Below are 72,089 nucleotides of genomic sequence, written 5' to 3' on the forward strand. Positions count from 1 at the left end.
CAAAATGGGGGTGTTCTGAAGACGTTGTCGAACACTCGCTGTGTCCTGAAATGTTCGCAAATATGAATGGGCAGTTGTGGCTGGCAAGTTGAATGTGTTCTAAGAACACTTGTGGTGTCCTGAAATGTTCGCAAATAAACAAAATGGGGGTGTCCTGAGGACGGTGTCCGTATTGTTCTCTGTCAAGTTGAATGTGTCCTAAGAACACTCGCGGTGTCCTGAAATATTCGCAAATACACAAAATGGGGGTGTTCTGAAGACGTTGTCGAACACTCGCTGTGTCCTGAAATGTTCGCAAATATGAATGGGGGTTGTGCTTGGCAAGTTGAATGTGTTCTAAGAACACTTGCGGTGTCCTGAAATGTTTGCAAATAAACAAAATGGGGATGTTCTGAAGACCATTTCTAAGAACACTCGCGGTGTCCGGGGAATGTTCGTAGGGGGTGTCTTGAGGACACTGTCCGTATTGTTCTCTGTCAAGTTGAATGTGTTCTAAGAACACTCGCGGTGTTCTGAAATGTTTGCAAATACACAAAATGGGGGTGTTCTGAAGACGTTGTCGAACACTCACTGTGTCCTGAAATGTTCGCAAATATGAATGGGGGTTGTAGCTGGCAAGTTGAATGTGTTCTAAGAACACTCGTGGTGTCCTGAAATGTTCACAAATAAACGAAATGGGGGTGTCCTGAGGATGCTGTCCGTATTGTTCTCTGTCAAGTTGAATGTGTTCTAAGAACATTCGCGGTGTCCTGAAATGTTCGCAAATAAACAAGATGGTGGTGTTCTGAAGACGTTGTCAAACACTCGCTGTGTCCTGAAATGTTCGCAAATATGAATGGGGGTTGTGCCTGGCAAGTTGAATGTGTTCTAAGAACACTCGCGGTGTCCTGAAAAGTTCGCAAATAAACAAAATGGGAGTGTTCTGAAGACATTTCTAAGAACACTTGGGGTGTCGGGGAATGTTCGTAGGGGGTGTCCTGAGGACGCTGTCCGTATTGTTCTCAGTCAAGGTGAATGTGTTCTAAGAACACTCGCGGTGTCCTGAAATGTTCGCAAATACACAAAATAGGGGTGTTCTGAAGACGTTGTCGAACACTCCCTGTCTCCTGAAATGTTTGCAAATATGAATGGGGGTTGTGGCTGGCAAGTTGAATGTGTTCTAAGAACACTCGCGGTGTCCTGAAATGTTCGCAAATAAACAAAATGGGGGTGTCCTGAGGACGCTGTCCGTATTGTTCTCTGTCAAGTTGAATGTGTTCTAAGAACACTCGCGGTGTCCTGAAATGTTCGCAAATAAACAAGATGGTGGTGTTCTGAAGACGCTTCTAAGAACACTTGCTGTGTCTGGGGAATGTTCGTAGGGGGTGTCCTGAGGACGCTGTCCGCATTGTTCTCTGTCAAGTTGAATGTGTTCTAAGAACACTCGCTGTGTCCTGAAATGTTCGCAAATACACAAAATGGGGGAGTTCTGAAGACGTTGTCGAACACTCGCTGTGTCCTGAAATGTTCGCAAATATGAATGGGGGTTGTGCTTGGCAAGTTGAATGTGTTCTACGAACACTCGCGGTGTCCTGAAATGTTTGCAAATAAACAAAATGGGGGTGTTCTGAAGACGTTTCTAAGAACACTCGTGGTGCCCAGGGAATGTTCCTAGGGGGTGTCCTGAGGACGCTGTCTGTATTGTTCTCTGTCAAGTTGAATGTGTTCTAAGAACACTTGCGGTGTCCTGAAATGTTCACAAATACACAAAATGGGGGTGTTCTGAAGACGTTATCGAACACTCGCTGTGTCCTGAAATGTTCGCAAATATGAATGGGGGTTGTGGCTGGCAAGTTTAATGTGTTCTAAGAACTCTCGCGGTGCCCTAAAATGTTCGCAAATAAACAAAATGGGGGTGTCCTGAGGACGCTGTCCGTATTGTTCTCTGTCAAGTTGAATGTGTTCTAAGAACACTCGCGGTGTCCTGAAATGTTCGCAAATAAACAAGATGGTGGTGTTCTGAAGACGCTTCTAAGAACACTCGCGGTGTCATGAAATGTTCGCAAATAAACAAAATGGGGTGTCCTGAGGACGCTGTCCATATTGTTCTCTGTCAAGTTGAATGTGTTCTAAGAACACTCGCGGTGTCCTGAAATGTTTGCAAATAAACAAAATGGTGGTGTTCTGTAGACGTTTTTAAGAACACTCGCGGTGTCCTGGAATGTTCGTAGGGGGTGTCCTGAAGGCGTAGTCCATATTGTTTGCTGGCAAGTTGAATGTGTTCTAAGAACACCCACAGTGTCCTGAAATGTTCGCAAATAAACAAAATGGGGGTGTCCTGAGAACGCTGTCCGTATTGCTCTTTGTCAAGTTGAATGTGTTCTAAGAACTTTTGCGTTGTTCTGAAATGTTCGTAGGGTGTGTCCTGAATATGCTGTTCGTATTGTTCGATGGCAAGTTTAATGTGTTCTTAGAACATTCATGGTGTACTGAAATGTTCGCAAATAAACAAAATGGGGGTGTTCTGAGGACACTGTCCATATTGTTCGTTGTCAAGTTGAAAGTGTTCTAAGAACTATCGCGTTTTTCTGAAATGTTCGTAGGGGGTGTCCTGAAAACGCTCTCCATATTGTTCGCTGGCAAGTTGAAAGTGTTCTAAGAACACTCATAATGTCCGCGGACATTAAAAGTTTCCTTAGACCATAGTTGAAATGTTTGACTCTATGGATGTGATATTCTGCATGCACCCAAGACTCTATGTCCTGGCAACAACCACCGCAGCATATCACATTCATATTTGCTTATAACTTTGGGTGAAAATCAAATGTATAAGGAACAAAGGTATTAAATACTATGGATGTGATATGCTGCTATGGTTCTCCTTATTATTGTATACTTACTGTTTGGTCTAGTAACCGGAGTACATGTATTTCTTGTTAATTTCTGTGATAAAAGAAAATAGCATGTTAGTATTAGTATTTTGTAATGACTTATTACATTGTATAATCAACATACTTTTTTGTTTGGACCCTCATATTTAGTAGATTACAAATCAGAGTACTGTGCAATTTGCTCAGTTTCTGTATTTGTTGCTAAAATCATTGGGTCTGAGAAAAAAAAAATCCATGTTGGATAAAAAAAAAACCTTTTTCTGTTATGCTACAGTTTATTTGTTTGTTTGTTTTCAGTGTTCACTTGTTGTTTCTGTCTGATGCTTTATACTTTGGCTTGTTGCATTTTATTTGAGCAGTAACATATTATTTATTTGTTTGGATATTATAAAATTTTGGAACAGTTAGATACAAATTGGCGTATTCTGTCTATTTTTTTTATATATTTTAGTGGTATTGATTCATCTATTTGGATATTGTTAAATTTTGGGACAGTTAGATACCAATTGGCGTATTCTAACTGTGTATTGTTTGGTCTAATTTATGGGTATTCATTTATCTGATTAGTTGTTTTAGAATCTTTGAGCAGTTAAATAGCTTTTGGAGTATTCTAACAGTTTATATTATTTTAACACAAGTTTACTTAGGGTTTAAATACAGTTTAGTTATCAAATTTTGGTTTTAAGAACATCAAATAAGCGTTTGTAAGATTTCCTGGTAATCTCTGCTTTAGAGTAATTGCACTATCATTACATTCAAACCATCCACATTTCTTTTTTATATATGCAGTGTAGTGCCCTGAATTGGTTGTAGCTCCTGCGTGGTAGATTATACCTATTGTTGTCAAGGTTTTCTTACCAAGTGATATTTGACCATGTGTGAATCCAGTCAGCTTGCAGTTGTTTTTGGTACCATCTGCAGTGTAAAGTAGAAGCATTAGTATTATGTATTTACTATGTGTTTGTATTACTAACGTGGAGTGATTATCTGAATTGCAGGTAGAGCATAATCTACCATGGTTTGCATTTTGTGCAAGTCGCTGAAATGGAATGGATTCACAATTTGGTATTGATATATATATATGAAGCGTTCATTGGGGATTTCTTCTTGTGTCACATTGTTGCAGAGAGTGCATGTATGTTTCCACATGTATGAAATCTGAAAGATTTCATTTATAGGTATGTTTTTGTTTTCCAGTACTTGTAGTAAGTACATTAGAAATTCTTGTGGATCTTCCTGTGAGTTTATAGTGAATTTCACCATTCCAGCACAGTAGTCCAATTGTTGTCTTATTCCATAAACACTATACGTGTTGTCAGGATTGTTTGCTGCATTTCTGTGAAGTACTAACATTTGCAAACACAGTGGGTCTGTACTGTGTAAGTAAATGTTGTCAACAATTGGTGGTAATTGAAATAGAATATTCATTGCTACATTTGCGTAGCAACTTACACCAACTGTATTTGAGAATTTAAATGGTCCAGGTAGTTCTGTATCTAACTGCTTTTTTTGGAGTTTGTCTTCCTTCTTTAAAGAAGTACCTGGTTTACTTTCCCTAATTGATTTTTTTTTGCTTGTGGTACTTGATGAAGTATTAGTTTCTTTTACACCCTTTGGAGGATTTGCAGTGACATCCTGTTGCATTTCTGTTTGATTTATTTTTCTTTTATAACGTTTTACTTTTTGTGGAACAGAATATGTGTTTAGGTGGGGGGTGTATAGTGAGCGAAGTCTATTGTATTCTAAAATGCAAGGAATATCAGCGTTTATTTTACTTGCATCAAAGTTGATTAGAAATAGACCGTCAAGTGTACGTAAGCGTGATAGTGCTACGTAGCTCATGCCTTCTTTAATGACTGTGTTACCAATATCTATCATTGCTTTGTCTAGGGTAAGACCTTGTGATTTATGAATCGTGACTGCGTATGCAAGAGTTAGAGAAAATTGTTCTCTGCGTACATACATATCTTTGAAGAGAAGGAATCTAGCTGTTGAGGGTCCTATTCTTTTTACTTCTGAAAGTTTGTCAAAGAGTATATTGACAAACTGAATTTTGTTGTCGCGTGGGTATGTTTGAAAGCCAACAACTGTACCCAGTGCTCCATTAACTAGTCCTTGGTCCACGTCAAGGTTACATTTAAGCATTACTCTGCAATTTAAGGATAATTTTAATATCTTTTCTAAGCCTGCTGTGTTTGAGATTGATTTTTCTAAACTATTTAGTCTTTTTGTGGCTTGGTCACACATGGGTAGTGTCATACCATGTACATCTAGTTTGTCTGTGGCACTAAGTTCCATGATTGGTTGCATTTCTTTACTTAGCATGATTTCATTGAATTTGAAACAGCTTGCAAGAGTTGGCATTAAGGCCATACAATTGACATTTTTGTGGGCTAATTGTTCCATAACATCTGTAGCACATGCATTATCACCAAAAAGTTCATTAATGTGCCGGATTTTCAATATTGCTTCTGCTTCTTTAGAAAGTATACCAACTCTGATACTTTTTAAAATGTTGGAATAAGTGAGATCTGCAGATTGCCGCATGTTTTCTGTTAATTCTCTGTATTAGAAATGTTGCCAAAGGTTGACATTTCCAATGCTGCCAACAGTTTTACAGCAGAGTTTGTGTCCTAATGTTTTAAAAATAGGCTCACCTTTTACTGGTGTTAATTGAAGCAGATCTCGAAAAACAATAATGTGTTTTCCTGCAAAGAGCTCTACATAGTCTGTTTTGAGTACTTCTTGTAAACTGAGGTGAATCAAAGCTAACATCAGGTTGGAGACCATGCTCACTTCATCTATTAGTAGCATTTTCATTTGTTTCAATACTCTGCGTAATTCCATTGCAGCTTCTGTAGAAAGTTTGTAATAGTCTAATTTGTTCTGGTGTTCTACTGGTAATAGTAGTAATCAGAGTAATATAACACCACCTATGTTGTAGGCAGCTAAACCTGTGGGGGCAGTGACAACAGCTGCCAGTTTGTTGTTTGTCAATTGTTGAAGGAACTTACTAATGATTTTGATTAGGAATGTTTTGCCAGAACCAGCTTCACCACTGACGTACAGTAGTATAGGTTTATAATTATGGCAGGAACATTCTTTATTTTCATGTTTTGCACCATGTGCAATTTGTTTTGTTACTTCTTGAAAAATGATACTTTGCTCATTGTTTAGTTTTGATTGTAGTATAGTTAAGTCTTCTTTATCTTCATACTGACACATGGTGTTTTCTACTTCTATCATAGCTAATTCTGCCTCATTTATTATTCGTGGTTCTCCCAGTGGTTCTTGGCTTCCTGTTACAGAAGGTTGACTACTGTCAGGAGTGTCCTTATCTAGTTGGGCTTGGAGTTCGTCTTCGTGTTGCTGTTCATTGTGCAACATTGTTTTGTACTGTGTAAAGTTTACATCAGTTATAGTGCTTTCATTTGCTTTGAAAGCATCCTCATATGAGTCATAGTTATCTAGTAATTGTTCTTCTTTTCTCCATGGTTTGAAGAGTTGTAGCAGGGACATGTAATATACTTCTTTATGTTGAGGAGTCTTTAATGACAATTTGATATGATTAATTAAATTTGGTTTAGTGAATTTAACTAAGCTGCCTTCACAGTTTGTCACTCTACATTTACCTTTTTTCTCATCAGGTTTCATATTATTTTTGTATGTGTAGTTGTGGGCTATGTGGTATAGACACATGTTTTCCAAAGTATTACTTCTGTTTGGGTAGTATGTGTCCAATAAATTGTTTTTTAAAATGTCTTGGCTGTTGGGATCATGTTTGGCTATTGTTTCTATATCTTCATATGATTTTAGAGCTCTTTTTCTACATTTAGCTGGATCAAGACTTAGCCATACTATATTTTCAGATTTACCATACAATGCAGTACCAGTTAAACAATCAGGTGCTTCATATGATCCACATTCTCTATGGGTGAGCATTTTTATGCCCAAGCTGTATAATTTCTGAGACACTGTTTTATCTGATGACAGGTCATTCCAGAGGTCTTGGAGCTCTGTCTTTTCTGCTTTAGTTAAGTATGCTGTGACATATCGTGCAGCTGCAGTAGAATTATCTGCAATGTTCTGCACATCTATGTTTGCATTCCATAAGTGGGCAAGGATTGCATTATAATCATTGATATATTTGTCTTCTTCTTTTCTTTTTATGTAATATGTATTTTTAGGTGACTTACCTTTAACTCTATGTCTAACTGAAGACATGAGGTTGTTCACTTACCTGTATTTGTAACTGGTCTAGGGACACCAAATCAGCATTTGGTGTAGTATTTCCCTTTGTTTTTGTATTTGCGCCAACAATATTTTCCACATTTGTGTCTTTGGAATTGTAAAATGTTTGCATAAAGATCACTATTTGTGGATTCTGATGGAATTTCACAAGTGACATATTTTTCAATAAACTGTAAAACAGTGGCATCACTGTCTTGACCAAATTTAGGAGCATCTTTAATCCATAAAAGCATGTGGATATGTGGTGCTCCTCTAGCTTGGTATTCTTTTCTCCAAAAGAAGTGTTGCACTTCTCCAAGGGAAGGAACAGTTTTATTACAAATAAAATGTAGCATAGCAATGAAACGATGGTGAAAATATCTTGAAACATTAACAGGATCCAAAGAACAAAGTTCTCCAGGTGTTAGTATATCTATGTTTGTTTTGTTTTTATTTGATATGCGTAGGAAATCATGTAAATCTTCCCATACATATTCTGCACAACTTAATGTAACAAACCAAGTGGGTGGGACAAGGTTTCTGATCATACAACGTACATCTCCATGACGTTGAAACCAGTACTCTTTAGTAACACGCATATTTGCTAATAGATTTGTAATATTTGATTGTAAAACCTCATCCTTTTATTGCACTTTTTCTAATAATTGTGTAGCTGTCATATTTTGAAAGTGTGATCCTGATTTTAATATGTGTGCAACTCCGTAGCATAAAGTTGCTAGTTCACTTTCAAAGAGTAGGTGGAATATGTATTCCACATTTTGTCTAAATCTGGGATCTTCAGAATACATCTGTAATGAGAGGTATTCTGAAGCTGATATTTGAATAGGTCTATCATCATACCCTCCTCCTTTGCCAGTAGGAAAGAGTAGAGGAAAAGCACATGCTTCTATACTTTTTTCCCATATGCTGATTGGCAATCCTTTTGTTTGACGCATTTGGTATGTTTCCAGTACATATTCTACGGTGTCATTACAGTGCAAAGGATGAATTGTATAATGGTCTAAAGTATTTGATATTGTAGCAGGATCTAGTAGCTCAAATTGACCAGCTTCTTGTGTTTCTTGAATTATTTCAGTTGTATCTTTCAAGTTTTCTTCAATATTAATTTCTTTGTAATATTCATTATTCTCTTTAAGATATTGGAAGGCTTGTCTAACTTTATATAAATCTACCAGCTGTTGCCATATTATTTTGTCTTTTGTAGGTACTCCATTTACTAAGATAATTAAAGATTGCTGCATTGGACGTTGCACTCCTAGGGTATGCACATTTTCTTTTAGATCTAATGTTAAATAAACTACTTTTCCACGAATGCCTTTTACCAATTCAGAGGGAGGTAATTTTGCTGTTTTTGGTTGAAGGCGTATTATTGCTTGAAATGGGTGTACTGTTTGAATTATGATGCTCTCATGTAAATGAAGTTGTTGTAGGGGTTTTGGTACTGGGTATAATTCCAAATTATTTGTGATAGCACGTGAAGGAGTTTGGTTGTTGTCAAGTTTTGTAGTGCAGAAACTGCAAAGTATTAAGGGCTCAGTTATTTCGTATTTGTTTTCTGCTACAAGGTAGAGAGCTATTCAAACCATTTAGAATCTTCATTGTCTTCTATTTTGTATGATAGGTCTACAGTTTTTGTGTTACTTTTATAAAAGGTTCTACAGCAACATACACATACATGGTTTGGTACTTCAGCTGATGTACTTTTAAATTTTAGTATTTCTTTTTTGTATGTGTTTAGCAAAAGGTTGCCATGTGTAGAATTGTTGCTTAATTGGTTTAAAACTATTTCATTCTGTAAATGGCTTTCACTTCCAAAATATTTTTTCTGAATATAGTGAATTTCTTTAAGTAGGTCTTTTGCTGTACCATGTAGAAGGGTGTTATTTAACTTTGCTAGTGCTAAAGCAGGACTTTTAGCATAGTACAGTTTATAGACTAGATTTCTTATAGTTGAATGATGTCTTGATATCCTTTTGATATCGTGGAAAGTGGTTTTACAAGTAGGTCCTGTAATGCAGGCCAATGAATGTCCTTGTAGTCCTGTGTACTTGCGCACTGGACAGGTATCCATATTTTGCAGTAATTTAATTTTGATTTTGTCTTTGCTTTTTACATATTTATTGAGGAATTGGCGTAAAGATTTGAAACATTGTCTGGGAATGTTACACATTGACGTGCATGGCCATTTGTACACTAGACATTCTGATTCAGTTGAATGGAGGGGTAATTCTAAGTTTTCAGGGCATATTTCTGTAAGGAGTACTTCTTGTTCCATTATGGTATTATTCACTTTTTCATAACCCCGACCACTGCTATGTATGGCAATTGTATTTGTTTGCTTTTGCTTGTACGCTTCTTCATTAAAATATGGTTCTGTGCTCGTAGTGTGATTCCATTCACCTCCGCAGATACTTAAGAAGTTCTTTCTGTTGACATTTTGCTTATTGAGAAGTCTTTTTTGTAATTTAGTTATTAGTTTTGTTAGTGGTTTCATTTTGTTTAACAGTAAAATAAACAACTTTCTTTTGAGAAGAATTGCACTGTCCATCAACGCTTCTAAGATTAATTTCCTACGATAGGTTTTAAGCATTGAACCTGATTTCTCTCCTGTTTATATAAGATTTTGAAGGACTTATGACGGTACATTTTGGCTAAAATACTTTTCTTGGTATGCTTACTTTGCACTATATTAAAATTTGAAGACGTAGTTTTATCTGTAGTGATAGCTGATTTTCTGTTAATTGTTTTTTGGTTTGTTTTACATTTTGATAGAGGAGGCAAAGTTTTTGTACTTGAAACCTCTTGTGTTTCACTAAATGACTGTCTTAGCTGTTTTGTTTCAACTTTTTTTTACAAATTCTGCTAGAGATGGATGCTTATGTTGGACACTTTTATTTTCATTTGCTCTACTTTTGCGTTGCTTTCTACGGACTTGACTTTTGGTAGGCATTCTTTAGGGTCTGTTGAAAAAAATAAAGAAGGTATGGGTTGGGGTGTTCTGGAATGTATGTGTGCTGTGTGAATGAGTGTTTGAGTAAGATGATAAAGATGTATGTAATGGTGTTTGATTGTGCATTGGGAACTACAACTAGTAGGGATAGGTATTCTTGAATTTATGTGTTACTAAACTGGGGTTCAGATGACAAAAAAAAGTAAGCTAGTGGTGTGGAAAAGTACAAATAGTAAATCTAATGTATACAAATAAAACAGTTGTTTGTTCTATAATTTGAAAATTGTAGCGGTTCAGTTGGGTAATTTGTGTGTCCAAAAATAGGAATTTGTGGGCCATTCTGGCTGTAAATCGCTGTTTAAGACATGGAGATTTTTGGACAAAATGGTACACAATCTCTATTTGTAGGCACGGAAATAGCTTGTATTAATGTTATTGTATGTTTGAGTAATAATACAATAAAATATTATGGTGATCTTCTACTTACTTTTTTTCTTAAATTAACAGGTAACTTCTTAGTTCTTCTTTGTTCTTCAAATTCGGCTGCTTCTTTTCAGGAGACTGGTCTTCACTGCAATTGTAAAAGCTTCAAATTAGTAACTTTGTTTGTATATAGCACTGTTTTTAATTTAGATATTGATTTTTTTAATTGAAATCCTCAGTGCCTTCTTTAAAACCATTAAACTAATGTATTTACATAAGATACATTGCATCAGTTCAGTACATATGATATGTTCTTAATGAACAAATTGTATTGAATGACTAACTGTAGCAAAAAAAAATATCTTTACTATGTCTTGTGAAATTTATAATATACCAGTGAATACCACTATTTCTGTAACTAAGCTGTTCTAGGTAATAGCGCCTCAATGTCATGTCTAAATTAAAGTAATTAAGTAAATAAATAAATAAAACAAAAAATATGAAATTGTATAAGTATTTTTTTAAAGATTTAAACATAGATTGTGCTTGCATGCAATTTTGTTTGAATATATGTAGTCTATATATTTCATTTAAAAAAATGTTAGTTTAACATGATTTGAGTGTGTGTGTATAAAGAAAGTAAATAGTATAAAGGTTTATAAGTGATAGTTGATTTTAGGACATTGAAAAAAATACAGTAAATTCATTTTACAGATTACACAAGCTAAAAGTCTGTTTGAAAATGTGTTCATCTACTGTACAGAAAATATGCATACCTGAAGTTTGTGTTCATGCATATGGATATGCATGGAGCTGCAAGTAGAAATCTTGGAGACTTGTACAGTATTTCTGGTAGATGGTGCTTGCCAATGATATGACACTTGTACTCAGAGAGATTCACAGTACATTTGCAGTAATGATCTATGATGATGCAGTTAGATATAGAGGTCTTGAATGTGATTGGTGCATGGTCATGTGATTTCTTAGCTACATCCAATGAGGGAATGGCAAATAGAGTGAAGTGGAAATGGTAGAAGGGCTGTTCATGTTACGATATGTCCGCGGACATGGCGGTAGTTCGCGGACATCGGGAGTTACATCTGGGGATTTTTGGGTTCAGAAGTCATGCAAATGAGAATGAGTACTAAAAGGGATTGGTCAGGAAAGTTTAGTGGGTGTGTTGTGCCAGAAGAGACTTTCTCATATACTGTTTTTGCTGAGAGAACAACAGATAGCTATGTCTGTGTATTTTAGGAAAAAGATTGTATGGATTTTGGGAGATTCATGGATATATTGGTTGAAGGTGCATGCAGAAAGCTGTGGAGTAGCTTTAGATCTTGGATTCCCACATGTGGAAGTACACTGGCATGGAGTACGTGGAATGAAGTGGTTGGACTTGCTATCTCTCTGTGCTACTTTGGAGACAGAGCAACATCCAGACATAATTGTAATTCATTGTGGAGGGAACAGTTTAGGACATGTGACTGGATTTTATTTTGCAAATTGCTATGAAAGAAGGACTTGGGAAGGTTATGGACATGTTTCCTAATTCTCAAGTGATATTTTCACGGATTGCGCAGAGACAAATGTGGCTTCGTTCTTCTTCATTTGGTCCACAAATGGAAAAAGCAAGGCGCAATGTTAATAAAGCTGTTTGCGCCTTTCTAAAATATTTTGGCATGTCTTCTTTTCACAATGAAAATATTCTGTTTCATAGTACAAACATTTTTCGCAAAGATGGAGTCCATCTTACTTATGGTGGCAATCAGATTTTTCTGAGAAAAGTACAAAATGCATTTCGAACTTTTTTGGAATTACAACATCCATTTTGAAGTAGGTGTTGAGCATTTATAATTTTTGATTTACAAACACCTCCCAAAGGCTCTTCAGAGCCACCACTTCCTCCCAGAGAAAATTGCAATGTTTGTGATAGGGTAGCAACCCAATTTTTTTAATGTTCGCGAATTTTCCGCAGACTTCTAAAAAATACAAAGGGCCCTGCTTCATTTAATTTCACTTCTATTTTTTAACTGTGAAAGGCGGCTCTGAAAAGAGCCTTATTTTTTTTGATTTTTGATATTTTGTATTTTTTTTGTTTTTTATACACGACACACTAGAAGAGGAGGGGAAAGGAAGGTAAAGGGGGGGACACCAACCACAGGGATAAGAAAGGGCGAGCTGAGAGAGGAAGATGTAGAGTGGGTTTTATTTGGGTAGTGAGCAGATCTTCTCGTGCTCTGAGACAATAGTCTCAAAAGCACTACAAAGTCGCTCCCCCCTGCATAGTACTGTGTCACAGTACATACATACAACTGTGACCCTTGAAAGGTAAGGGTCATCAGCATTCTGTATGGCCTGTGAGGCAGCTTGAGGAAGACGCTGTCTCACAGAGGTGGTCCTTGTGGTGACAGGATCAGAAACAGAGGATGAAGTAGAGGAAATCAACCTGCTACATTCTTTGCAAGGTACAACCCTGCGAATAGCCCCAGAGTGAAATGACCTCAGGTGTCGCTTCATAGTAGTGGTCCCAAAGCTGTACTTACTGTGCTTCCCATGACTGAGTATCATTTTGCACTCATTGCAGGTAACACGGTTCGCACGAACCTTAGGAACATTCCCATGAATGGTAAATAACCGCCACACCCAAGACTCACGGCTAGTGCGGGTAGTAGGGTTTTCCTCTACCTCATTCTCATCATCCTCTTCTTCCTCCTCTGCATCCTCACTCCTGTGCCCCTCTTCAGGCCCTTGGGGAGGTGGTAGTGGTGGAGGGGGTGGGGGTGGTGCTGAAGCAGGTGCAGCACCAGGTGGCAGTTCAGCAGCCAGGGATGCCATCTCGATGATGGTGTAATCTGCAGGTGGCAGCAAAAATCGCTGTGTTCTGAAGAATAGCCAGAAACACAATGAGAATAAGCTCTAGGGCGTGGTCTTTTATAGGGGTGCTTGTGCGCGGTCTGCAGACATGCGCGCTGTCCGCGGACAGATAGAACACAAAAGAAAGTTCAAAAAGTTTCAAAAGGTATGTAGAAACTCAGGATTACTATGTGGGAATTGTGCCATGGTGAGATTTTATTGAAAAATATTATGGATTAATTGAAAATGTACAGTGTCCGCATTCAGAACACGCGATCAGCGTGAGCGCGGTCATATGATCCGTTCGCGAACAAGTCCGCAAAGGAAGCGCATGTCCGCAGGACACCAAATGCACGGAGATTGGCTAGCGCATGCACGTTGATGTTCTACGGACACTGTTCGGGTCCTGAACTAATTAAAATTATGTCACACGTGAAACGAACATTTCAGGACACGGCGTGTGTGCTTAGAACAGTTTAAACTTGCTGGCGAACAGTAAGGACAGATATAGTGTTCTTCAGGGCATGTCCAATTTCGTTTATGTACGAACATTTCAGGACACCAATTGTGTTCTTAGAACATTTTCAACTTGCTAGCGAACAGTACGGACAGGTATAGTGTTCTTTAAGACACCTCCATTTTCGTTTAATTACGAACAATTCAGGACACAGTGTGTGTTCTTAGAACAGTTGGAACTTGCTAGCGAACACTACGAACAGGTATAGTGTTCTTCAGGACACCTCCATTTTTGTTTACGTACAAACATTTCAGGACACCAATTGTGTTCTTAGAACAGTTTAAACTTGATAGCGAACACTACTGACAGACATAGTGTCCTTTAGGACACTTTAATTATTTTTTTTTACGAACATTTCAGGACACCGCGTGTGTTCTTAGAATAGTTTCTTCTTGCTAGCGAACAGTACGAACAGGTATAGTGTTCTTCAGGACACCTCCATTTTCGTTTATTTACGAACATTTCAGAACACCTGCATTGTCCGTGGACACCTACATTGTTTTTTTTAAAAAAAACAAAACATTTGTGATGTCATCTTTGATGTCCTGGGTGTTAGTCTTAGCAGTGCACGGTGGTGGCGTGAGTTATGGTTGCTTAGCTTACCATAACTGGCGAATTTCAAGGGTTTTTCGGTTTTACTTGGAACCATAACGCCCCTTTGACAAAGTTTTTTCACTGAATTTCATAGGTTTTTATCAGCGCAACTTAACCATAACGTCCCATTAACAAAGTTTTTTCACTGAATATATATATATTTACATATGTTTTATGTGTTGAGGCCATTAAGTGTGGTAATTAGGGCCTTCTATATTTGAGAATTGTGTTTAGGTATGATTAATTGGTATCTTGTATAAATCTGTAGGGTCTATATGTAATGCATTTTATTTTTCGAGAGGGGATCATTGTTTTTTTTGCGCCAACTACGGACATTAAAGAGGTTTTGCCAGTTGATTGATGGTGAAATATTTTGCCAATGGCAATCCATTTTATGTCAGCAAGACCTGGTGAGGTGAGCACAGTGTTTCCTTCCAATCTTAACCCTAAACCCTCAACATGAACAATAGAAAAGAGAACTTACATACATGGAAAATTAGTCCATTAGGTTCATCAATGTCCCATTAACACTTGCCACCCTAAGCTCTGCCTACACCGGGCACTCTGTCAATCTTGCCCACAGGGCCCTTTGCCTTAAATCTGCCACTGATCTTTCCCTGGCAATACAACCCTCTTATTTTTTGGATGGGCTGTTTTAGCAGTATGTAACATGGTAGCATTACCATTTAGCTCAAGACCCTGCTATTTGTGTATTCAATGATGCTGTTTGTGCATAGGACGTCGTCGGCAAATGTGCCAAGTCAGGAAGTTGGGGAGACGGCCCTAGGAAAGGCAGGGAGAGATCCCTTTCTACTTCCACACTGTTCACAGCCTGATTTGGTCTCTCAAGAGTAGACTGCCCAGGCTAGTAAGGAGCAAAAACGGACTCGGTTCTGGTGTGACGAAGTGGGCCTGTGAATGGCAGCAGCAGAAGAGAGAAGCAGCCACGTCATTTTATTTATTTATTCATTGGATATTTGTAAGGCGCCGATACAACAATTGGTGTTTCAAGGCACCACAAAACAAAAAAGGGGTAACAAGGGTGAAACATACAATAACGGTCCTACTAGGTGTTGTGACATTTGCATTGAGCAAGTGCAGAACAAGAAGTGCGAAGGAGGAGTGTGGGGAGTGCCGGTCTTCGCAATAAGCGAAGTGCTAGGGTGGCAATGGAAGCAGGGTAAGGAGGTGCAGGTGCGAGTACTTCTCAGGGGAGGCCAGGTCTGATGGCGCGTTTGTGTCTGTGAGGTTAGGAGAGGTGGATGTAAGACAATAAAGAATTGCAAGATGGCGGCCTAGCCACTGTGCACAGATTATTTCAAGCAGTGTGAATCCTGGAATAATGTGCCTTTTCTTGATATAAAACAACAGTTTTAACTTGTAATATCTGCGATGTTTGGCAATGTGCCACCTATGATTGTAAAGCGCTCTGTTGCTTCTCCAAGCTAAGTCTGCACTCAATAAATATCTCAATAATAGTAAAAATAATAATACTCATAAAAGGTGAGGGCAGATCTTCACTGAATAAGTGCCCGTCTGAGGATGTGTGCCTAGAAGTCATGACATCTGATTTATCACTGGAGCCTTAGCTAAATTGTCCCAAACTTCCACAATCTCCTCTGCTCTGATTATAAACTGATTCTTGAGCGCTGGCTGGAGGTTTGCGCACAGTGATGTCCTCGCGTTTAGTGTCAGCCAGTGTTGCTTTCAGGTGTGGCGTTAGCCAAATGTACCGGAAATGTTCCAGGGATGGGAAGCATGCCAAAACATGGAGATGTGCTTTCATCAAATATGATTAAAAGGTTATTATAATTAAAGTAAATGCTTAGCTTTGCCCCACCTGCTTTATCTCCTACAGGACAATAACAAGCATCCCGGAGGCATTCTGCAATTTCATGAGAAATGTATTTGCCAAATAAGACTTGATTATTCATTAATTGCACCACTCGTCATAAGCTGGAGGTCTTAATCCTGCAATAACTGTAGACTTAAGTGTTTGAATCAAAGAATGAAACACCCACTAAGGTTTGTATATAAAGGCGTTGAAATCCTGCTCTCTCGCCAGCACCACAAATCCTCCTTGGCGGCACTTCCTGGGAAACAACTCTTCGCGATCATCATGTCTTTCCAAAGGAGCACTGGCTCCACCAGGGTTTCAGTGGCTGGTGGAGGAGCCAGCTTTGGTGGTTTCCAAGGTGGTGGAGGAGGAGGGGGAGGCTTTGGTGATAGCCATGGTGGAGGCTATGGTGGTGGCCAGGCTGATGGCTACGGTGGTGGCAGAGTTGTTGGCCGTGCTGGTGCGCATGGTGGGGGCTATGGTGGTGGCAGAGGTGGTGGCCATGGAGGTGCCCATGATGGTGGGCAAGGTGGTGGCTATGGTGGTGGTTTCGGTGGTGGTTTCGGTGGTGGTGGATTTGGTGGTGGAGGCCACTTTGGTGGTGGGGGCTTTGGTGGCGGTGTTGGCGGAGGCTTTGGTGGTGGAATGGGTGGTGACGGCCTTCTCGGGGCTGGAGAGAAGCAGACTATGCAGAATCTCAATAACCGTCTGGCCTCCTACATGGACAAAGTCAAGTCCCTGGAAGATGCCAACCATGAGTTGGAGCAACAAATTAAGGAATGGTATGAGAAGCATCGCCCCGGGGGCACTGCGGGAGCAGGAGCAAATGACTACAGCAAATATTACCCAATCATTGCAGATCTACAAAAAAAGGTAGGATGCAATTTCTCTCCAGTTTTACTGCAAACACTAGTTTTGGGTAATACAGTCAGATAGAAATGAGTGAATGTGAATTCCCTAACTCAATACATCTTATTTATGCACTGTGGTCTCCAGGTGTGTAATAAAGGGCACAGTCAGGAAATTATCTGTCACTAAAAATGTTCTCTTCAGTCTGTACTTGTGAGCCCTCTTTAGCGGAGTGCAGATTATGCCTTCAATGGATTTATACTTAATGTTCACATCTACCCTTTTCCTCGCCTATAATGTTGCGAACTAAGAAAGACACGTAGCGTGCTTTTCCTCCACCAATATGCAATAGAAGCTGTACAGTGAATAGCGGTTCCTTCTCTTTCCGAGAGATCCTTGCCACCTCTGCAGTCTTTCTTCTCTCTTTATGGATCGTCTTATTTTCACACCTTCTCGCCTTCTGCTGAAAAAAAACACATAGACATAGAAGAGTGATTTTAAATGTAGAAGAAGAGCACTCGCGTAGAATGAGTGAATCGTCCACATTTGGGGGGGGTGAGAGTTAATTTCGAAGGCACAGATAGATAAACTGAAATACTTTTTGCACAGTTTACGGAGCTGCCAGCTGAGTGGATTTTGCTGGTCAGGCGCAATAGCACAAAGTGTCCCATACACTACCATACTGCTTTGAAGGAAAATGAGGGGCATGTCTCAATACTTTTTAGGGCAAGTATGCCAGTGAAGGGTATTAAATTAGATAGCAACAAAAACAGGATTGGATACAAAATAGTGTAAATGTTTGCCCAAAAACAGCATCTACAGTTTGAAAATCATACCAGTTGGCAACTGTGAGCCATTCTGTAAAACATTTACAGACAGAGACCTCCAGTTAGCATTCTGGATACAAATAATTTTGTTCAGAAGCCAACATATTTCCAAGCTTAGAGCAAAAAGAACAAATTAAACGTTGGGCATTAGCAAGGTCTGTCTTGGGTGGAACCCATATCGTTTAATTCAAATAGAAGGCAGGGCCGTGAATCTCTCTTGGGAAAGTCGTTGCCTGGTCACCAGGAGGGAGTGGAGAGAATACTTAGATCAACCTCCAGGGGGCACATGAGACCCAGGGGGGACACTCAAGTGGAAAAAAGTGTGGAGCTATTCCTGAGGCTACACAGCTGGGAAAGATCATTTAGACACACACTGTGCTAGGGGTTGTCTTACTGGCTCCAACCTTCAGGTTACGGGGCTACGTTCTCCAAGAATTCATCTAGAGTGCCACTTAGCACCCACTTTCTTCCAATGATAAATATAACATAATGGGGTTCGGCACAAACTTTACCTCGGCTCAGAGCGACTTTTTGTGTGACCCGCTGTCCCCCGGTGGATGTCACTTGGTTAATTCTATGAGCTTTGCATTTTATTAATTTAATTAGAATTACTTTGCAAAGTGTTGTTTTAAAAACCTGGTGGCCTCCTTTGGGAATGCCCGAAAGCAACAAGCTACTGGAGAAGTGTGCTGAACCATATCCACTCGATCACCGGACTCTCCATCCCGTGGGACCCCGGGATTGTTTTGCTGGGAGACACAGGGGACGGGGACCTGCCTTCATCGGGCAACATGGCCCGCCGATGTACTCATCTGCTAACAGCGGCCAAAATAGCCCTCACAAAACTCTGGGAGCACCCCGAGGGCCCCTCTGTACCACTGTGGTGGTCTAAGTGCTGGGACATTGATGCAGCAGAAAAGATGACAGCACTTCGCCTGCTTAACTAAAACCTTTTCCAAAACGTCTGGGCCCCCTTTATGGACCATGCCGCGCGGTTTCCGGTCTTACACATACATAAGCCCCTGCTCACCGGCTGGCTGAACTGACCCGTACGGCTATGAACTACTGCCACGTAGGGTCACATATCCCTTGGGAGGGTGAGCCCCCAGACCCCAGTCTCCGAATAGTACGGGAACCCCATGCAAATGATGAGTTGTGTCGTATTGTGATTTGCAAATGCTGATGTCTGTTGTTCAACCATGTTTAAAAACCCAATAAAACATCTATGTTGAAAAAAAAGCCTGGTGGCCCCAGTGACAAGGGGCGATGCAGATATGCGAAGTGTCCCCACGGTGGTACCCGACGAGTTGTTCACATCAGGGAGTGAGTTATCTGCCCAATCACCTTCAAGCTCATGAAATGCCAAAAGTGCCTATGTTTACTTGGTTCCATGTAATAATGTCCCCAAAAAAATATTGCCATGCAAAAATACCACTGAAAAATGGCCGTTTTTTGTGGGGACATTATTGCATGGAACATGCGGGGGACACCCCTGCAACGCCCAAACCCTTTTTTTTTTTTTTGTTGGCTGCCCCTATCCCCATATATATGGTCACCCATATAATATCGCCACAACCTTTTCCCGGTGATATTATGTACAGCGACCATATGTATGGGGATAATATTACCTGATACCGTTTACTTAAGCTTTGCTGTTGCTGATAATTGCATATTTCAAGAACTGTTTGGTGTGCATGCGTTTCAGGCGCAACTGGATAGTGCAATTGGTATGGCCCTCTGGATTCGGAGGTTATTTTGTCCATGATTGTTGACTGTATGTGACAAGGGATAAATAGATGTTTTTAAAAAGTGGCTCTCCAGTGAGTGATGTCATAATAGGCCTCAAAGCGCAGCCTGACGTCATTGAGCAAAGGGAATCCTGGAACCCTTACTGAGGGTGAAAGTTGATTGTGCAGGTGTAGGTGGTGAGGAGAGGGCTTGGTTTCACTGGATCGCCCTTGTAAGGTGGCAGTGTGGCAGGGCACTCCATCAACTGGCCCTTAAAGCTCTCTTTCTGGCTCTGCTTGCCTTCCAGATCATTGGCGCCGCTATTGAGAATGCCAGGAGCGTGCTTCAGATCGACAACGCCAGGATGGCAGCCGACGACTTTAAAATGAAGTGAGTCTGCGCCGTTTGTGGTTAACCCTTGAGGGCAGAAGTGGAAGTGCAGTGGGATAAGTCGGTGCACTATCAGTACTTCCCCTGCTGATGACAAGTCATGGAACCCCTGCTTCTTCTCACAGCGTCCCCCCCCTGCCCACCCGCCCTGGGTTTCCTGTGAAGTGCAGGCAGGTTCGCTCCCGCTGGAGTGCATCCATGCCCTGCTTAGCAGCCTCAGGGTGAATGCCAGACGCTGGCTGGTGTTCATGAGGTCTGTGCTGCACACGCATCTGAACCAAGGCATTTGTAGGTCACTGCAACTGATCAACACAAATGAGACGTAACATGATCATGTCATGGACGCCGCTAGCGGCACCAGAATGGGATGTTCTTTTTAAGAATGTCACCTGAGCGAGCATTGCATCACCGGATAGTGCATTCTAAATCATGAAGTGCTACTTACCAATGGCCAGTGTATATAACATGAACCATGGTGTTGCAAATTCTTCTACTGAGCGTGCACGGTCTAGAAGTGCTGCTGATTGGTGCAAACTAAACACTCATGGAAACAAGATGGTGTACCATTCTCAGGAAAAAGTAAATCCTCCTGTGGGCATCAGGCAGGACACCCCTGCCCTGCCCCGTACCCACATTTCAACCCACTATCCGGCACCAGATGTGTATCTCAGGATCCGGCCAGAGTCAGCCGCCCCAAACCACTGCACTGGGTGGGGGGAAGAAAGCGCCTACGCTGTTTCCTACATCCGTAATGGTACAATTCAAAGTGATATAATCCTAAAAATGTGTAATTGTAAATATATTGGTTATTTTTAACACGCTTATTACCCAGATTTTTCTAAGTGCGGAGCCGGGGATCGAACCTGTGCTGCTCCGCATCAGCGTGTTGCCCCTGTGCTTTCCTCCCGAGCCATTGGATTTTACAAATGCAATTTTAAGACTTCAAAAAACACAACAAGAACAGCAAAAGAGTCACCTACTTTAACCCCTTAACTGCTGAGCTTTAATCAACTCTATGCAAAAAGGACGAGCATACTCGTCCTTAGCACTAAAGTATGCTATGGGTGATTATTCGTGATGTGATAAAAATATGAAGGGCCATCAAAAAGCAAACCCTGGGGGACAGCACAGCACGTCAGGCAGGATGCCACATGCCCACAGGAAGGCAACATTGTTTATAAACTTTGTTTTTTTTACCAGGAGAACAGACAGGGCTCGGCTCGTCTTTACCATAACCTGTGGCTTGAAGGTCGAGTCAAGCTCAAGCCGGCATCTGGGATATAATTAGCCCGATTCTTGCCTTGCTTCCCGACCTCTGCCAAAAACCCTGTTCACTCATTCACTGACCCTACGTTATTACTAGTAAATGCATGCATAGCACACTCCACAGACAAAAGCGTGAAAAGGAACTAGTACTAGTGTGGAAACAGAAAAATTGATATGAGGCCGGGAAGCCCAAAGGAAACACACCAACACAGGTTACAAAGGACATACAAAGTGCTTTATTCAAAGTTACAACAATTACCAAAGTCAATTGACATACGGATAGCTATTCGGCTCTCAGAGTAACAGAACGAACCATCAACGGTAGTTCGCCGTGTTAGTGTGAGAGACCGAACATCGGGATACTTGGGTTTTTATACTTTTTATCCAGCCTTGGCCAACCCCCTCGCAAGTTAACCATTCTCTGAACCAAACCTAGGGTTCGTAGCCAGGTCAATCCCATTATATATGCAATTTGATCAGTTCCGCTGATACAGTTGTTCATTTACACATAGGTCAGGGAGAGGACAAGGTCTCAGTTCGCGACCCTAACAAGTGGCCTGCGGACATATTATTTATTCACGTGTGCGGAGGTCACAACGGCCAGAATCCCACTCGAAATGTCATTCGGCCTCCATTTTGTTGTTCAGGGTGACTTCCACTCTGCAAGAGTACCTAAAATGGCGGCTTAATCCAAGATGGCGATTTGCACAATACATTAAGGTCAAGACCTTGCCGCGGAATCTATGTACACGATGTTTTTAGACAACTTGGCGTAGGCCAACATACAATCAAACAATGCGATAGGAGGTACAATATTATTTCGATTTCCACACTAGGCGTTATGCATTACCCAACTCAAGGGCGTGCCTCTGAACAGACGGAGAAGGATGGCAGGAGGAGTGACACCTGCCTGGGTTCCAATCTGTGACCTATAGGTTACAAGCAGATCTGGGCCGCAGATACAATGCACCGCCCTCACAACCATCTGAAATGTGTTCATTGCACAATCTGCAGCCTCCATCCACACACTGTTGATAGCACGTCTCCTTATTGGAGAATCCAGCTCTCTGTGGGCCTAATTCACACAAGCATTGTATAATGGCAAAATCCCATTGAAAAACACTCTGTGAATTCGGCCCATTGACTTACATGCAGGATGCTGCATTTGAAATTGATCACATAGTCAAACACTGGAACCAATATCCGGGGTATTTACTAAGAGACCCAACCCCTTTCCACACACAATGCAGGTGAACAACTTTTAGTTACCCTAAATCCTGTTTAGAACCCTGCTCATCTACAGTGTGTGTGTGGAAAGGAGGTAGGTTTCTTATTACATAAACTCACACTAACTCACAATTACTCTGCATAACTCTGCCCCACTATTACACGTACACCCCATATCGCACAGACCACATACGCTCAGGACCGACCGACCGTGCAGGTAGCGGGTTAAGCATGTTACCAACATCTGAGCTTCCCCTTTGGATATACACCCCCTCGCCCCCAATTGTTATCAGCGGGATTCACTTGGAAGCTGACCAGCATGCAATGGGTTCCTCTAGCCTGCACTAATCAACACTTCAGGGTTCGCACTTGCCTCTGCCTCTCCTCACAGCTAATCTGCCCCACTTCACCCTCTTCGTTTTCTCCAAGGACCATACACTAATAGGCCCCCGAAATTGAAGATGTGGCCCCACCTAAGACCACGTTGCATTGCATGACAGCACTCGTGGCAGACCTGCGAAGTTGTCTCCTGTCAGCTGTCAGTTTCCTTCCAGTTCTAGTCCTATTATTTGCATTCTGGGATTTAAGATTTCGTTGCACCATAACAAACGCAGGACTGCAAGTCCCAGATTGAGTGCCAGACTGTGGCAAGTAGCATGTGGCTCCAGGAAAGGTCCTTGGCACCCTCCACCCCAAAAATGCGAGAGCTTCGTTCCTCGCGCCTTTGGTGCCCAATGCCAGACTGTGCCAAGATGCATGTGGCCCCAGGAAAGGTCGGTGCCACTCCCCACCCCAGCAATGCGAGACGCTCTGTCCCTCGAACCTTAGGTGCCCAGTGCCCGAATGTGCCAAGATGCATGTGGCCCCAGGAAAGGTCGGTGCCACTCCCACCCCAACAAAGTAAGCCGCTCTGTTCCTCGAACCTTAGGTGCCCAGTGCCAGACTGTGCCAAGATGCATGTGGCCCCAGGAAAGGTCGGTGCCACTCCCCACCCCAACAATACAAGACGCTCTGTTCCTGGAGCCTTAGGTGCCCAGTGCCAGACTGTGCCAAGATGCATGTAGCCCCAGGAAAGGTTGGTGCCAGCACCACCCTAATAATGGGAGACTCTCTGTTCCTGGAGCCTTAGGTGCCCACATACAATTGGGTTCCAGTTGCCCAATCCCTGCGATGACTGCAAAGCAAAACACTCGGGGCTCATTATGAATATGGGTCCGTCCCAAAAACAAGCAACGGGTTACCTACTGCCTGTTCTTACTGACCATACTCATAAGGACGTTTCTAAAGTATTTTGGAATAGCTACCTGCGGTGAATATCAAATGATGAGGGGCTGAACACCCTCATAAAAATAGAAGGTGTTGCCCCCAAATGTTACCCTCACTGAACTGTTGGAGGTAAAATATTGATTTCACCCTGCTTGAAAAAGCATGTTGTCTGGCCCATAACTGAAAGGAAGGGCTTGCGCATTGCCATCACCTGCAGTCCAAGAAGATACAGGGAGAGAAGGTATGCATGTGTGATAGTCATATTATTACTCCCTCTGTGCCTGGAAATGGGCAACGTGCAGAAGGGTCATTTCTGACCCTTCTGTGCATTTGTATCTCCTGGACAGCAGCAGTGTGAGTTGCCTGCATCCCTATAACACACGAATTTCCATCCCTTTCTCATAGATGACTTTTGTTTTATTTTGAACCCACGTGTACCAGGGGTACTTCAGAAATACTGTATGCACTGAATGGGTTTATTGCCACCACTGTACTGGGGGTAGAGCTAACTTTGGTGTGGACACCTCAAGATATCACACACAGCACTGGACATTATGCAATGTAGTATTCCTGCAGGGAACACAGCCACAGACCTATTAAAGACCTACATCCCATAACTTGAGAGCTCGCCCACATGCAGCAAACTGAGCATGCCTTAAACCTGAATTTACATTTCAGCAATATTTCACATGTAACCAGTGGTCAATTCCCCCATAAAGTGGGGGAACTCATTAGAATACCAATTCAATGTGGTGTCACCAGAAATGATCATCCACCTGCGCGTACCGTGGACTCGAGCCAACTTATTTTATGAGGCCACAAGATGTTCTTGCCCTTTGCCGAGTACATTTTATGTGCTGATGGATCCATGATTTGTCCAATGAACAGTGCCTCTTTAGAGGAAGTGACAGCTGTTTGCCCCTCTTCCCGGTCAGCAGGGCCACATGGGCTGTTTACTGGGGCCAGTAGTCCCTGGACTGCTAATGTCATGCGGTGGATTGTATTAAATCTATGTGGTGCTTGGCTAAAGTGTTGACCGTTGTGGAAACCTCTCACTATTCCTTTTCCAGGAACGAGAATGAGCAATTCATGCGCCAAAACGTAGAGGCCGACACCAACGGCCTGCGCAAGGTCTATGATGAGCTGACCATGTGCAGGTCCGACCTGGAGCAGCAGGTCGAGAGTCTGACTGAGGAGCTGGCCGCCCTCAAGAAGAACCACGAAGAGGTAGGACATATGCTTGTGTTTCCAAAGCCGTTATCTAGAGGATGACGTCACAATAGACCTCAAAACCCACCCATATGTTATCTAACCAAAGAGACATTCTGGAATCCTTATTGCTGGACATTGGCAACCGAGGAAGGGCGCTCAACCAATCAGGTGGCTGGAACAGCAGGCGAGAATAGACATTCCATTCTCCACCTCCTGTCCCAGCCAACCAAGGCCCTTCCCCTGTTGGTGCCATTTTCTCTGTTGCCTCCTCACCCCACCCTTTCCCCAAATTCCCCTGATCCCCTTTCCCACCCCCTTCCTTCTTCCCCACTTACCTGTGGGTAAGGAGCTTTGTGCTTCAGTGCCCAGCGCTCCTCCCATCTCCCATGAGAAAAAAAATGAAATGACATTTACTTAAAGTGACTAAGCCCCTTTTCCATGTCTATGTCGGTGGCCATCTTTTTTTCATTTTTTTTCTTTTTTCCTCAGGAGATCGTCTGTGCAAGCAACGCGAAACTCCCAAGGAAAAATAACGAAAGCCATTCGCACCTCAGATGGACCCTGGGGTGCGAATGGATATCATGCCCGCTCTGGAGGGTGGAGATGGCCGGTAACGGCCCACAGCCCAAGCTGAGGCCCTCGTTTTGCTCGGGCCTGCCTTAACGCGGGCTGACGGCCGTTAGCCGGCATTTGTCTCCTCCTGTGTGGGCATAAAAGCCACATTAGTGTTAATCAGAGACACTCTAGAATCCTTGTTGTTTAAAGACGACTAAAGTATCCAGAAATTTAAATGGACAGATTTATTAGCAAAAATAGTATGAAACTATTTCCAAATTTCCACTCAGTTTAGTATCATTTTTTCGGGTCTCCTGGGTCACAGTGTCCCCCAGTATCCAACTCAGCATGTCTGAGCAAAACCAGCTCAGCTTAACAGTACACAGGAAAAGTAAAGCACATACATTACTACATTTCAAAACAAGCACAGAAGTAATGTTTTGTTACAATAACATTTGTTTAGTAGAGTGGTGGGGGCGGAGGTTGTCAACATATTAGTGAAGAGGCTCGCTCAGTCCTTCAAAAGTCGATCGTTTTTGCATCAATGCAATATCATATTTTTAAGCAACGATGCTAAAATTAAACATCTAAAACTCCACCGGGGAGAGCAAGAGCTGTAAATGCCAGGTGCTCATCTGCTTTGAAACGTGCTCATCTGCCTGCGTAAACATTCTACTTTGACCTAAGCAGATATAATCAGGCATGGGATTCAGGCATCAAGAGAATTGAATTGTGGTTACAAAATGCAGAGTGACAAACGGTGGATGTATGAATATAGGTGAGTGTATTCACGCAAATGTGGATATGATCAATTGCCAATCTTGCGGGTAACATTGCTGCTTTAAATGTATTATTTAGTAACTGAGTCATGGGGAGATAAAGAGAAATGCAATAGACAAAACAGCAACTCAATTTGAGACACCAGAACTTGACCACATAACTTCTTCCTCCGAACTAAGAGCATACACGACTCAACCAAACCTCTTTCTGACAGACCACCCCTCCTTCCAGAAGGTCATTCCACATCCTGAGAGACCATTCTTCCTTCCAGCAGATCACTCCCCATCCTGAGAGACCATTCCTCCTTCCAGCAGATCACTCCACATCTTGAGAGACCATTCCTCCTTCCAGTAGGTTATTCCACATCCTGAGAGACCATTCCTCCTTCCAGCAGATCACTCCACATCCTGAGAGACCATTCCTCCTTCCAGCAGATTGCTCCACATCCTGAGATACCATTCTTCCTTCCAGCAGATCACTCCACATCCTGAGAGACCATTCCTCCTTCCAGCAGATTACACCACATCCTGAGAGATCATTCCTCCTTCCAGCAGATCACTCCACATCTTGAGAGACCATTCCTCCTTTCAAGAGAAAACTCCACATCCTGAAAGACCATTCCTCCTTCCAGCAGATCACTCCACATCCTGAAAGACCATTCCTCCTTCCAGTCGTCACTCCACATCCTGAGAGACCATTCCTCCTTCCAGCAGATCACTCCACACCCTGAGAGACCATTCCTCCTTCCGGTAGGTCATGCCACATCCTGAGAAACCATTCCTCCTTCCATCAGATCACTCCAAATCCTGAGAAACCATTCCTTCTTCCAGTAGGTAACTCCACATCCTGAGAGACCATTCCTCCTTCCGGCAGATCACACCACATCCTGAGAGACCAGACCTCCTTCCAACAGATCACTCCACAGCTTGAAAGAACATTCCTCCTTCCTCTAGGTCACTCCACACCCTGAGAGACCATTCCTCCTTCCAGCAGATCACTCCACACCCTGAGAGAGCATTCGTCTTTGCAGCAGGTCACCCACACCCTGAGAGACCATTCCTCCTTCCAGAAGATCACTTCACATCTAGAAAGACCATTCCTCCTTCCTGTAGGTCACTCTACACCCTGAGAGACCATTCCCCCTTCCAGCAGATCACTCCACACCCTGAGAGACCATTCCTCTTTCCAACAGATCACTCCACACCCTGAGAGAGCATTCGTCTTTGCAGCAGGTCACCACACCCTGAGAGACCATTCCTCCTTCCAGAAGATCACTTCACATCTAGAGAGACCATTCCTCCTTCCAGCAGATCACTCCACATCCTGAGAGACCATTCCTCCTTCCAGCAGATTACACCACATCCTGAGAGATCATTCCTCCTTCCAGCAGATCACTCCACATCTTGAGAGACCATTCCTCCTTTCAGCAGAAAACTCCACATCCTGAAAGACCATTCCTCCTTCCAGCCGATCACTCCACATCCTGAAAGACCATTCCTCCTTCCAGCAGATCACTCCACATCCTGAAAGACCATTCCTCCTTCCAGTCGTCACTCCACATCCTGAGAGACCATTCTTCCTTCCAGCAGATCACTCCACACCTGAGAGACCATTCCTCCTTCCGGTAGGTCACTCCACATCCTGAGAGACCATTCCACCTTCCATCAGATCACTCCAAATCCTGAGAAACCATTCCTCCTTCCAGTAGGTAACTCCACATCCTGAGAGACCATTCCTCCTTCCAGCAGATCACACCACATCCTGAGAGACCAGTCCTCCTTCCAACAGATCACTCCACAGCTTGAGAGACCATTCCTCCTTCCTGTAGGTCACTCCACACCCTGAGAGACCATTCCTCCTTCCAGCAGACCACTCCACACCCTGAGAGAGCATTCGTCTTTGCAGCAGGTCACCCACACCCTGATAGACCATTCCTCCTTCCAGAAGATCACTTCACATCTAGAGAGAACATTCCTACTTCCTGTAGGTCACTCTACACCCTGAGAGACCATTCCCCCTTCCAGCAGATCACTCCACACCCTGAGAGACCATTCCTCTTTCCAACAGATCACTCTACGCCCTGAGCGACCAGTCCTCTTTCCAGCAGGTAACCCACATCCTGAAAGACCATTCCTCCTTCCAGCAGATCACTCCACATCCTGAAAGACCATTCCTCCTTCCAGTCGTCACTCCACATCCTGAGAGACCATTCCTCCTTCCAGCAGATCACTCCACACCCTGAGAGACCATTCCTCCTTCCGGTAGGTCACTCCACATCCTGAGAGACCATTCCTCCTTCCATCAGATCACTCCAAATCCTGAGAAACCATTCCTCCTTCCAGTAGGTAACTCCACATCCTGAGAGACCATTCCTCCTTCCAGCAGATCACTCCACACCCTGAGAGACCATTCCTCCTTCCAGCAGATAACTCCACACCCTGAGAGACCATTCCTCTTTCCAACAGATCACTCCACGCCCTGAGCGACCATTCCTCTTTCCAGCAGGTCACTACACATCCTGAGAGACCATTCCTTCTACCAGCAGACCACTCCACATCCTGAGAGACTATTACTCCTTCCAGCAGATCACTCCACATCATATGAGATGACGCCTCCTTCCAGCAGATAACTCCACATCCTGAGAGACCATTCCCGCTTCCACAGGGTCACTCCACATCCCGGGACCATTCCACCCCTCAGCCGACCAGTCCACTTTCCAACAGTTTGCACCTCCATCCTTGTAGCGCATACCTTCTTTGTTGAAAACACCCTCCATTCCATTTCCCTACATCTCCCACCAAGTCACATATTCTTCTGGGTTAAATCCAAGCTCCTTCTAACATATCATCAGCAACATAGTGTCCATCCTTGCTGCTTTCCTAACTGTATAGGTCGGCTCCCTAAATCTGTGTGTTCTGATCTAAACTCAGATATATTTTAATTTCACATGGTGCATTTTTCTGCACTTCAGATGTCACATGAAGCCAGTAAAACAGAGGTCGTCCTTATTGGAACCCCCCTCCCACTTCCCCTCTTTCACTTTGGCCAGCCTCCCTTGGCCTTGCGCACCGAACAGCTAGTGAGGCAAAAAATGTGGGGGTCATCTTCAACTCCACTCTCTCCTTCTCTTCTCACATCTCGGACATCTCTAAAAAGTCCCTCTACCAGCTGCACCTCCTCAGAGGTAGTATACCTTTTCCCACTTTCCCCCAAAGGCTCACAAACTTCAGAGCCCTAGTTTTATCTAGGCTCGACATCTGCAACATCCTCTTTCTCAAACTTCCTACTTCTACTCTCCCTCCTCTACAACTCATCCAGAACAGAACCGCACGACTTATCCTTGGCCTCAAGCCTAGGGACCCCATCTCTCTGGCACTATAATCCCTCCACTGGCTCCCCATGGCTGCAAGTATCAAGTTCAAGAGCCTCTGTATAGACTATAAGGCTCTCCTATATACTCTCCTTCTAGAGCCCTCCACTCGTCCTCCTCCAACTCTCTGCACGTGAGCCGCTTTCACAAACAGATACTTGGGGGTAGATCTTTATCCTCCACAGGTGCTTCCCTCTGGAACAACCTCCCTACCTCTCTCTGTCTTGAGCCGGATCTCCTTAAATTCCGGAAACTCCTCAAGACCTTCCTCTTCTCTTCCTTTCGTTCTACCTCTCCCTTGATGACCTCCTTTCTCTTCTCACCTACTTCCCTCCTCTTTCTTTTCCCTAACTCCACTCAGTTTTGCTTACTGGTTGCCTGGTTCACCTCCAGAGCCTCACAGGGCCCAGGCTACCCCGCCAATCCTTGCCATCAGGCCTCTGCACTCTGCTCAGCACTACTGCACTTTGGAATTTGTTCCATAAGAAGGGTAACCTCTCTGCACTTAACCCAGGGCCCTGCTGGACTGGGTGCACTTGTTCCCCTCCCCCTCCCTTGCACTCCTGCCTGTGCACTTACATGGCCTGAATGTACTAGGCCTAGTTCGCCAAGCCTAGTACAATAGTTTTTTTTGTTCTGTATGTTCTTTTCCCTCTCCTCCCTCCCCCTATCACCTCACTCTTTGTCATGCACTTGCTTATCTGAAACAACATTGGCCTACGGTAGTAAGGATGGTTTGTTGTTCTCCATCTCCTCTCCCCCCTTCTCTCCTTCCTTCTTGTCTTGCACGTGCACTAGTAGTAATGCCGTCAGGCCTAGTATGCTATTTATTTTTTGTTAGTTCATTCGGAAACTTCAAGGCCTAGGAATATCTTCTGTATTCCCTTGTTCTCTTGTTCCCATGTTCCCTTGCCACCTTGAAGCGCTTTGAAGCATTTCACTTGTGCATAAGCGCTTTACAAATAAACAATTACAATTATAATTTTCTCACTTCCCTTTGCCCAGAACTGGCACAAGTATCAAATTCAGACCTCTACCTCTATATGCATTTATACTCAAGTATGTGGTATGTGCCCCTGTGTTAATGGATGCAGGGCTCTCAGATTCAGTCAAACAATAACAATTCCAAAGTTGAAAAGGGGGCTTTCTGTGGGGTGATGGGAGGCGACCTTTAAAGTGGTCTTGTAGTGAGTGATATCATAATAGGATCTCACAACCCAACCGGATATCATCATTAACAAAAGGGGCATTCTGGCTGCCTAATTGGTGGCGATTGATGATACAGGATTCTACGCAGAGACTCCTTTGTTTCCACTAGATGTCCCTTTTAAAACTTCTACTTGCCAAGCAGATTTTCAAGTGTGGAGGCTTTTCAAAGTGAAACCATGATATCCCATTCCACAGGGCCCTTTGAAGCATGCCTATGTTTTATTATAATGGAACATTATCCAAATGTGTTTAAAATGGTCTATGCCCTACTAAAAACCAAATCGATGTTGTATTTAATAAATTATGTTCCAAACTTAAAAAACACACTTTAAAAATGTAAATTGCTGTTTTAAATGTCTACCCATGTATTTCTCTTCAGTTTAATCCACATACCTTTATTATATAAAGCATGCAAGCCAGAAAACAACAGATTAACAAAGACAACAGGGAACAAACTTGCAAAAAGATGCTCCATATGAAAATATAGTGCTACTGCAGTGGCACAATGACCACTGGGCAAACATATTGGGCTTTACCCATCCACCCCTGCGGAATTTTGGGTTATGAATACTTAGCCTGGCTGACATACAGTGCCAGGAGAGGACAGTAACCAGCCAATAAACAGTGCCTTTGCCTGCACAGTTACCAAAGGCTCAGCCATTATCAATGACCTGCATTCCAGTGTTAACGACTGCATTTGTATGCATACATTTTTAGGCAATTGACATCAGTATGGGGTGCTAGTACTTGCATGTAGGTGGAGTGATTGCAAGGGCAGGAGTCACCTAATACTAACACCAGTCCTTCGGTGTGTGGTTTCAGATGTGAACAAGTGAGATAATTGTAAAATTGAAGCTGCACCAGAATAGCCACATCAGAATGTCCAAATACCTTAGATGCCCCCACACAAGTAGGTTTGCCCCTCCTGCAAAGTCCCTGAAGTTAGTCCCTCTCCCAAAATGTGTAGGATTAGCTGTCCCGTACCCCCTCGGAATTTTAATCTAGGTACACCCCTGTGCTACTCAAAGAAGCTGGTTGCTTTAATGCAAAAGTGATAGGCTGCGATGACCAAACAGAAGTTGCTAATTGTAATTTCGATTGTGAATAACACACATTCTAATCTCTTGCAAGTGACAAGTAAATGCAGGTGTGCAATGGGTTTCCTTGCAGGTCACATGGAAATGCATACATGGTTTCTGTCTGCTCATGCAGGATGGGGTCCATATGAAGAGAATGGACTCCATCTTCCGAAGATTTGTTCCCTCAGTCAGGTCAAATGAGGGAAAGGACACTCCCAGGGAGGATAATAGGGTTAGAGTTGGTTTATTCACACACAGGAAAACCTGACATGGGATTGAATCTGCATACGCCCCACAAATTCCAAGAAGGCATGTGTCTGTTGGGTAGTCACTCTGTTCCACCAAACCTCAAACCAAGTCCACTTACGCCACCTCCCTCCCACCACAGTAGAGGATGAAAGGCTCTATGTTTTTTCCACTGTCTCTCACTCTTCAACCCTCCACCTCCACAACACAAGTAGTTACAGTCCTCTCTATGTCTCTCTATGTCACACCATTCAGGATGCAGCAGCCTGACCTGTAATGTTATTCGAGAGGTTTCCCAATAAGCAGGTTCTCCCATCTTGCAGTGCCTGACATATAAATGGCCCTCCCCATGCTTATTAACCTTGATGCAGCCCGTCTGTTGGGAAGGCTCTGATTACCAAACCTCTCCCCTGAGACCAATTTCACCATCAGTGCATTGCTCTCTATGTCCCACACAGAGGCATTCAACCTACCTCTCTATACTCCTCCTGGCATGTTGGCCAAGAGGGGAACTAGGGTGATTTCTCAACATGAAGTTCCTCTGAGAAGCCTCTTGGCCTGGAGCAAGTCACTCTGCCTGACATATGTCTATCCAAGCCCTATTGGTTTCCACTACCTGTTGTGAACTATTTAGGTTCCTCCATTGGCATTTCCCATACAGACAAAAAAGGCTCAACTCTCACACATCCTCAAAACTCCTTCTCTCTAATACACAACAAATGCACCATAGTCAGATATTCAATCATGAATACCGTCAGACAATGTTTAATCCCATTCTCTCTTGGAAATCAATCTAAAGGTGCCTCTCTGAGTTTTTATATTGCATTCAAAGGAGAAGATAAAGTGTTTGCAGGAGCCAAACAGCTTTTTTTCAGCCATAATTGGGCTTGAAGGCAAAGTTCAGTGCACCGCTAAGGCATATTCAAATGTACAATGAAAATGATTGCAAAGTGATAATGTATTGTAGCCTTAAAGGGTTTCAGGAGTTGTGTGCCATGCGGTGTGATAACCGTACTTCATGCACTGACCATGCCGCTGCTCTCTCCTCCAGGAGATGAAGGGACTCCAAGGGGCCAAAGGAGAGCTCAGCGTGGAGATGAACGCTGCCCCTGACGTCGACCTGCTGAAGGCGCTGAACGACATGCGCGGCCAATACGAAGAGTTGGCTGAAAAGAACCGCAAGGAGGCTGAAGATCGCTTCAACGAGACGGTGAGTAGCGGAGCGCAACCATTGAGCAGAGTTGGGGAAGTAAGTGGCGGGAATGGGTGGGAAATGTGTCGATCTCTTCACAGGAAGGCGGCCAGTCACGTGTTTTGGGTAAGGGAGTGCGTTAAAGGTACCTAAGACACTCATATCAACTTTCTCCCTTAGAGCAAACCCATCAAGCAAGAGATCTCCGCCGGGGTCGAACAGGTGCAGTCAAGCAAGAGTGAGATCTCAGACTTGAAGCGCTCCCTCCAGGCTTTGCAGATCGAGCTGCAGGCGGCGCTGGCAATGGTGGGTAGTCGCATTCCCTGCCTGCATATTCCCAAATAACCTAGGAAGCCTGTCAAAGTTACATGATACCTATGTTCTAGCTATAGATGTGTTTAATGATTATATATACCTCTCGGTCTCAGTCTTTCTGCATCTTGTGTCTCTCTCTCTATCTGCATCTCTCTGTTTGTATGCCAGTCTGCCTTTGTCAGTCTGTCTGTCTCTCCCGCTGTGTTTCTCTCTCACAAACACACACACACACACAAAATCACTTTCTGCCTTCTCTTGTTCCAAAGCACTGTTTCTTCACCTGACTGTATGTCTTTCTATCTCTGAGTCTTTTTGCCTTGATGTCTCTATTTACATCACACTGTGTCTGTTATCTATGCCTGTCTCTATCTTTTTCCATTTCTCCTGCTCTTCTCCTGAGACTAAGCAGTGGGAAATGACTGGGGATTTCCCTACCTCTTCCTCTGGAGCCTGTAACTTGAGCAGGGCTCTCTCCCACGCATTCTCTCTTGCTCTACCCCTACCTCTGTCTCTCTTCCTCCCTCCGTGTCTTCCACAAGCTGCCTTATCATTTGAAGATTCCCAACTGCCTCTCTTGCTCCCCTGAAGCTTAGGGTGACCAGAATTAGAAAAAAAAAAACGAGACAGGGCACAAACAGAAAAGTAGGACAAGCACCAACATCCCATTCAACCCACAAGTGCTCCTATTCTCCAATGCGCCACAGGTAAGATTGCGCATTAAGATAAGTACAATGTCCAGCACTTCCCTGCTTCAATATCAACTGCAGATTCGGCTGTGACACTAAGCATGTTAAAAACAAAAGTTCTTTTGCTTGGCTTATACAGGCTTTGCAATGAGTGTTTCTTATCCGCTCTGGTGGTGGAATCAGTAAGTGCATGCGGCAGTGAGTTCGAGCCTACCCTGGGGTTGAAGAGATGTACGTGACAAAAGTGATAACTGAGAGCAAGAAAACTGTTCATTATCTATGGTATACGGTCTTTTCCTCGAAAGATGTTTCCTCGAAAATGATTCATTTAAAACGTTTTTTATCGAAAAAATCTTTCATTGCATTTTTTCCATATCTGAAATATATGTATGTATGTGGGTAAAGGGTTACATTTGGAAAAAAGGGGTTTGGGGGTGACCTCCCAATTAAAATAAAACAAATATTTGGGAATGTTTGTGGTGTTTTAAAGGGCAGAAAACAGGGGTTTGGGGGGACCCCCAATTAAAAACCCCAATAAAAATTGTAAAAAAAACATTTGGTGTACATATTTTTGATGGAAAGTGTCATTAATAGAAACATTTTTCAATTAAATTATTTTCAATGAAACATATTTGATGAAACATTTTTCAATGAAAAGACTTGTAACCATTATCTATGAATGTCACCTTGATTTATGGCATCACTGCAGTGGACACCAAACCTTTTGAAGTGTCCGAGTAATATATCATGAATACATGAGGCAATTATACAGTTAAATATATTTATTGGGTCAAATGATATAATAACATAAGTATAGTAATATATATAAGGAATGGAGGAGGGAGACAACCTATACTATCGGGAGCTGGACAGTTATCATTTCAATTTCGTGCTTCCTTCTAGAACTCTATTAACACCTGCGTTCCAAGTGTTCTAATGCTACTCACCATACCATGATCAGGCATGTCCCATACAGATCAGGCAGCTTCTGTCAGATGGTAAATACTACACATCTCCCTCCTTTTATATTGTACTAACAAAACAATTTCCATTTACACTATTCCAAACTATGTACAATTGCTATGGAACACACGTTTTCCCTTTGCACTATTCACAAACTATGTACAACTGCTGTAGCACTCATTCCAGCTGGTTCATTTGAACTCCACATAGTCATCCATCTTCTTCGGTAGTCGATATGATCTGCCAGATCGGGACATACATGCTCCATGTCTGGAGGTGCTTGGCAAGGAAAGATTGAACTGCTCGGATTTGCCATTATCTCTCCTCTCAACAGTACTACTTACTTTACTTTTAGCACTACTGCTTGAATTTCTAGACATCTTAGCATTTTTAACTGTATTCTGGTCTACATTTTTCACTTTTTTCCTGTTACCTTCATCACTTTCACACATCCAAATTCTTTCTACATTCCATATCCTATTGTCTTCTGTTCTGACAGCATTGCGAAACGCTTCTATCACCCTAATAGGATTGGACCATTTGCATGGTCCATTTCTTAGAGCAAGAGGCAGTAACACTTTAACAAACTTACCAACAGCCTTACGCATATCATACTTGTTGTTATGTACTTTCTTATCGTAATTAACCTTGTTTCTCTTTTGTGTTTCCCTGATTTTCTTTCTAGCACTAACTAAATTCTTTTCTATTTCTTTACTACCTTTAATAAGCCAAATGGGAGCCAATTTGGTGTTTGCCTTTCTTCCTCTGCTATGCTCAAAAGGAGAGACTCCTGTACTGGTATGTGGGGTGAAGCGATGAGCAATTACTTTCTCCTTAAGAGCATCCTCCCAATCTAACCCATTGGCCCACGCCATTCTGATGGTTTCTTTCAGGATCTTATTAAATCGTTCCACTGTTCCATTAGTTTGTGGATGATAAATTGAGCTAGTTTTGTGCTCAATGGCAAATTTTTTACAAAAATCAGCCACTTCCTTAGACATAAATTGAGTACCGTTATCAGAGAGGATACTTCCCGGATAACCTTCCCTCTCACATATATTTGATAAAAATTCCACCACAGTTTTACCCGTAACACTAGGAGTAATTAAAATCTCTGCCCACCTGGTGAGAAGATCTATGACTACCAAGCAATACTTTTGTACACCTTTACAACATACGGGACCTAAAATATCCATGCTTATATCCCTCCACACACTATTAGGAATATCAGTAATAACCATTGGTTGTCTGGAACCCACACATTTTTTTTCATCATCACAACAAAGGATACATTCCCTAATATAACGTTCAATTTGCAGGTCACAACCAGGCCACCAATAGTCATTCCTAATTCTTTGCTTAGTCTTTATCACTCCTTGATGACCCTCATGACCCAGTTCTATAATCTTCAACCGCAGATCCGTCGGCGGAATGACTTTATCTCCTCTCATTACAAACTTTCCATGTACATGTAGTTCATCTGCAACCGTCCAGAAAGGACTTAGATCAGCCCCCTCAAATTTAGATTTCTTCATGGAATCATGACTTTGAATCAATTCTTTCAATTTCTTGATGTTATTATCATTACATTCAGCCTGATCCCAAACATCTTTGGATATAGAAGAATTTTCCACACAAAATACCACCTCCATGTCTTCATCCTCATCGACAATCTCAGAAATGTTGGTTAATCGAGATAAAAAATCAGCAGACACATTCTTTATTCCTGGAACGTATGTCACAGTATAATTGAACTCTTGCAGCATCATGACCCATCTTCTCATTCTGTTGGATACTTTATTGAGACCTTTTGACATGAACACATGAGTTAGAGGCTTGTGATCAGTTCGAAACTCAACTTGGTTGCCCCATATAAAGCTTCTAAATTTGTCAGCTGCCCACTTGATAGCTAAAGCCTCCTTTTCTATAGTGGCATATGAAATCTCTGCTCCCTTGAGCAATCTCGATGCGAAAGCAATTACTGCTTCCTGTCCATTCTTCTCCTGTGACAATACAGCTCCCAATCCTATATTGCTAGCATCTGTAGTGATTACAATTTTGTCATTAGTACAAAAGTTCTTTAATGCAGGAGCAGAATTTATTGCATCCTTTATGAATTTGAATTCACTTTCACATTCCACATTCCACTCGAACACTTTCCTCTTGAGTGCCTCTCTTAATGGAACAGTGTGTATGGCAAAATCCTTGACAAATTTTGAGTAATATTCAGCCATGCCAATAAATGTCCGAATCTCATCCTTATTGCTTGGGCTTGGCATTCCCACAATAGTGTTGACCAATTGAGGCTTTGGAAAAATTCCTTCTGCCGTAATTTTATGTCCCAAATATTCGATCTCTTTGCAATTTATCTTGCACTTGTCTTTGCTCAAAGTCATGCCAGCATCATATAACTTTCTGCATACATGTAATAATTTCTTGTCATGCAATTCTTGAGTGGCAGCATGAATTAATATGTCATCTTGAAAACAAACCACTCCATTGATATCCTTGAACATACCATACATAACCTTCTGGAAGACTGATGCGGCTGACACTAATCCAAAAGGCATTCTTTTAAATTGATACAAACCATCATGAGTTATGAACGCAGTCAGTTTCCTCGAATCTCTATGCAATTTAATCTGATGATAAGCAGATGACAAATCTAACGTCTAAAATATTTTAGAAGGCCCAATGGTAGAAACAACTTCTTGTATATTTGGTAACGGATGACGATCAGGTATGACACATTTGTTCAATTCACGTAAATCAACACAAATCCTAAGTTTTCCTGACTTTTTTCTTATTACTACAAGTGGAGAAACCCACTCACTGGCATCAATACTTTCTATGATTCCATCTTCTTCTAACTTCTTTATCTCCTTGCTGACTTCTTCTCGTAGCGCTAAAGGAATGCTTCTCAACCTTTGAGCTATGGGTTTTTTATTTGGCTTTAGCAATATTTGATGAGTATAGCCTTTAAGACACCCTATATTATCTCGGAAGACCTTTAGCAACCCAGCCTTACGTATAATATCACCACCATTAATCGATTCAGTACTTCCACTGTTTATAGCCAAGACTGATTCCTCACTGGTTGAGTCCACTTTCACTCGTAATTTACTCTGGTGAGTCCAGCTGAGTAGGGCAGTCTTCCCTTCGCTTGTAATATATATTTTTCCTTTTGCACTTCTGTTCTTAAATTTCAACCTTCCCCAATGCCAACCAATGACATTAATTCTCACACCTCCATATGCCCTTGGATTGATGTCTGTCTCATGCAAATATTCATGTTTATTCCTGTTCCAAAATTGCTTCGGCAGGAGCGTATACTTTGCACCCGTATCAATCATCATGCATACTTCATTGCCATCAATCGACACCATTGCCCTGGGACTTTCCAATACTTCTTCATCATCATTGTCAGTTATAGTGCATACACAATCATCTTGAATTTCCATTTCACTACGATCACTATCAGAGTTATCTCCTATCCAATTCATGGCACTGTCGCTAAATCTGCAACATTTTGAGAAATGACCTTTTCCTTTGCATCTGTTACAAATGATCTTTAATGCTGGACAGTCTGGGTCATCAGCCCAGTGATTCACATTGCCACATCTGTAACACTTTCCTTGACGTTTTTTTTCCATTTTCCTTAATTGATTCTCTTTATGGTTTTTCTTAGAAACTTCATATGATGGACCCTTCTGACCATATTTGCTTGATCTTCTATCCGCTCTCGTTGAATTATATTGTTTAGTGACAGATCTCCTCTTAGCGGTGTCATTATTGATCATTGAAATCGACTCCTCATCATGTGTGTCATGTATTTTACTATTACTGCTTCCTATTTTTACTTGTTTCATCTTGTTCTCCAATTCTTTAACACACTCCTCAGTGTGCTCTACTTCTTTTGCTACTCTAAGAACAGTGTCAAGGGAAGGATCACTTTCTGACCACAACCTTTCCCTTACTTTGCTACTGCGACACTCCAACATAAATTGGTCTCTGAGTCTCTCGTCCAATTGCTCATTGAAATTGCATGATTTTGCCAGTTTCCTTAATGCAGTGACAAACTTTTCCACACTCTCTCCCTCCTCCTGTGTGCGTTTGCCAAACTTATAACGCTCTAGAATTATGCTCACTTTTTTTTCAAAATGTTTATCAATTTTCTTTACCGCTAACTGGTATTCATTCAGATCCACACTCTCATCTTCTGGTAATTCTGGAAGTGTTTCATATTTTTCTTGTCCAACAGGACCCAAACAGTGCAAGAGTAATGATTTCCTTTTTTCTGCACTGCAATTAGTACCACATATGACCCCAGCATAATGTTCAAACGATTTTATCCACCTTTTCCAAGGTAAAGCTGGTTCGTCAGTGCTGGGCATGAAGAAAGCAGGTGGAGGCACACTGCTGAATGCCATGACAGATTATGTTATGTAAACCACAACAAAAAAAACTGTATATATTTTGCTGCTCCTTAGGATCCAACTTGCACCATTTCAGGTTGTGTTTAGGTATATGGGCACTTTCTACACAATCCCTGCCATTATGCAAGTATATTTTCAATCAAAACTTGTTCCCAATGCACCTTCTGAGGTTGGATAGATAAGTATAACCTTAGTCAGTAGAAGAGATCACTCATATAATGTTATTACAAACACTTCCTCTGACAATACTTATTCAGCACTGTCGAAGTGCCTAAATTGTAGCATTACGTCGGAAAAATCATGTGTACTGCACCTTTAAGGCAGTTCTCCTGTACAAGCGCGTTGTGCACATGCGCGAACTCCGCAGTCAATGTAAACAGATTGGTTTACACTCAATACTGCAGCGGCTTAGTGATCATATCACGGAACATCCTAATCTTCATGTGCCGCACTGGAGCTGCCAAACGTTACCTTCAGGAACGTTGAAACGGGGCCGCTTCTACGCTCGGGCATGAGCGGAGCAGCTCCGTGTACTTCGACGCCGCGTAAATTCAACGCATCCCATCCTCGTCGCCACTTGAAGTGTCCGAGTAATATATCATGAATACATGAGGCAATTATACAGTTAAATATATTTATTGGGTCAAATGATATAATAACATAAGTATAGTAATATATATAAGGAATGGAGGAGGGAGACAACCTATACTATCGGGAGCTGGACAGTTATCATTTCAATTTCGTGCTTCCTTCTAGAACTCTATTAACACCTGCGTTCCAAGTGTTCTAATGCTACTCACCATACCATGATCAGGCATGTCCCATACAGATCAGGCAGCTTCTGTCAGATGGTAAATACTACACCTTTCCTAAAACAGGGGCAGGGTTTTTTAATTAAAAAAAAGGTCTCTGGACGGGTAAACATAGGGCCTAATTCCGGGACGTCGGGTTACCCTGCTGAAACCTCACGTTAGTGCTCTGCCAGGTAAGCCCTGCTGCGCATTGAGGGGGCGAAGGGACATTTGGGGAGCCTAAGAGGGCTAGTGTGGGGGCGCACATGCTCAGCGAGCAAAGAAAATACACCATAAGCTGCCTGTCATGCGGTCAGAAAATGTTTACATGTTGTGACAACACTCCGTCATCTCCTGTCGCCCTTTCACTGATATGGTTGCTAGGCAATCTTGCGTCCCTAAATTCATAAACTCACAAAAGGCAGAAGGCGACATTCAGCCAAGGAACGCAGCGTCACTAACCCAGCGCCGAAGACACAGCTACGGTGGGGGCATGGGCATACTTTTAGGCGGGGGGGGACTGGGGTGTCTGCTCCCCCCAACTTTCATGGCACACCATTTTATCCCCATTCATCATTCATTTGGCTGGAGCACATTTTCTTCAGATATCATGTCACCCCTCTCTCCCCCCCAACATTTGCAGCAAAGTTATTCCACTGGGTGGGGGGATTGTCAGTCTAAAGCTGGACGCGTGTTCTTAAGCGGTTTTTGAAAACAACCCCTTTCCTTGTTTTTGAACATCAATTTTTCTCCCCCCTTATTTCTGAAAGTAAGAAATCAGTAATGCCCAGGTGCTGGGGTCCCCAGCTGTCAGCAGCATGCATCTGTGCTGAGACTCAGCTAATTACATGAACTTTGGCTAAAGCCATATGGCGATGTTTTCACCCAATGATGTCCTTTTAGTTGTATTGGTCAGTCCGTTCCTGCCTTTTCACCGAGGAATTAAGCATGATGGGCCAGGGCCTTTCTAAGAAAGAAAGCCATGCCCTGTGCCCCCGGTGGGGGTGGGAGGGTTAAGGGGGCGCTGATGTGGGGGAAAAGGTGAGGGTCTGAAAAGGGCATGATGAGGCCCTTCTTTTTCAGCAGAGACCCATATGGATGCTAATTTCTATGGCCAATTACAGGTGTGGGCTGCAAGGAGGAGAGGAAGCAATTTCAACCCCTCAGAGCCACCCACTCCCCCAAACACCCAAAGGAAACATGGAGAGTGACAAAAGCAGTGGTTGAAGTGTGCGGGAGCGGGTTGGTGAGGTGCTGCTCTGCTTAAAAAAAAATAGTTGTACTGTTCCTATACTTTTATTCTGAAAAGAAACCGTTTCGGAATAGTTTTGTTTTAAAATAAAAGTGTAGGGAGAAGTTGAAACTTGCACTTCATAGCACTGCACTGAACATTCCCCTAAACTGCAGGTGCGTTTGTTTGGGGGTTTGGATTGCACATGGGAGGGGCCGTGTCGATGGGGTTTGTGGGGAGCTGGGGGAGGCTATCAGGGAACATAGTTCCACTACTTCTTTTTGTACACTTCGACCACTGGACACAAAAAAGTACCCTTTTTGTTGGAAATCAAGGAAGCACATCTTAAGGATGTGACCTGAAAGAAGTACCCCTTTCCCGCGTTTTTGCAGACAAGGGCACGTAGCAGAAAAATCTGTGAGTGCCACCGCCAGGATAAACACAGACAACTATTGGGGCAAGTCACAGGCATAATTACCCTCCAAATCAATTCCTCTCTAGTGAACCCACAAAGGACAGCAGACCAGGGGTGACGCCAGCCTCCTGGCTTCAGAGGGCTACACCACTGCCAAATGGAAGAGGTTGCAGACTGAAGGAAGCACTGTGCTGTGGCGCTCGAATTAGGGGTGCTTATAGGAAGTGCGTGCTGTCGCAAGAGCCTGCCAAATTTATCAACTGGGAGAGCAGAGTATTTATGTTTGAACAATCAATTGTTAACGCGGCGACAGCAGCAAGCGTACAGTGGCAGAGGACAAAAGCCTGCCCAGGCAATATCAGTATAGCCCCTGGGCTTGATGACCCAACCAACCCCAAAGCAGCCATCCTGTGAACATTGCATATAACATACTCAGACGTATGGAAAGCTGCATCGTCCTCACTATGATTCAAGTCACTATTCAGAAGGCTCACTATCCCACTGAGCAATCTGCATTTCTATATATGTTGGGCATTATTAGAATAAATGTATATGCTTTGTATCTTCTTGATTGCCATAAGTTCGTTTTTCTATTTCTTGAGTAATTGTAACTGGTTGTTTATAACAAGTGGAATACCCAGAGGTTTCTGAGCGCGGACCTGGGGATCGTACGTGTGCCGCTCTGCATGTCTTGCTTCCAAGGCGAGCCCATTGCCACAGAGCTATCCTCCCGAGTAGGAGCCAATATGTCACGCTTGTGACACTACAGCAAGCGGGATATGTTGCAACAGGTGATATTGCACCCTAGTAGTAGCTACACCTTGGAGGAAGAGCAATCCACCATCTGCAAAGCATGCTTCTGCAACTGCTAGCTTTGGGCCACGTTAGCGAGGCTGCTCTCCTCTTCTCCACCTATAGTCTCCTGCAGCCAAACTAACCAAACTGGAAATTAAGCTCAAAAGGGAGGAGCCTGCCACAGCACCCAGATTGGCAGATCATTGTTGCAGGGCTACAGTGAAAACACAGCTGGGGCCACCACTAGATTTATGAGTAAGAGAAGGAGTCTTTTTGATGAGTAAGATAAGGATATGGTTCAAGGACGCGTCAGATAACGGGACTTTATATAATCTTTTATTTATTTATTTATGTATTTATTTATTTATTTATTTATTTATTATGTTTGTGTTCAATTCATAACTTTCCATAAAATTCATTAACATTATCTCCATACACAATATGTATACATGATCCATATTGAGTATACGAATAATCACAGTTGAATTAATAATCCTACACATAAAAAAAGAAGATGCAAACATCAACACTTTATTATGATCAACAAAATCCGTATGCCGAATACAGCTTCACCCCCAAATTGCAATTCCATGATAATCACCATCAGTCTTACATTTGATGGGATCCTTGGGGTTTCCTAACAAGACCTCAATATTTGTCCAATCCTGATAAAGTGCCACATGTGTGGTTATGGTGTCTGTGATAAGGCAATAGTTCCACAAGTCTATGGATTTTATGCTCGCATACTCATGGACTAGCTTTCGCAGGGAGGTCATATACAAGGGGCCCAATTGGGGACAGGCATTGAAAACATGTCTTGCAGTCTCCAAGTTAGTGGGACAAAATAACTCTCCTCTGCCGCCAGGCCCCAACTAGCTCCACAAATAGCCCGTGATGGTAGTAGATTACAGCGCTTCATAATGCGCATTTGTTGTATTCCTCAATGAGGGCACTGAGCGCAATACCTCTGAGGCCTTCCAAAAGTGTGGGTCACAGTGTGCAAGGGTGAGTAGCCTTTTAGTGTCGCTAGGTGGGAGCAGTTGCGGCACCAATCCCATTTATTTAATTTCCTGAAAAAGGCCCCTTTACTGTGTTGACATCATTACAGCGATTTGGATCCGGGTGCCATTCCATTAGGTCAAATTGCTCATTGTTCAATTTAGTGTAATTCGTTCCTCGTACTAAAGGCTCTTTCTGTGAGCTACTGCCCCTCACTGCGGAGATAACAGGGATTGTATGTGGCACAATCCTCTTCTTCTCAACGCCATTCCTGTCAGGGAGATCAAGCCGCATTCTAGACGCATCTAGAGACCCAACCTCCCCTTATTATGGACTTTGTATGGGGTGATGGTGACCTCCCCCGGTGCCAGCCCTTTCTCTGTACTTCTGCCCCATCTTCTTCCACCACTTTCCCCTTACCTGCATTACCCCTGCCACTGACTACTCTCGTCTCAATCCCCCTTCCTTCCTCCTCCCTCTCCTTTCTCTCCTTCCTCTTTCCATACCCTTCAATACCCTATGTGTCTACTCTGCACTTCTGTTCTAACAGGAAGAGTCATGTCTTCTCCACTCATGCAACAAGCAGGTAAACCAACATTATGAACCCAAAAATGGCGGTACTTTTCAAGCACCGCTGGACTTTAAGTTGATTGGTTTTTGATTGGTGGGTTACTAGTGTGAGCTAGAGCACCTCCACCCTGTATCCCTAGTTCTGAACAAATAGAAGCAGTTATTCAAGCTCCTATGTGTTCCTCAGTCATTTAGCTCACTGTTGCTTATATTCTCTGATTTAGTAACAGACACTCATTTCATTGGGGTTTGCCAACAGGTGTTCTACTCTGCCTGGTGCTTTGTCAATGGATCTAATCTCTACAATTTGTCCGAATCCTCTCCAGTGATGCTTTGTTTCTATGATATGATATGATATGATATGATGGGTTATTTATTACGCGCTTAATACCCAGAGGTTTCTAAGTGCGGACCCTGGGATCGAACCTGTGTTGCTGCATGTCGTTTTGTTTCCAAGGTGAGCACGTTGCCCCGGAGCTATCCTCCCGAGCCTAGGATATTTAAAGCCAGGATGATATCTAGGGGGAGGCGGCATCTGTCCAGACTTACGTGAAACTCCTGTTTGTACATAGGATGTTGTATTGATATTTAGTGCCTGAGGAATACTCTGGCATTTGATCAACTGCTTAAAAAGCTGGCAAATAACTGTTCTGGTTTTTACATGTGTCTCTGGTAGAGTTCACACCTGCAACTTGATGAGCGGGCCACCACAATGCCCCATTGTATCAATAGTGTTGCCCCACACCCCAGCATGTCGCTTCACGTGTCTTGTTCACTTGCAGAAAAAGGGCCTGGAAGACACGTTGGCAGAAACCGAAGGCAACTACTGCGTGCAGCTGTCTCAGCTGCAGGAGAGGATCAGCCAGATAGAGGAGCAGCTTGAGGAGATCCGTCATGACATGGAGAACCAGACGTTGGAGTACGAGCAGCTCCTGGACATCAAGTCGCGACTAGAGATGGAGATCGAGACCTATCGGCGCCTGCTGGACGGCGAGGGCGGGTAAGGAAATGTCAACAACTGCACCCTTTTCAACCAGTATACTCTAGGCCAGAGGTTTGTATCCTGCGGCTATCCAGATGTTTTGGACTAAAACGCCCATTAACTCTAGTTAATGGGAGTGATAGTCCAGACCCTCTGGAGAGCCAAAGGTTGCAGAACCCTGCACCAGGCAACAGTCGTGCAGCTCAGGTACCAGTGGCTGTGAGGCCTTATTCGAAGCTAGGGGCCTCACTAGGCAGCAGCGCTTGCTATTAAGACGGGGGAACATGCTGGATGGTCTATGTCATGGATCTGTGTGCTTTTATTTCCTTTCAGCGGAGGGTCTGATCATTATGGTAGAGGCTCAGGCCAGCAGCATACTTCGTCTCAGGAAACGAGAGGTGAGTGCCTCCATTTTCCGGTTTCGCTCACATATGTGTCCGGGTATCTAAGTGGCTTGTCACATTTGCTTTATGCACTCACGGATAAGGGTGCATTTTAGATCGAGATCAAACCCAAACACCAGAGTAGTATCACACTACAAGTAGTGGACCAGAAGGACACAAACGTTTGGGAACCTTCCATTGGTTGAGGATCAGCACACACTCAGTGATCCACTCAGTATTTAGGTGCCCTCTCACTCAAGGGCTATGCAACAATTTTGCCACGAGGGAGCTACAAAAAAGGCATCCAATTCTTGACAAGTTGCTTCTCAAGGTCTGAGGAAACGATGGCCTCGTAGCCACTTAATTAACCTTATAATGCGCAAAGTGCTTAAGCAGGGGTGGGCAACCTGTTGGGTCCTCTGATGTTTTGGTATACAACTCATACCAGCATTAGTGAGGGATGATGGGAGTTGCAGTCCACACATCTGGAGCAGAGCAAGGTGGAGACGACTGACTCGGAGAAAGAGTAGGTTGAGATTAAAAACACTGTCTTGTAAGGATTCGACGTAATCCTTCATGTTCTATGTTAATCCTTCATGCCAATAGATTCCTCACAATGTGGACTCTGAGCCCAATGGGGAAGTGCAAAACATTCCATATAAAGATGCAGAGCACATTTTGTGGCTGGTGTGAAGGGACATGACTGTATGAAGCGGTATAAGGGTTCATCGAGCAACACTAACGCACAGAAATGTAGTGCTCATTGTTTTCCAGGGCTGTCTGCGAAGAATGATACAAAGGTGGACACAGCGGGAGACGGGTATCCACTGGTTTTTCCTTTACATATCCCTAACTTTCAGATATCCTCTGTATGTTTCTTTTGCAGTTCCGAACAAAACGCGGGTAATAAAAACCATAATCGAGGACAGGGTTGATGGAAAAGTGGTCTCGACACGGGAGAAGAAAGTGGAAGAGAAAATGTAACCAACTTCTGGAGCGATCCTTGCTGCACAGCTCAGGAAGCTTCAAGAAGATATGCAGCCTGGGCTGGGGAACCCCTCTACCTGTCCCCATTCACTCCCCCCTCCATATCCTGGTACACGTTTAACTGCAAAACCATGATTACTAAGCCCCCTGGAAAATCAGTGCTCTCAGAACAGAAGCATAGTCTATATAAGTGGGCACCTAAAATGGCCGACATCGTCAGGTACATAAGAGACAGACAAGACTCTGGCCAATCAAGTCCGTCCCTCTTATCGCAAAGTGATGCAGATAGCAGGAAGAGTGAGACGAGTTTTACTGAATGTCGCCAACATATATTTATGCTCTCTTCATGTGACAAGGCAAGGCCAAGTGGTGTTACTGGTTTATATGTATTTCTGTATGTGTTGCATTAAAATAATGCCTAAAATAGATGTGGGTGTCCTCATAACTTGTACATAGTGCAGGTGGCATTGCTAATACCCCAGGGGACTTTTACTACACTGGGCACTGAAGACAAATGATGATCATCTTTGAACAAGTCCTAGGGAGTCACGAGCGAGAAGTATTCTATGGCACGCACACCTGGATGCTTATTCTCTCTATAGTAGGGTCTGCAACCTTTGACTTTCCAATGTTTTGAACTACAACTCAATTAGCTCTAGCAGACAAAATAAATGTTGAGGGAGTGAAGTTCTAAAACATCAGAAAAGGCGCAGGTTGCAGACCCCTACAGAAGAGACTACACAATGCACCACAAGGAGGTAGCTTGGGAGCAGAGCCAGCAGAGATGGAAATGGAGTCAGACATGCAACACGGGCACTGCCACTTTCTTGGGGGGAGGGCGGGGGGGGGTTTGCTTTATGTCTGTCCTTTTTTCTCTTGTGACTTGACACAAAATATGCAGCCTTAGTAAAAATAAAAGCTGATCATTTCTGTTTCTGAACTACTTTCATTGAATAAACTTACTTGTTGAATGAACCTTAACCTCTTGTCTGTCCTTATATGAAAGGTTCCTTTCACTATTGTTTCCAGTGGAGAGGATCACAGTATGAAATGTACACAACCTCGGTGCATGGGCCTGTGCTGGTACCCAGCATCCAAGTAATCCTCCCCAGCCTCCTGTGTTGATATTCACTCAGCAGGATGTCTCAGAGCTACAAGCAACCCTCACAGGATAGGCTGTGCCCCACTCATCATCTGGGAGAGTGGGGGACGTAAACTGGCCGGCGGCAAAGTGAAGTGTTCTGCCTGCAGAAGATGACCACAACTCCCAGGCACGTCACAAATGCCACTTAACCTCAGCTCTTCAAGCCTGTGCAACACACCACGCAGACACCAGGCAACGGAGCATGCAGGCATGTCAGCAATCCCAGTGCATAGTATATTCTGTGACCCCTTGAACCTTATTTCTGACCCTTGCTTTAGATGCTCTGTTAAAGCGGGTGCCAGCCAGAGGAGCCATATTATAAACATGACACATAATGTGCCACTGCTATAAATTATATTCTCGGATCCTTATGTGTTTTGTGATTTTAGTTTACAAAAAGACATAACTTGACACTGCCTAGATGGCAGACTCTATTGGTAAACATGTGTACACAAATTATTATGTTTAAAGTAAACAAAGAAAAAGAAAAAAGAATAAGGGATTATAACACCTGAACATTGAGAGTACATGAAATGGCAAGTAGGATAGTAAACATTCTAGAGCGCATTGGTGGAGCAGGCAAAATCACTTGGAAATTACATGCAGAACTGCCTTAAGCTGTCTGTAATGATAGTCCTTAACTGAGAAAGGCTGGTGAGTAGTGGTTAGAATGGATTTCTAAACTCTAACCTGATGGACAGAAGTTTAGGAGACCACCCTGGCTTAGTGAAACAGGGGAGCCTTCTGGACAAGCCCAACCAATCATGGTAGCTTGACAGGCGGTCAAGACTAAGTCTCAGGCGGGTTGAGAGTGAAGCCCACAATGAGCACACACAGTAAAGATACCACTGAATACTCTTAGACGGGTGTATAACAAAAATACATATACATTTATTTTAGTCCTGATAAAACAACACGAATAACCAAATTAATAATGCAACTGTTACCACACAAGCATATCACTATGCACCATATGAACAGCTACTGTAGCCTAATGAGATAAAGGAGTACAACATCCATAACCTGGAAAAGAAGGGGTGGGGGGGGGGGTAACACAAATTATGCATTAGGCAGTCTTCAGGATGGTAACCCTAACTTATTCAGTCCAGCCCTAAGAAGTGGGGAGCCTTGTGCTCAAAGTACAGCTGTGCGTAAAAACGCACGGTCATGCGTAAAGCAGACAGTTCCTTTTCAAGATGCTGGGACAGTTAGGTAAGGGTCCTGAAGGGGAGTAGAAGAAGTTTCAATCGCCAGGGAAGGGTCTGTCATTGTTGACAGAGCAGTTTCTGACGTTCAAAACAGTTTATGGATACAGGATATCCCAGTCAAAGAGAGGATCCCAAGGAAGTTTCGTGCATAAAGACGAATGAATGAGCCAGGGGCCACCGTTAAGTACTCACCGCCCCTTTCTTCAATCCAGACCAAAAAATGGCAGTTTATTCAGGGTCATCTGAGGTTGCAAATTCTGCCTTTGCTCTTCGATCCGGCTCTCAGGTGCTGCGGGACAGGAAGATCGTCCATGACAGGGCGGTAACCACAACTCCGCCCACGAAAGGAGGAAGAAGAAACGTCCAGTGCAGCAGGACTCAGGGCACACCAAAGAAGGCGGGAAAACCACGAACAGTGACCGTCACCACAATGCAGTGAAGCAGGGACCGTAAAGGCTTGCAGTGTTTCCAAAGTTTGAAGTCTCAACTTGAAACGGTGGCGCACCTATGTAATGTCCCATCACAGAGCTGGTCAGTTCACTGGACGGCCCAGGAACACTTACGCGAAGGCTGTTTTGCTGGGAAATCCGGAGACACTGTGAATAGTTGTTCCCACTACTCAAATGGGTTGAAGCGCCCTCACAGGCCTTCTAAGTTTGAGAATGAAAGAGGGGTCTGACAGGACAACAGCAGGCTCAGGGTGTCAACCTTCCAGCTCGTCTACTGCAGAACCACTGGTCTGCTTCAGCTCAAAGGATACCTGGCCCCTTCTGTAGCTCACGATCAACCACTGTAGATAAATCTTGCATGTATGCAGGGCCCTTCTCTTAGCCAAACTTTGATGCATGATTGAATCAGTACTACCAATAGAAGATATGCTCCCTTGCATGCACGCCATTTGTGGTCCAATCATGGTCCACGGTGGACCCCATGCATTAATGCACACCAGACATCCTACCACCAGAAGTGTGGGTTGGGACTAGACAGTCCCAGACTTCTTCCTGGGAACTAACACACGTGACATGCAGGAGCCTGTGAAAGATGTGGTTTTTGCGGCAGGTTGCATGCCTAAATAAGGAAGTCCCAGGTCAGCTCAACCTGGGGGAAGGCAAAAGTACAAGATGGCCAAAGGACAGAACAAAAGACTGTGTGTCGCAGCCATTTTCAGAAATGGCCACAGTCATCAGCCATCTACAGTAAACGTGGTATGGTTCGATAAAAAGTAGTTAAAAGACCAGAAAAGTAAACTGCTGCCACCTGTACATCATAGACATACTTGTACATTCACCAGAAATTCCTTAGAGGGTGTCTCTGGACGTAAAACAAAAGGACCCCAGTGCACGGTACAGTAATGTACTTTAAGCACTGATAAAAAGTTACCAGGAAATGGAAACAAAGTAAAAGACTAAGAGAAATCTTGTTTCCCAGTATTGATATCCTGAAGGATGTGTCAGCTTCCCCATAACAAATGAGCCAAAGCCCAGAGGAGCACACCTAAAGGCTGTGCTCCACTGGAAAAAGTCAGGACAGGATAGCCAAACAAAAGCAAAAAGTTTGGGGAGTCCATAATATGTTGGGAAAATTGCATTCATAGAAATCTTTCAAAACACTCCCCCACCACCCCACAGAAAAAGGACAGTGGGAACTATTCCACACCTGGATGTGCCTCATGCTCAGGTTGGTTAAACATTCTGGACAACCATCAGCATTGCAATGTTGGACACCTGGGCTGTGCTCAATAGTGAAGTCAAAGCCTTGCGAACTAATGGACCACCTGAGCAACTTTGGATACTCTCCCTTCATGCACATCAGCCATTTTAAGGGCTTATGGTCAGTTTGCACAGTGAAGTGGGTACCATAGAGGTAGGGCCTCAGCTTCCTTTGGGCGCTCGCGACAGAGAAACATTCTTTCTCCACTGTGGACCACCTGAGCTCTCTGTCCTTAAGTTGGCGGCTAATTAATCCAATTAGGTGTTCCTTGCCTTTCTCATCTATCTGTGATAGAACTGCAATGGTCCCAGTGTCAGAGGCATCTGTCTGCACAATAAAAGTTGTTTATATTCAGGGGCCCTAAGAACAGGGGCCTAGAACATGTAGTCTTTTAAGAAGTGGACAGCATTCTCACACCTCTCAGACCAAGAGACCTTCTAGTAGTGAGAGCCGTCAGAGGGGCAGCTATGGCCCCATAGTCTGCCATGAAATTCCTGTAATACCCATTGAGTCCCAAAAAGGCTCTCACCTGGTTTTGGGTAGTGGGGAAGGCCAGTCTTGTGCTGCTTGTACCTTACTGGGGAGAGGCTGAATCCTCCCTCCACCAACCTCTGAGCCCTAACCAATTTGACACTTGCTGGCCTTTACGGTCCGGTGGGCCTTTTGAAGAGCCTGCAACACCATTCCCAGGTGTCTCACGTGATCTTCGCAGGTTGAACTAATACAGCAATATCATTCAGAATTAATTCAACCCATTCAGATCATGATTAACTAGACTTTGAGAAGTGGCAGGTCATTCTTCAACCCAAATGGCATTACCCTGAACTGGTAACACCCTTCTGAGGCCAATACCCTGTAGTGAGATCAAAAGTGCTGAGGTACTTGAAAACACCCAGCATGTCCACCAGTTTATCAGTTCTAGGCAGAGAATGAGCATCTGTCCTGGTGACAGCATTCAGAGCCCAATAATTCACACCTAACCTCAACTCAGCGGTACCTGCTTTTAGCACCAGAACCACAGGACTGGACCATGGACTAATGGAGGGTTCAATCACCCCTAGACCCAACATTCTCTTCACCTCAGACTTGATGTAGGATCTTATGTTATCTGACTGGTTGCTTAGGAGTCAGCCGAGGGGCCACCTTGACAACCTCAATGGAGCCACCTGAAAGGCTACCCTGGAATAAGTTAGGAAGAGGTTCTGATTCTCCCTCTTCTATGTCTGATTCCAAAAGTAGTGCAGCTAATTTCAACCCTAGGGGTGAAAGCCTTCAGTCTATTTAAACACTTCTGGGGCTTTGGCAGGCCTTCCAAGGTCCACTAATTAGTTTACCTCTCTTAGTTGTTAAACAACTCTGTAAGAGCCTGACAATTTTATCCTGAAGGGCCCTATGCCTGATATGATTTATGATGAGAACATTTTGGCCTGAGGTGAAGTGAACAAGCAAAGCTTTCTGGTCAAACTAATGTTTGATCAATGCTTGACCAGTCTTTAGCCCGTCACTGGCCTGAGCCATCAAGAGGACCGTTCTCTTCCTTAAACTCAACCCATAGCCCACTACATTGGTATTGATGGGAAGAGTAGAGAGATCCTTCCCCTTTTGAATAGTGTCAGTGATCTCCTAATAGGGTGACCAAATAGAAGGTCAACAAGACTGAAACCAACAACCTCTTGAGGGGCCTCTCTGTAAGCAAAGAATAATCATGGCAACAGGAGATCCCACTTTCTCTTTTGGTTTCTTTCAAGAGCCCCAATCATGCTTTTGAGAATTCTGTTACATCTCTCAACTAAGCCATTTATCTGTAGATGATAAGCAGATGAAAACTTATGAGTGACCACACCCTCATTTCGTATGGCTTGCATATACTTGGACATGCAGTTGCTGCCTCTATCTGACACAACTTCTTTAAGGAAGCCAACCTTAGTAAAGATGCCAAGCAAAGCTTTAGCAACTGATTCAGCAGTCACTGTCTTAAGTGGGCAGGCCTCAGGTTATGTGGAGACATGGGCAACCAACACCAGTATAAAGCTGTTGCCAGAGGATGTCTGAGGGTCAAGTGGACCAGCAATGTCAATCCATACCCTCCCAAATGGCACTCCCACCACAGGAAGTGTCACAGATGAAGCCTCAATTTTTTCACAGAAATCTGGCAAGTGGCATAACTCCTACAATGACCTTCTATCTGGACCCCCATCTTGGGCCAATGGAAATGCATGGATAACCTCTCTCTTTGCTTCTTGATTGAAAGATGATCTCCAAGGGGGTCTTAGTGTGCCAATTGTAGAAGAAGGGTCTTACATGCAGGGAGATCACCAACCTCCTATGGTCTCCTACAGTAGACTGTGTGGGCTCATGATACAGGAGCCCACCTCCCAATAAAGCCTGTTTCCCAGGAGGTTCACCCTCAAGCTGGGCACAGGTCTGTCTCCTTAGGCCTTCTAAAGATGGGAACTGACGCTGGCCCTTACTAAACTCATCCCTATCAGTACCACCTTCAACCAACAAACTTTGGACTTCAGGGCGGGCATGGAGTTTGAGAATTTCAGACAGCACCTACGCCTCGCCAGGTCCAGGGGCTTGGCAAAGTGCATGTACATCAGTGGTAGGTGAGTTAGGGGGGATGTTTTTCTTTCCCTCTTCTGTTTTTCTTGACTCCCTTAGCCCTGGATTTCCCCTTTGGCTTTGGCTCAGCCGTGGAATTGGCTAGGGCAGCCTTTGAGACCTTGTGCATGGTCTGTGTGCTGTGGCCCCCACAAGACCTAAGTCTTTGAGATACACCATAACTTAACCTGATTCAAATTATATTAGATTTTTCTCTTCAATAGCATAGTGGATACTACCGGTATAACAATGTTTACATGTCCCAATCTACATTATGCTTTAAGGGACGATCCCTAACTCTTTTTTTATGTATGAACCCCACAAGAACTAAGTCTTTGAGTTCATTACCCATCAGCACTGAGTTTAGGGCCCTTTCATAATGTGCATACAATGGATTGATTTGCAGAATAACTCATTGTCCAAATAAACGAACCAACTCAGGAAGATGGCAAAGCCCTGTTTTATTATCAATTGTCTAAAATAGGGAGTTACACCGAACATCAACGGATGTTCTCTCAATTTTCTCTCTGCAATCTTTTCATAAACCATACATTTTATACTAAAAATGCATCAGAGGTGACGTCCTACTAAGTGGCAAATAATGAAAAACCTATTTGGGTTTGTATTTGGCATAAGGGGAACATCTAAATATACATTATATAGGAACTGGGAACGTGATTGGCTGCCCACTGTCAGATGGGCAATGTATGTCTACCTCTAAAATATGTCATCTTCAAAATCATTATGTACACAATTTTCAATTGGTATTCAAACTATAAGGTCCATTTGTTACACAGACCTCTACAATTGGTTGGCACACTTGTGCCATGTCTGGAACATTCGGTTCAATTAGCAGCACGTACGCCCAGACCCAGGAGGTGGGCCTGACTCTATATCCCCACCCAATTTGCCCAAATCTCTCATTCCCCATGCCTTCTGCCATGAAGATTGTCTTTGAACTTAGTATTGCAAAGTATCCTTGTCTCTGGGAATACATGGGAGTGCAGGCACTCCCTATAGTTGTTCTAGGACTTCAAGTTCAAGTCTATTTTTTTATTTTGCTCATGTGACAGGAGACCATGATTTGGTCCATTTTGCAGGTTTTTAAATGGCTGAATTGAATAAAACTTGGCACTCTTGGTGTTTTTTCCCTGCACCTTAACAAGGGATCATTCATCCTTCGCACGTTCACTCCTTTCAAGAATAGATAGTCGACCTTGGGTGCTTCAGTTTTGATACGAGGTCAGGCAGCCTCGCCATGCAGCTCCACAATTACAGCTTATTCTTGCTGCAACACAATTCTCACCTTTCCCTTCATGGTGTTATGCTCACCTGGCTCCCACAGGGGCGTCGATAAGAACTGGACAGCTGCGGCCTCCACCAATGTGACGTGTAGTGCCGAGATGACGGACTGGACTGGCCCACCTAGCTTCGTTTGCTTGGCCCGTAGGAATATTTTTCTGCAAATGGAGAAAGCGAATTAACCACCCGTGGAGTTGAGCGTTAACCCTCCCCCACTCCTGCTGTTCTCCCCACTGATCACCTTTGATGTCCCCTCTTATAGTATCACCTGATGGTTTGGAAAGATGAGCTCTCCATCCTGCATTGAGCGCAGGGGCGCTTTGATGACCAGTTGCTTCACTGGCTCGAAGGAATTGGTGAGTTCCAGAACAATATTGACTCTGAGATTCCCGGCAAGACGCCGTAAGTATGTAGTTCGTAAGAGTTCAAATGTCTGACTTTCACTCTTGTCCGATTCCTTGCAGGTTGCAGCTTGACCCTAGCGAAGAGTTCCTCGTGGCAAACGGTAATATTCAGGTAAGGATTTGTATTATCCAACACAGTTCGATAAAATAATGTCAATATTTAACCTGTTGCTTTCTCCCTTATTCAGGCGCTGAGAGAAAATATGAAGTCTCGGGGAATAATGCCTCCGGTGGTAAAATCAGGTACGTCTGTTGTGGTGAAGAGGTTTCCCCTTGTTTGTCCCTTTGTTTCACCTTGCTGTCCTTTTGTTTCCCCTTAGGGGCCGGGGTTCGGCGAGGATGCAGTGGAAGCTGCGCTGACCCGTGAAGAGGAATAGTACCCCCGATGGTATATTCAGGTAAGTCTATGGGGGGTAACTAATATTGCCTCACCTTGCTGCTCTTGTCTTCCCCTTAGGTGCCGGAGTGCGGCGGGAGCATGCAGAAGGATGCAGTGGAATGTGAAGATGCTGCGAATGCCGTTGAGTTCAGCGCGGCGCTGCTGTAGGCGAGGCGACGCGCATGAAATAACTTCTTTCTTCCAGCTCGAAGGCACGATGGATCGGGAATTCAGGTAAGGATCAAAGGTATTGCTCTTGTTCTAACCTTTTATCCTTCTCTCCACTTTTTCTAGGAGCTCCGGACTCGAGGCGGGCGTGGCAGAAGACTGGATGCAGACTTGCAGGCACAGTGAGTGTTACGCTGCTGGATGCAGAATAACACAAAGCGTGCGCTGCAATTCGGGCGTGGTTTAAATAGCCTCCAAAGTAGTCCCAGGTAAGTATTCCTCCCCAGCCCCACCCGAGTAAAAAAAATAGTCCCTTAAGTAAAGTTGTCCCTTCCAAGCCTCCTTTGGCTTGGAGCTCTTGCAGCATGGTCTGCATCAGGTGAATTTGCAGCATGTTCTGCATCAGGTACGTTTTAATCTATGAGCCTGGCGCCTATGGCACCAGGACTGACTCTCCATATGAGCCTGGAGCTATAGGTGCCAGGACTGCACCCAAATAGCCCCTAGCAGGGGTTGTTGGGTTTGCTTAGTATAACTTGATGCCTGCTTCCGGGGTTGCTGGACTTGGTCTGGGTCCCCGGGGGTAGGCATCATGACACATGGGTCCTGGTGTACTAAATTCATGACACCGATGTCCAGTTCCTGTACAATGACAGATCTGCCTGCATTCTATTCACTATGCATAGGCAGCTTCTATGATGACTTAATCTACTTGCATTTCAGCATGCGTACACTTGTTAATTCTTTGCAGCACTTCATGCATTTGTAATCTTCTTTTTCATAATTAAAAGTTCACTTGACTCTTTACTTCGTCTTTAGTAGTTTCTTGTAGGATCCATGCATCCTCTTCAGTCACCATCCCGGGATGTCACACATGTCTCGTCTGACGTCACAATCTTCTTTTTTGCTCTTTTTCATTCCCCTTAGATTGTTGTTTCTTCGGGCAAACATTTGATAGGGCTGTCTTAATGTGTATCTACTTCTGAATATATGCTGCTGTATTGGCACAACTGCTGGTATCAAGTACGGCACAATTTCAGACTTCCAACATGTATGAGGTAGGGGGATGGGATTTCCTGCAGATGCATGTAACTGCTCCTCTACATTCCCCCATCTGGCCGCGTCCTCGACCACCTCTTCAGTTGTTTCCACATCCTGGCATTTTCTCTTGAAGAAGTGTTTTTTCGACGTCCATATCTTCATCACCACAGTCAGTTTGCCGGCTGATTCGACATGTTAATCTACACCCCAGGTATTGTAGTTGTACAGTCCAGTCGGATTACAATAGACCCATCATCCTACGTACTTCTTATGATTCCTTGGATAAAGGAACTTTGTTCCTTCCGGTGTTACTATACTGCCCTCTATATGTTTTCTGACAACGTCATCAGTCAGCACCATGGGTCCTAGTCCGGATTCGATGTTGATCATGATCTTCATTCCTAACACCTTCTTTGATGTTTTCTTGCACTGGGCAATCGCTATCCTTATAACACAGTATCCGGACATCGCTAGCGCTGATATAACTCCAAGGATTTTAAATATATTTGCCAACCACTGTGGAATCCAGAAGAACAGAGAGGTAAACCAACTGTCATCTTCAATGTCATCTGTCTCATCTTCCATCTTGTTATGCAGGTCTGTCAACAAACCGTGTGGCCTCTGTCAAGGTCCCATTTTCTTCATCATAAAAAGGTATGAACGTGCAACATGGTGGCCCAATTCTGGCGCAAACTCCTCCTTCCATCGCTTTGAGCATATCCAGGACATATCTGTTCTGGAGGGTGATTAGTCGAATGGCCCTCAGTTCTTCTTTGATAGCGTTGAATCTCTTTATGGTAGTGTCAATTGTCTGCAGAAGCTCTGGTCTGGTGATCTGAAGCCATTTAGCGTTTGCTACTGTTTGGATCCCAGGCATGAAATAATCATAAATATTGTGACAGTCTTACTGAAAAACCTGTGTTCATCAGAAGTGGACTCATATGCCACTATTGATTTATCTGAAAAAGAATTCTCTCTTCTTGTCCAACAAAGAAGTTCAAGCCATTTTCTCAAATGGGCATCCACTTTTGGAAATTCACCAATGGTCAGGTCACTTTGTGGAATCACCAATGCCGGAACATGGATTAGCACCAAAGAACATACTCTGCCCCATTCCTTGGGCAACCTTATATAAGCTCTAGATCCACAAGCCCAATATCGGACCATGAGGACGGATGTCCCTTCTCCCATCATTGGAACGTCAATTGTAGTTTTGCATTCTTTGTTGTATCCCACATGATTCTTTCCGTGTCACATTAGCCAACAGGATTACAACTACAGGGACTGATTCATCTTCTACCCATGTCAGTAGCGTGGCGTGTTTAGCCCATGACTTTAAACACCCATCATTCACCCTGTGCACTTCTTTTACGTTCTCTGTTTTCAGCAGGTTAGCTGCACAGGATATTATTCCTTCTTCGCAACCCTTCTTGGGTATAACTCATTCATAGATCAAAAATTGAGTTTGTTGCCAACATCCAGGTGATCCAACTATTTCCGTCACATCATGGCAGTTCATTTTCTGCATCTCTTTAATGACCGCCTCATTTTGACCTGCAGCACGGTACACAAGCATCTTGCTCTTCCATCCAGGTTCCTTTTCCATTTGTAATGTCTTGCTATAGTCATCCTTGTATGGAAACAACAATTTCGATCTCCATCGCAAAGTTGCCCAGCTTCCTTGGAATTGTCCTTGAGTTGTATATGTTGCAAGATGACTGAGGCATCTTGCGTCATGCTCTGGAATCTCTCTGGCAATGAAAGTGCATGCTGTATTCATGGCATAAGGGATGAGAGATCAGATGTAGCAACCCTCCTTAGATGCTTTCTCTCCCAGTTTTCTCATATGTTGGTACCACATGGTATTCCCCAAATGTGCTGTGTTATCTAGATAGGTATTTATACCTTCACTTTCCTTCTCTGCATCTCACTTATGTCTCCCAAAAGTTGTGTAATACTCATAGAGTAAATTAAAAGCAGTTTTCATAGTAGGGAGAACCATAGGATATTCTCCTTCAGTGGAAGGGCTAACATGATAGAGACTGTGAAAGATGAGGAACAGAAAGAAAAAGAGAACAATCATGCAAGCGTATATTATGCATAAGAACATAGGCATCGATCTCTCATACCATCCTACTACTCGTTGTACTTGTTCATCCTCTAGAACGGTGCCACTTTCTTTTTTAATCATTTTGAATACAATCATAAAATTTCTTTATGTTTGTAACTGTAAAATCTGTTAAATTATAACAATACAAAGTCTTCTAATCACTGGGTAATTTTTTGAATCCTGCAAGAAAGTTTTAATATTGACGTCTCTTCTAACAAGAACAAGGTAAAATTGAAGTATGAACACAAAGACAGCTAGCACAAGCCGATGAACGTCACTATCGGCAGGTACCATATGTTTAATCACTTAAAACAAATGCTCTCCATGAAATCAGTGTGGATACTGATCTCGTTTCCAAATTCTGATCAAGAACTGACATTTAGGTATAACTCTGATGCTTCAGTATGTATTTCTAAAAGTTATTTTAAACATTCCTGGAATTCTCTGTAAGTCTTTGCACTCTCTGCTAAAATATCTATGAGGAGTGTTCATTCTATTCCAGTCCAATGTAAAATCTGTATTAATCACTCGTTGTTTTGTCGTCCCTCTTTTTCGTCATCAATCGAGTCTGCACACACCAAAATTCTTCTTCTTGTCTTGCTTCTGGATCAGCAAACATAGGAGGGCAGGTCTTTCCTTTATAGATCTTCACATCACCTGTTAAACGGGAAATCATATTGTGCCTCCTTTCTCATATATATTGGCCTAAGCCCAGTCGCTCTATGAAGAAAACCACGTTGCAAAGTTCCGATTTTAGATCGACTTCACCGCCATTTTAGGTTCATCCGCCATTTTGATTCCTGTTTAAAAGTAACTCTGTTTGTAAAATGGTGGACAGTGTTTTCCGCTTGTAACTGAGCCTTATGTTACTATAGTTGATAATTACACTGTCCGTTGGCCGAATGTTTGGGTTCAGTAAAGAGACCTTCTCCCATGTCTGACTTGTAGTCTAAGGATTGTCTGCGCTAATAAGTCTGATCCACGGACATACATCGATCACAATGTTTGTTGAACAAATACCGAATATGGACACTGGCTGAACTGCATTGTAAAGGACATGTGCTAAGGCTTATTGTTAAGTCCAAGAATACCCTGTTGCCATTGTAACCTGTTTGTATGTAAGCTGAGGATGATCCATGTGCATATTGTCGTACAAACCCTAAGTGAACTCGGCACGAACTCTAGACCATGGATTATTAACTTGCAGAGGGGCTGGACATTATTACCTAAAATGTATAAAATGCACAACTGTACCTCTCACTTCTCACACTGAATGGCTGGTATTCACTGTTATGTACTGAGGGCCAGATAGCTATCTGTATCTGTTTGGTTCTTTTTAACTGCGCAGTAATAGAATAAAGATCTGTGAATCTTTATGAGCCCGTGTTTGGTGTATTTCCGTTTGGGGTAGTCAGCCTCGATATTTTCTTGGGGAAACTTCTTCAACACAGAAAGGGCCATGGAAACGTGGCTCATGCCGCTTTCTGATAAAATTTCTAATTAGGACTAGGTCCCGAATAAATAACTTAGGTGGTGGTAATAGTTCTCTCAGACTGTTTGTCGAATTATCTTCTTCTGTGATCTTAGACTGACCCCCCTGGTGCTTGACTTGATCTGAAATGAAGGAAATGCTATGTTCATACATGTTAAATAATTGTGCATCTCATCACGTAAAGTTTTTGCTACGCTCTGAGCATCTCTACTACTCCTAGACGGCAGTGTAAGGGGTATTCTCATGCAACACCCTGTAACTAGGTCATGCGGGGTGAGGTGGTGGTGTGATCCTGGCTGATTCCAAAGGGAATATAAATCTAGGAGTAGGCAATACAGACATCCCTTTTTCAAAGTCAATTTGATCTTGGCAATCTTTTCTTTGAGGGCGCCGTTGAGTCTCTCACAAAAATACTGTTTGCTTGCGGATGATAAGCAGAAGTAAATGTGTGCTTTATACTTAATAGAAGCCCTATTTATTTGAATAGTTAATTGACAAAATTCAGCCCATTATCGGATCTCAGCACCTCACACACGCCCCACCTCAGGAAAACTTTGTGCACTAAAGACTTTGCTGTGCAAGTGGCATCAGTGTGTGTACGCAGACCTGCTACGATCCACCTAGAAAAGGGACACACCACCCCTAAGAGATACCTATATCCATTACAGACCTGCAGCATATCGTCATAGTTTATATGTAAATGCTGAAATGGTCCCGTCGGTCGAGGTATTGCCCCTATGATCATTCTCAGTCTGTGCCCAGCAGTAAACATTTGACCCACAATGCAGTTCAACATAAATAGTGCAAAAAGTTCCAACAAATTAGGAATGAACCAGTCTTCTGCAGTCGTAGCAGCAAGACTCTCTCTAGTTGTATGTGCAGGGCAATGCAGCTGTTCAAGAGCGACCTTCAATAACTTAACTAGCATGACTGGCTTTCCAGTGCTGCCTTGTTGCCATAATGCTTCTGTGGGGGATAAAAAAAAAACACCGCTTTCGTTTGTATAGTTCTTGCGCCTCCTGTGGTGTACGTTGGGTTATCTGCAATTTATCAAACCCCTCTCGCACTAATATGGTTGTAACTCCTTTTTCTTTAATAATCTGAGTATAAAAACTCAACATTTCTGGAAAATATGCAACCCCTTTGGCTTCCTTGTATGTGGCTTTGTTCCCTCAAGAGATAAAATGTGTTCGCTTAGTATACGCTGCACACTTAACGACCGCTATGCCCACTGGGAGTTGTAGTGTCTTGATAAGCCTATCCAATAAGGATGAATGCTGCACTGGAGTGACGTCTGCTTGGAGGTAGCCCCTCCTTTTCCAACGTGCCAACCATGTGTGTGCGGTTGATGTCACATAGGTGGAATCACTGTACACTGTCACTTCTTGTCCTTCGTGTTTTTCAAGTGTGACGATAAGCGCTACTAATTCTCCTGCTTGTGCTGAAAAGTGAGACAGTTGTCTTGCACTTGCTATTACTTCAAATTCTCCATTTAACCTGTGTCTTATTACTGCAGCGTCTGAATGCCTTTCCCACTAGTCTGATCAATTTTGAAGAACCAGCAATAAAGAGAATCTCTCCTCCTGCTTACGAATTCTCTTTCACAAAAGTTATATCATCATAAATTGTAACATTATTAGCACAGTCATGCACATGATCGCCTTCTTCTTCTGGCTCAGCTATAAATGTGCCAGGGTTCACTACTTTGCATCTTACAATTTTAATCACTTGGTTAGTAATAATTACCTCATAAACAGAAGCTCTTTGGGATATTAATGTGACCTTGAGTTTCTCTAAAATGGCAAATAGTTTGTACCCCAATGTGGTTCTCTGTGTAAGTACTGCTGTCATAACTGTCCCATTTGTGTGTGAAAAAAAATAGAATTCCTCAGCATAAGTGGGAATTCCTAAAACTGGGGCTGTACAAATGGCTTTTTTCAACCCCTCAAATCCTCCATCCATTTCTACAGTCCATTCTATTTTCAATTTACCCACATGTGCTTTCCTTAATGCTTAACAATTAATATCTCCAGATCAACATAGAGCATGTATCCATCTTCACACTTCAAACATATTAAAACCAAATTAAATTAAAATGTTTTTTCCCCACATATAAAATATCTGCATCAGAGAAAAGAGGAATGACAAACAAATGAAATCCAACAATCAGTTATGTGACAAAAAATGAATCAGCTCAGACCAGGGTGGAAGAAGGGATCAACTTGCAAGACCTTGTGTTTGTGCTATATTCAAACACCCAGGCTCTAACATATAGTTGCATAAACCCCAAAACTGTTGCATCAGCATCACATATGTTTGGTTTTGAGGTTTTCATAATTGACTCAGCTCTTTCAGATGTCATATGTTTTCCTGCATGCTTATTTAACGGACCTATACATAACACTTCTTGACAGTATTGTACTTTTCCTTGTCTACTTTATATCCCTTGTCTGCTAAAATAGTCATCAACTGAGAAGAATCCTGTCTTCACCCATCTTCTGTAACACTGAAAATCAGGATGTCATCTACGTATTGTATCACTGCACTTTTGAGATCAATATTGTCGAAATCCTTCTGTAGGACTCTGTTATATTAATGGGGACTCACAGTACCCTTGAGGCAAATGAGTATGTTTTAGTCTTTTTTGTCTAAACGTAAAAGTCAAGTCATGTGAGTCCTTGTGCAATGGGATTGAGAAAAATGCATGTATCAAAACGATCACTGTGAACTATCGAGCGTCCACTGGGAGGCTAGACAATATCGTTACCAGATTAGGAATTAGAGGAAACTAAACATTTGCAATCTGATTAATTGGTCTCCTACCTTGTATATATCTCCACGACCCTCCTTTACATTTTTTCATTGGATACACTGCGATATTACACGATGATTCTGATGGTACCAGAATTCCCAGATTTATCACTGCTGAAATAGTATGAAATATACCATCATCAGCTTCTCGAGTCATGGGGTATTGTTTTGCTCAAACTAAAATCACTCCTTGCTTAAGTTTTATTTTAACCTCTCCATCCCCTTCAATAAACCTACGTCATAAAGGCCTGTGGTTCATAAGGCACTTGGCACCTTTTCCAAGTCTTCCTGAAAAAATACATGTCTTTGCTGCATTATCGCCATTCGCTGTGGGACTTCCCTTTTTTCTATCCTTATCCAGAATGTTATGCTCATGAAGAACACCACTTTGTCATCTGTTAGGTTTTCCCTGAACATCTCATCATCAGTTATGTCAGTCAATCTATACCCTTCCTCAAGAGCTATCACTGTTCTCCATGGTCTACTCTCACTGTCTATGCCTTCAAGCATTGCCATTTCTTTTCGTACTATGGCTGCTTCCAACTCCATAGGAATAATCTGTCCACCTTCCTCATCCATAGGTATTTGTTGTCTAAACAGAAACTCATCTGGTATTCTCACAATCTTTCCTACCAAGCAGGTAGTCATGTCAATAAAATGCCTACTCCATGAGGAAAAATGTCTGGATCTATCGGAACGCCTCGCAGAGCCACTTGCCCTGTGAACACCAATATAAATCTCCAACGTTTAAATAGTGTATTCCTGGAGTGAAGCACACTATTCCGTGATCAGTAAATGAAATTGTCATATTAAGTTTCGTCATTAAGGGGGTAATTCATAGAATTCAGCGCACAAGTGGCGCACGCGGCTGGCGCACAATGTGCGCATGCGAATCCCTGCGCCAGCCGCGTGCGCCAAAACCCATTTCCGCGCACAGCGTATTCATGGATTGCAGCTACCAAAACCAGCCGTGGCACACAGTGGCGCAGCGACCCTGCAGCAGCGCTAGTTATGCCCCCAAGAACGCCTCTCGCGCAGGGAAAAGCCATCAAAATACCCAATCCAGCGCAAAGGGCTGTGCTAACCCTGTACCAGCGCGGCAAGCGAGCTACGTGTATCACTGGGGTGCGCGGGAAGTACCTCACATCATTTCAGCTGGGTACGTGCATTTCAGGGGTGCGCAGGAAGTTCCACACGCGAATGTCCTGGCTACGTGTATTTCGGGGTGCGCGGGAAGTTTCACACGCGATATCAGCAGGGTACGTGTACATCAGGGGTGCGCGGGAATTTTCACACGTGAATTCAGCAGGGTACGTGTATATCAGGGGTGCGCGGGAAGTTCCACACGCGAATGTCCTGGCTACGTGTATTTCGGGGTGCGCAGGAAGTTTCACACGCGATATCAGCAGGGTACGTGTATTCCAGGGGTGCGCGGGAAGTTCCACACGCGAATGTCCAGGCTACGTGTATTTCGGGGTGCGAGGGAAGTTTCACACGCAATATCAGCAGGGTATGTGTATTCCAGGGGTGTGCGGGAAGTTCCACATGCGAATGTCCTGACTACGTGTATTTCGGGGTACGCGGGAAGTTCCACACGCGAATCTCCTGGCTACGTGTATTTCGGGGTGCGCGGGAAGTTACACACGCGAATCTCCTGGCTACGTGTATCTTGGGGTGCGTGGGAAGTTTCACATGCGAAGTCAGCAGGGTACATGTATATCAGGGGTGCGCGCGAAGTTACACATGTGAATCTCCTGGCTACGTGTATCTTGGGGTGCGTGGGAAGTTTCACACGCGAAGTCAGCAGGGTACATGTATATCAGGGGTGCGCGGGAAGTTCCACACGCGAATGTCCTGGCTACATGTATTTCAGGGTGCGCGGGAAGTTTCACACGCGATATCAGCAGGGTACGTGTATTACAGGGGTGCGTGGGGAGCACCACACATAAATTGCACGTGTGGGTCCTCCCAGGTGTTCCCTCTACATCCTCCATGGCCCCTGCAGGTGGCTCACACCACAGGGGCCTACCCTGCACATGTCCTGCAGGCACCCCATCCACCATGGCCATGCCCCCAGCCAACCCACATGTCAACTTGCACTACTGCCCACCAAGGCATGTCCCCCTGCACCCCCAGCCACCAGGGGCACCCTCCACCAGGCCCCCACCCATGTCTCCCACCACCCCCACCCCCCAGCAGTGCAGGGGCACCCTCTACCAGGCCCCCACCCATGTCTCCCACCACCCCCACCCCCCAGCAGTGCAGGGGCACCCTCCACCAGGCCCCCACCCATGTCCAACTCATGTCCACACCACCCCCACCCCCCAGCACTGTGGGGCACCCTCCACCAGGCCCCCACCCATGTCTCCCACCACCCCCACCCCCCAGCAGTGCAGGGGCAGCCTCCACCAGGCCCCCACCCATGTCTCCCACCACCCCCACCCCCCAGCAGTGCAGGGGCACCCTCCACCAGGCCCCCACCCATGTCTCCCACCACCCCCACCCCCCACAGGGCAGGGGCACCCTCCACCAGGCCCCCACCCATGTCCAACTCATGTTCCCCACCACCCCCACCCCCCAGCAGTGCAGGGGCACCCTCCACCAGGCCCCCACCCCTGTCCAACTCATGTTCCCCAGCAGTGCAGGGGGACCCTCCACCAGGCCCCCACCCATGTCTCCCACCACCCCCACCCCCAGCAGTGCAGGGGCACCCTCCACCAGGCTCCCACCCATGTCTCCCACCACCCCCACCCCCCAGCAGTGCAGGGGCACCCTCCACCAGGCCCCCACCCATGTTCCCCACCACCTCCACCCCCCAGCAGTGCAGGGGCACCCTCCACCAGGCCCCCACCCATGTCCAACTCATGTCCCCACCCCCCAGCACTGTGGGGCACCTGCCAGCAGGCCCCCACCCATGTCCAACTCATGTTCCCCACTACCCCCACCCCCCAGCACTGTGGGGCACCTGTCAGCAGGCCCCCCACCCATGTCCAACTCATGTCCCCACCACCCCCACCCCCCAGCACTGTGGGGCACCTGCCAGCAGGCCCCCACCCATGTCCAACTCATGTTCCCCACCACGCCCACCCCCCAGCACTGTGGGGCACCTGCCAGCAGGCCCCAACTCATGTTCCCCAGCCAACATGTCATCACAATCTAGATCCCTGGTCACTATGGTCAGCCTCCAAATGCAAAACACCCACCCGAGTATTGCATCCACCAACTCAGAAATGGCAATTACATGACAGAACACCAATTGCAAGTTTTGAAACAAACACATGTCCCTCACATACACCCAATGGGTGTCAGTGAATCTCAAAACCCATATCATGATATGCATGAAACCAATGAGATGATACTACACATTGAAGTTCGATAAAAAAATATGTATTAAAGGAAACATAAATAGATTAAAAAATAAAGAAACAGAAATGGGAATGTACAAAAATTAAAAGAAGCATGTCCGTGAAAAAAAGCAAAACCAAAAATCATAATCCAAAGAAATGGTGTCCAAAGTCACTGTCCACAAAAGAAAATCCAATGGGAAATAATAATTGAAAGCCATTACTCCATGGGTAAATTGTGAAAGAAAAATAAAATCCAACAGTGAACTATGTACAGACGAACAAGCCAGGGTCCATTATCCCAACAAAAGAAATGAAACCTATCTAACAACACTAACTAATAAAATAAACTATATACAAAAATGTGGCCAATGTCCAAAAGGTCCAAAATAAATCAAAAAACAAAGGAAACCTAACACTAACTACATAACTATGTACAAGGGCAGCGGGCTAGTCTGACGGCTCACTTTTGGATGTCCCGGGCCAGGGCATCATCAAACTCCTGCTCAATGTCCCAGAGGCGGTCCTCCTCCATGGCCCCGAGGGTCCGCAGGGCCGTCGACGTGTCCACCTCCAACCCCCTGCGGATTGCCTCGAGGCACTCGGCCCGCCTCAGGGCCTTCCGCATGGAGTTCTCCGCCCTGACCATTGTGAGCCGTGCCTCTTGCGCCCGCTGCCGCTCCGCATCTATGGCATGGCCCAACCGCTGCCACACGGAAGACACTCTCTGTTCTGGGTCCTCCTGCCCTCCGTCCGATGCCTGCCCCTCCGATGTTGAAGGCCCAGAGCCTTCATGGCTCCCACCACATTGCTGCTGCTGCTGTGCCTCTGCCCGTGCACTGCCTCCTGCTGCCTGCACATCCTCCGCCGGCTGAGGTGCAGTCGTTGATGTGGCCAACCCTGCTGGACGTCCGACTCCCGACTGTGGCAGGGATGCCTCCTCCACCAGCCTGGCCGCACTGTCAGAGGCAGCTCCACAGGGCACCCAGGTGACTGATGGGTGGGAAGATGGCATGGAGCACGACTGGCGCGTAGGGGGTTCAGTTGAGGAGGGGGTCGTAGCAAGCCCCATCAGACGGAGGAATCCGGCCTGGGTGACCTGTCCCAGTGGCTGACGTGGTCAACGAGCCATTCGAGATGACGTGCAGTCTCCTCATGAAAAGACTGCAGGTCACCTCGCATGGCCCGTTGACGCAACGCCACACCAGTCAGGACAGGCTCAACCCGGACCCGGATAGCCACGTCCGCAGGCAGAGGAAGGCCAGTTGTCGTTTGCTCATCCCCTGCATGAAAATGGGTCTGGACGTAGGCATCCCTGCTGGTGCAAGATGATGCAGGGACAGGATCAGGGACAGGATTGCACACAGGCACCTCCGCGGCGGCCTGTGCTGCCTCCTGTCCCTGGTCCTGCACTGCACCACTAGCACCAGTGGGATCCCCACCTCCAGACCCCGTCTCTGTTGCTTGCACGGCCTCCTCCTCCACCAAACCCCCCACCAACCTGGATGACTCTGTGCCATCTTCCTCCATTGGGCCCTGTGGGGTCCCAGCTGCCCCTTCTGCTGCCGAGGAGTCCAACTCCAACCTCCGCCTCTTGGACCTCCCCCCGGCAGCTGCGGCCTGGGACGCGGCACCGGACTCCTCACTCCCCGACGAGATGACAACATGGGAGGGGAGCCGGGCCTTGCGTCTCCGGCTGGCGGTGGGATCCCGCCGCTGTGCTCCACAGCACCTTCTCCGCCCTCTTCATCAGTTGACGCTGCTGATAGGGAGAAATAAAACACAGGCATCAGGGCACTGTACAATGGACACATACACACATGACAGTTGTACATGAGTGGCATTGGCAAACCTCAGACATGCCATCACAATCCCTAACACACATGTCATTTCAACTCGCACACATGAGCCATACCACAGCCATATCGCAACTGCCAGCACCATCCATACACATACAACAGCATGAGCAGGCAAAGCTGAGCCAGACATCACATGCAACACAGGAAGTGCACCACACATGTACACACACCACCACACTTGCATGCATGTGTACACCTCTGCCAAGTGTCGCAGTGTTCAGATGGGCATCCATGTCACATCTGCCAATCAGGCTTCCACATCCCGCTGTCACATGCATCCATGTAGCATCACTGTTGCACCCTTGTCAAATACACACAAATGCACATGTACACAGTGCTGATACATGCAGATGAAAACAACATACATGCGTGACATCACAGACATGTCTACTTACATACACATTCATCCAAACACGTGTGCCCACACAACTGCATTTGGCATGAAAGCCTACACACACAAGCACCATCCAGGTCTCACACATTACAGCCCTAGCATGTGTTAGCCCCACGGCCCTGTACACCCCCACCCATACTCGACCCCATACAAACAGTTGTGCAACCTGCACACTACTGAAACATCACCACACGCACAGCTCACAATCAGGATGCATGTACACTTACTGCTCGACTCTAGACGGGTCTGCCTCTTAAGGACCTGACGTGGAGCGCTGGGGATATGCGTTCCAGGACCCTCAACTGATCTTCCAACAAGTGGCCCCGGCGCCCCTTGGCATCCGCTGCCTTCAAGAGGCGCCGGGCCTTGTTCAGGGTCCTGGACCTGAAGTCCTCCCAGCGCTTCTTGACATGTTGGAAGTCGCAGACTGACACCCCCTCCGCGTTGATGGCATTCACGATGTCAGTCCAGATCTGAGTCCGTCCTTCCTTGTCGGCGCGGGAACTTCCGAAGAGGGCATCATATTGCCCAAGGACTTGCTCCACCAGGACACCAACTTCCCTGGCACTGAAGTTGGTGCCCCTCTGTCTCTCCGGCCTGGGGTTGTCAGTGGTGCCAGATGTTGCAGTGCCCGACATGACAACCCCAGAGGCAGGAGTGGGTGGGCAACTGGGTCCTGGGGCTGGGCTGTGGAGCGATGGAATCCCAGTCAGGAGTCTTCGGTTCCAGCAGGGGTGGTCACAGCAACAGCACCCCTGGCTGATGTGCAGGCAGCAAATGGCAGAGCACGTGGGCAGCAGGCAGTCCGGCAGCAGCAGATGGCAGGTGGGAGCGTGCTCGGGGCTCTGGGGGGCAGTAGTTCGGCCTTCTGGGCAGGAGCGTGGTCTTCCGTGTGCTTATACGTGGTCAGCTTGATACGGAGGGATTTGGCACGTGAAAATTCGGCACGTCAGCGTGTAATTCGAGGAAAGGCCCTTAGCACGTAAGCGCGTCTGCACGCATACGCAATTTCATTGGACAGAAGGCCCCTCAAGCGCAAGCGCCCCTGTGACGTGACGCGCACAGGCGTGCATGGGCATTTCAGCGTGTGTGAAAAACTGCACGTCCGCGTATAATACGAGGAAAGGGCCCATGCGCATAAGTGACGTGACGCGCGCGTGTGTTTCCCTCAGCACGGGTTAAAGATGAGCGGGCCCAGCAGTTCGCTGTACGTGCCTTTCGTGGAGACCGACGTGTGTTGCTGTTTCCTGTTGTTTCGCGCACCATCACAACTTCACAGCTATCAAGGACGTATCTCTTCTTTTGGCGGGGGTATTGGCTACACGTGTTTTTCTCCATTGCGCTAGTCAGACGGTGAGTCGCACACGCTCTTTTTCCTACTGCGGGTGCCCCTGTGTATCGCACCTATTTTCGATGTCATAGTAGCCTGCGTGTCCCACGCGTACGTGTTAATCGTGTTACTGGGTGCCACCGCGTACTGCGGGAGGTTGAATCCACGCACGTAGGCTGCAGGGTTGCGTGCACGGTTTTACTGCAGTTTTGGGGTGCCTGAGCGTTGCGTGACCCGTCACTACATCACCGGGGTCACATACAGCCTTGCAGGTGCAGGGGGGCTGTTAACATCTTGCTTCCCACCCCCTTCACCCCAATTGCCCAGGTCAATTGTGGTGTACACCTCCCATTGGCACCACTCCATCTGTGCCGGCACTACTACATCTGTGCCATGGTTGGGAGGCCACCAAAGGTGAGGGGCGCCTCAGCTGGGCGTCCTCCTTGTGGCGGGCATGGTCAGGGATGTGGCCGTGGTGACCAGGGAGTAGGGGGACTCCAGGGTGTCCAGGGCGGCCACAGAGGGGGAAGAGGCAGGGGTGCGCCACTTGCGCACAATGTTGTGCCATGTGTCGGTGCAGTCATGCCACCACCCCTTGTGGTTCCGGGGGATGCAGCTTCTGCATCTGGCACTGGCGCCCGTGTGACCCGGCAGTCCGTTCCATCGACTGCCATGGGCCAAGGGCAGTGGTAGCTGCAGGTGCAGCTGTGGACACCGCCACCCAGGCTCAGGGTCTGCCAGCGCAGGCTGCGTTGGCACTTGAAGAGCCCTTGGTAGATCTCCAACAGGCCAGGGGGGAAACCATAGGGGCAGGCCGGGCTGCTCAGACCAAGACACGTGTCCCTGGGGCAGTCATGTCATCTGCTGCCCCGAACAGCCGGGTGTTGGCAAGTGCAGGGGCAGATGCACCCAACAGCACCCCGGTTGTGAGTCTGCCAACCAGGACTGTTGCGGTCAATGACCCTGCCACAGCTGATGTTGCTGCGCAGGGTCCATTAGTGGGCACCCAGCTGCCACTGACACAAGTCAGGCCTTTGGTCATCCCTCCAGCTGCCACTCCCTTGGCTCAATCCACCGAACCCACTGGCCATACTGGTCAGGGCGGCATTAGCCAGCCAGGGTCTGCACCACAGTCCAAGAGGAGGAAGGTTGCACCTGCAGCACAGGCTGGGACCCCACACACAGCCACGACCTCCTGCTCGTTGAGGAAGAAGCCTTTCTGTAAGCAGGAACTGGACTTCCTCATGGACTACGTGCGGGGCCACAGCCGTGACATGCTAGTGGGTGCCAATAGTCAGACTACGGCTGCCCAACGTGACACCCACTGGAAGCATGTTGCGGAACATGTCAGTTCATTCGGCCATGAGGTGCGCACGGCGCAGGAGTCCAAAAAGCGTTGGAATGACATCAAGCGCAGGACTAAGGCCAAGCGTGCCTCAAATTACAACTTGACTCTGGTGACTGGAGGTGGGCCTGCACCAGAGGAGGAAGAACTCACTCCGCATGAGGCTCTCGTTGCGGAGTTCATACCACCTGAATTGGTCGAAGGAGTGGGAGAGATGCTGGACTTTGATGCCCAGTCCAGTGAGTGTTGATGCGTGTTTGTTGAGGATGTGTGTGTTTCACTTGTGGGATGTGTTGTGCATTATTGCCGCTACATGTGACGTGTACATGGTTCTGATGTGTAAGTAATGCAATGCTTCCGTCATGCATGTCTCCTCTGCCTGCATGCGGGGACTCCATGT

At 44.7% G+C, this 72,089-nt stretch overlaps 1 protein-coding gene across 1 annotated transcript; it reads left to right on the forward strand.

Annotated features, from left to right (window-relative positions):
- Positions 1-16,532: 16,532 nt before the first annotated feature.
- LOC138521597 (keratin, type I cytoskeletal 47 kDa-like) lies at positions 16,533-47,870 on the forward strand. Its single transcript, XM_069634545.1, has 8 exons — positions 16,533-17,168; positions 20,007-20,089; positions 24,919-25,075; positions 33,351-33,509; positions 33,672-33,797; positions 45,475-45,692; positions 46,008-46,072; positions 46,944-47,870. The coding sequence occupies exons 1-8, from the start codon at positions 16,578-16,580 to the stop codon at positions 47,039-47,041; spliced, it is 1,497 nt and encodes a 498-aa protein (XP_069490646.1). The 5' UTR covers positions 16,533-16,577; the 3' UTR covers positions 47,042-47,870.
- The last annotated feature ends 24,219 nt before the right edge of the window (positions 47,871-72,089 follow it).

Source organism: Ambystoma mexicanum, chromosome 13 (genome assembly GCF_040938575.1).
Source record: "Ambystoma mexicanum isolate Mex_15411 chromosome 13, UKY_AmexF1_1, whole genome shotgun sequence".
NCBI classification, from domain to species: domain Eukaryota; kingdom Metazoa; phylum Chordata; class Amphibia; order Caudata; family Ambystomatidae; genus Ambystoma; species Ambystoma mexicanum.

Bases quoted from the DNA above. Each gene is read 5' to 3' on its own strand.
- LOC138521597 (XM_069634545.1), top strand. From the start codon at position 16,578: ATGTCTTTCCAAAGGAGCACTGGCTCCACCAGGGTTTCAGTGGCTGGT. The intron at 33,510-33,671 runs GTGAGTAGCGGA...TTTCTCCCTTAG, and splicing joins AAGATCGCTTCAACGAGACG to AGCAAACCCATCAAGCAAGA. The intron at 33,798-45,474 runs GTGGGTAGTCGC...GTTCACTTGCAG, and splicing joins TGCAGGCGGCGCTGGCAATG to AAAAAGGGCCTGGAAGACAC.